This window comes from Oryctolagus cuniculus, chromosome 15, assembly GCF_964237555.1.
Source record: "Oryctolagus cuniculus chromosome 15, mOryCun1.1, whole genome shotgun sequence".
NCBI lineage: Eukaryota > Metazoa > Chordata > Mammalia > Lagomorpha > Leporidae > Oryctolagus > Oryctolagus cuniculus.
The window spans coordinates 82,774,529-82,846,617 of NC_091446.1; the positions used below are offsets into that span (position 1 = coordinate 82,774,529).

Genomic DNA, 72,089 nt, shown 5'->3' on the forward strand with positions numbered 1-72,089 from the left:
AGAGAGGTCAACCACACAGAGGATTTCATGATCCAGGGCACGTTTGTCGCACAGTGGGTTAAGGCGCTGCTAGGGACGCAGCCACCCCATATAAGAGGGCAGGCTTGCGTTCTGCCACCTGCACCTCCAGTCCAGCTTCCTAATGCAGCCTGGCTCAGGATGCAGTGCCCGCATCCCGTATGGGCACCAGTTCGTGTCTCAGCTGCTCCACTTCTGACCCAGCTCCCTGCTGATGACCTAGGAAAGCAGTAGAAGATATCCCAGGTGTTTGGGTCCCTACACCCACATGGGAGACCCAGAGGAAGCTCCTGGCTTCTGCCTTCTGATCAGCCCAGCTCCACCCATTGAGGCCATTTGGGGAGTGAACCAGCAGTAAGAGGACCTCTCTGTCTGCAACTCTGCCTCTCAAATAAATCTTTCAAAATAAATACTTAAATAAATAAATCTGGTTTCAAGAAATAGCTAAAGTAAGAAAACTGTGTGGTGTATGTAGATGGGTACATGGATAGACGATGAGAAGAGAATAGGGAACTAAGAAATAAAGCAAAGATGTTCAACTTATTTTGACAAAAGTGAAGAGCAAGTCGACAGCAGAAAGGTAGACTTTTTACACTTGATCTCAGTGAAAAGGCCAAGAAGCGATAAAGGTAAGATTTTTAACAAATAGTCCTGCAGCAACAGGCTACCCAGAGGAAAACAATTAAACTCAACCTAAGTCTCACAGCTTGTTTAAAACGGAGCTCAAAATGAATCACAAACTTAAATATAAAATGAAAAAATGTCCAGAAAAGTATAAAGCAGTAAAGAATGAGGTAGGGGCCAGCACTGTGGCTCACTTGGTTAATCCTCTGCCTGCAGTGCTGGCATCCTATATATGGGTGCCAGGTTCTGTCCCAGTTGCTCCTCTTCCAGTCCAGCTCTCTGCTGTGGCCCGGGAGTGCAATGAAGGATGGCCTAAGTGCTTGGGCCCTGCACCCGCATGGGAGACCAGGAGGAAGCACCTGGCTCCTGGCTTCGGATCGGCACAGCGCCGGCCGTAGTGGCCATTTGGGGAGTGAACCAGCGGAAGGAGGATCTTTCTCTCTGTCTCTCTCACTCACTGTCTAAAACTCTACCCGTCAAATAAATTTTAAAAAATTTAAAGCCGGCGCCGCGGCTCACTAGGCTAATCCTCCGCCTAGCGGCGCCGGCACACCGGGTTCTAGTCCCGGTTGGGGCACCGGATTCTGTCCCGGTTGCCCCTCTTCCAGGCCAGCTCTCTGCTGTGGCTAGGGAGTGCAGTGGAGGATGGCCCAGGTGCTTGGGCCCTGCACCCCATGGGAGCCCAGAAAAAGCACCTGGCTCCTGGCTCCTGCCATTGGATCAGCGTGGTGCGCCGGCCGCAGCGCGCCGGCCGCGGCGGCCATTGGAGGGTGAAACAACGGCAAAAGGAAGACCTTTCTCTCTGTCTCTCTCTCTCACTGTCCACTCTGCCTGTCAAAAAAAAATTAAAATTAAAAAAAAAATTTAAAAAAAGAATGAGGTAAATACTTTAAGACATGTATTTACAAACACCACAGATGACAAAGGACTAGTATCTAGAAAATGTAAAAGACTCTCACAGCTGAACAGTAAAATAGCAATCCAGTTAGAAAACACACATTCCACCTAAGAAGTATGCAGTCGGCATATATGCCCATGAAAAGATGTTCCATGTCATTACCCATGAGGGAAATGCAAGTACAAACCACCCTGGGACATCAGTATATACCTATCAAATTGGCTCAAATAAAAATCACTTAAAATATGCAGTGCTAGCAAGGATGTGGAGAAACTGGATCAACCCTACCTTGCTAATGAGACTATGAAATGGTACAGCTACATAGGCAAGCAGCTTGCTAGTCTCTCAACACTAAATTAATAATAAATTAAATTCAAATGCCAGAGGTTTTTATCCCTGAAAAATTAATTCCTATATTCATGTAAAATACTTCATGTCTATAGCAGCTTAATTTTTAATAGGCAAGAACTGGAATCAACCCTGATGGACCTTAGTGGGTAATGCCAGACCATCCATCCCACAGAGGTTAATACAAAGGATGGAACTATGGGTACGCACAGTGACCTATAGGAGCTATGGGTATGCACAGTGACCTACAGGGACTATGGATACGCACGGTAACCTACAGGAACTATGGGTATGCACGGTGACCTACAGGGACTATGGATACGCACAGTGACCTACAGGAACTATGGGTACGCACAGTGACCTATAGGAAGTATGGGTACGCACACTGATCAATAGGAACTATGGATATGCACGGTGACATACAGGGACTATGGGTATGTACAGTGACCTATAGGTACTATGGTTATGCACAGTGACCTACAGGAACTATGGGTACGCACAGTGACCTATAGGAAGTATGGGTACGCACACTGATCAATAGGAACTATGGATATGCACGGTGACATACAGGGACTATGGGTATGTACAGTGACCTATAGGTACTATGGTTATGCACAGTGACCTACAGGAACTATGGGTACGCACAGTGACCTATAGGAAGTATGGGTACGCACACTGATCAATAGGAACTATGGATATGCACGGTGACATACAGGGACTATGGGTATGTACAGTGACCTATAGGTACTATGGTTATGCACAGTGACCTACAGGAACTATGGACATGCACACTGATCTATAGGAACTATGGGTACGCACAGTGACCTATAGGAATCTCCAGAGAACCATGCTGACTGATAAAACCCAGTCCCCGGGGCACCTACTCTGTGTGACTGCACACAAATGACATTCAGGATGTGACTCAGTCATGGAGCTGTGGGACAGACTGCAGCCTGTCAGAGGGAATGGGTGTGGCTCTACGAGGGTGACGTGAAGTCTTGTGAGGTCCAAAACATTCTCTCCCTTGGCTGTGCCCATTGTGGTCTCCTGGCTTTGGAACTGTACTGTAACTCTGCAAGAGGCTGGTTCTGCAGGAGACTGGATACAGGGTCCAGGGACCCTCTCTGTACTGTGTCTCACCCCATTACGTGAATTTATAGATACTGCAAAATAAACAGGAAAGTTTGACTTTAGAATTACTGAGTGAGGGAGAAGAGGCATGCTTCCGCACATTAAAAGTGTGAAAACTTTCTAGGGATAGTAAAGGAAAAGTCAGCCCACAAGTTCTGGTAGGACCCCTGCTGTCTTGGAGATTGGTGATCAGGAATTTAGAATGCGGCTATCTGCTCTGTTGTGCAAGCTTTCATCACCTGTATTGTGCTGTCTGGGTATAGAAACAGAGAAAACAGGTGGTGGGGTTTGTTCAGGACAGGGGCATGACAACAAGGTATAAGAACAATGAGCAACCAAGGACAATTTTTCTCAAATCTCTCCCTGTTCTCTCCATGCTACTTGGGCTCAGAATCCTGTTTGCATTTCTTATATGAACCAAGAGTGTGCTCAGGGCCACACGGGTCCTTGGACTCTGCCACACTGCACTGTCTGCCCTCAGCGACCGGAAACTAGCCTGGGCTCAGTCCTCCCACCCTGCACTGTTGCAGGTTCTGTGGTTAAGGATGAAGATGAAGGGGGTCACAGCGACCCGAGTTGCAATGTGGACTGAAGCAGGGAACAGAAAATCTCCTAGTCTCTACTATCTGATTTCATGGTGTAGTAACAACTAAATGATAACACACACACACACACGCACGCACGCACACAAATGAACACAGAGCCAACCATTATTAGGTCAGCACCCAGTATCTACTGACCCAAAGGGTTTGAATCTGGCCCCACCCCTACTGCCACACATCCCTCCTGGGTGGCCGTTCCCTGATTCAAGTTTTACAACCAGCATCTGTGTAAAACAAAGCCCTGGTTTATAGTTTATATATCTCCATGGTGTACGAGGCCCGTACAATGTACTAAACTGACCACACAATGTACTAAAGTGACCACACATATACACACCATAGGCTCTTGTGAGTTGTTAGGAGCAGGTTCCAGCACTGACACTGGAGCTACCCTGGGCCACAGGTTAAGCCCTGCCTTGGCCCTTTCCTAAGAATTCCTTACTAGCCCATGCCCAAGAGGCCACCTGACCATGATCTGTTAGCAAGCTGCCCCCTTTTCTCTCCCAGGGATGACTCTGGGTAAAGGAGGCAGTAGTGTCATCTCCACACACAAGAGAATGCCAACAATTCTGATGGACAGAGAAACACAACCTCAATTATAGCCAGGGGTCATCTCATTACTTGGATGGCCAACACTGCCCTCTGGGCTCTTTATACCACTTCTGTTTATCTCACAGTTGCTAGGAGCACTGTCTGCAACTTTACTTCTCATCAGTAAGTTGCCCCAGGTCTTCCCTTTCTACTAAGACCAAAACTTCCAAGAACAACAACTGATAACGCCGCATAAAACAAAAGCAGCTGGTTGCAAGTTATTTGGGAGCTACTGAAAGATCCAGAGGTTGAGGGCCACAGTCCTGTGGAGAATGGTGTGAGGTGCTTCCCACTGGCAGTAGCCACTTTGGTCTGCAGCAAGGGGCTGAGAAGCCAGCCAGAGAATGGACCAGAAGCCAAGGGAAGAGCATTACCCAGGCAGAGCTTTCCACATATCAGAACCAGGGGAACAAAAGGTGGAGTTTGGGCCAATGAAAACATCCAGATCTTTTCAATGGTGATGTTTACTTATTTCAGGGAGCTGGGAGAACTCCCATCCATTGGTTTACTCGCCAAAGGTCCACAGCAGCCAAGGATGAAGCTGGGAACCAGTATCCCCATCCAAGTCTCCCTTGAGAGCTGACAAAAAAGCAATTATTTGAGCCATTATCACTGCCTCCCTGGGTTTGTCTTGAAAGGAAGCTGAAGCCAGGAGCCAGAGCCAGCAATCAAAACTAGATACTGTGACGTGGGATGTGGGCATCTGAGCCACTAGGCTAACTGCCAGTTTCCAGCATCTGGACCTTGAGGGACCAAAATCCCAGAGAACAGCAGGTCACAGTAAAACACAAGCAGACCAGATGCCAGTTTTCCTACTACAACATTAGGTTAAAAAGACTAAGAGAGGTAGAGGGGAAGAAAGAATGGGAAAGAGGAGTGCAGGTTTTGGTCATTTTAGTAAGAGGCCAACTTACGGTTCTGAGATTCAGCCATCAGGAGGCATTGGTAAACGTCGCTGATTTTCACTTGGGATCCCTGGAGGTCCACAGCCTAGGGGTGGAGACGAAGCCAGACTCTTCTAAGGAAGGAAATGCAGACTCGAGCCAGGGCCACCCCGAAAGATTGAGTTATGACCCTCATGCTATTCGCCTGGTCTATGATAGAGTGAATTATCTCTGGGCAATGAGATTATCATTCTGAGCCTTCATGATTTTTTAATACAATGTCCAACTTTCAACAAGATATTACCAGGCATGAAAATAAAATAACCTCGCTGGTATCTAGTCCTGCACATTAAGGAGCTTGTATGCCATCAGTTCATACTCATAACAAGTAAAAACACAGCACAAACTCAAAAAACAGAAAAACTCTTCCTAGCCTGGTCGGAGAAAGGAGCTCACAGGGTAGAACACACCGAACAAAATTATAGACAAAGCAGCAGGGGCAGAGAATCCCAACCCCCATTACGGGCTCTGGAGAGGAGCGGGACAGGAAAAGTCTCCTCACTCTTCATGAGCTTACTTCCCAGAGTGCTACAGATGTGGGCCATGAACACATTAATGATTTTGAAGATTTATTTATTTACTTATTTGAAAGTCGTGGTTAGAGAGGGAGAGACAGAGAAAGGTCTTCCACCTGCTGGTTCACTCCCCAGATGGCCAGAATGACCAGGTCAGGGCCAAGGGCGAAGCCAGGAGCCTCGAACTCCATCCTGGGGTCCCATGTGGGTGCAGCAGCCCAGGTACCGGGGCCAGCCTCCGCTGCTTTCCCAGGGGCACTAGCAGGGAGCTGGATAGGAAGTGGAGCAGCCAAGGCTCCAACCAGAACCCAGAGTAGATTAATTTTGTTGCAGGATCCATTCGAGACAGAAATACAAAGCGCAGACTGGTCCCACGCGCAAAAAGGTTATGTAGCACCCAGGAAACAAACACACATTCAGGCCCGAGCCTGGGCTGCCCCACACAGAGAAGTGCTCAACAAGAGCGGGCCAAAGAACTGCCTGTGGACAAGAGAAGGAAATGAAAATGGTACCTCCGGTTGAGGTGGTCCGTGCACGCGACGGAGATAAAGAGAGCGGGAAAGCGCCAAGGTGGATGGCTCTGCACAGGGAAAAGCACGCACAAGCGGTCCGTGGCTCCGCACGTGCAGCGCTCCGTGGAGAAGAGAGAAAACAGCAGCCTTCATCCGCGCTGGAGGTGGAGCTCCTTCCGGCTGGTGCGCCTTCTGAGGGGCTCCACAATCCTGTTAGGGTGCAAGCATGCATCCATGACCCGGATGTGACAGGTGCATTCTGGGAAGGCAGGTGTCATCACACTGACAGTTAAAGACACAGCCTTCCACTGCAGGAGAGGAAGAGTTCCAGGCCCCTAACCATGACTAGTGACACCTCAGACTTAACCCACTGCACCACAGCGCCGGCCCCAATAGGTTTTAAAAATGGATTCAATGGGGGCCGGTGCTGTGGCATAGCAGGTAAAGCTGCCTCCTGCAGTGTCAGCATCCCATATGGGCACCGGTTTGAGACCCGGTAACTCCACTTCCAACCACCTCTATACTATGACCTGGGAAAGCAGTAGAAGATGACCCAAGTCCTTGGGCTCCTGCACCCACATGGATGACCTGGAAGAAGCTCCTGGCTCCTGGCTTCAGATTGGGGCAGTTCTGGCCATTGCAGCCCTCGGGGAGTGAACCAGGGGATGGAAGGATGGAAAACCTCTCTCTCTCTCTCTCTCTCTCTGTGCCTCTCCTTCTCTCCCTCTGTGTAACTGTGACTTTCAAGTAAAATAAATAAATATTTTAAAACAAAATGGATTCAGTGATTGAACCAAAAATTATAACATGCATCTGATGAATTTTTAATGTGGGTTCTTGGGATATGTGGAATATGTAAAAAAACTATGACATAAAAGAGAAGAGAAAGAACCTACCTGATGGCAAGATTTCTCCCTGATAAGGCAAAATTGTAGGAGCCTATGAAAAGTGAAGTGTGTGTTGCAATTCTGAGGGCAGTCAATAACAATCTACAGAAACAGATACTGTATACATCACAACTGATAAATTAAAATGGAATGAAGAGCCATGCACATCACCTGACAGCAAGAAAGGAGAAACTGAAATAAAGGAGTTCGATGTCAAAAACCAGATGATGAAATCCAGCTAAATGAAAAACTATCAGTGAGTATGTTGAATGCAGCTGGCCTAAACACAGCAAGTGAAGGAGAAATTTTCAGAAAGGATTTTATTTCAAATGAGGCCTCCTGAAGCTGTCTGTGACAAACATTGAAATACATAACATTTATTTATTTTATTTGAAAGGCAGAGCTACACAGAGAGAGAAGTAGAGGCAGGGAAAGAAGAGAGGAGAGAGGGGAGAGGGGAGAGGGGAGAGGGGACAGGGGAGAGGGGAGAGGTCTGCCATCCACTGGTTCACTCCCCAGTTGGCAGCAATGGCCCTTAGAGCTGAGCCCATCCGAAGCCAGGAGCCAGGAGGTTCTTCCAGGTCTCCCATGCAGGCTCAGGGGCCCAAGGACTTCGGACATCTTTTACTGCTTTCCCAGACCAGGAAGCTGGATAGGAAAAGGAGCAGTCAGGACTCAAAGCAGTGCCCATATAGGATGCTGGCATTGCCGGTGGCAGCTTTACCTGCTATTCCACAGCGCTGGCCCCACAATACACTTCTAAATCCATTTGTCAAAGAGGAAGTCTCAAGACAAATTAGAAAAGGATATAACTTTAACAAATTTAAAATGCAGATGTATCAGAGTTTTACAGATGCAACTTAAACATAATTAGAGTAAAATTCATAGCAATAAAGGCATTTATTAGAAGAGAAGAAAGCTATCTATTCAACAATAATTCTTAGTTTAAAAAAATAAAAAAAAACAGCAAAATAAACTAAGCCAGGCATGAGGGAGCAACTAATAATTCAAAGAGTGAAACAGAATAAAATTGAAAACAAAACAAAAAACCAGTGAACACAAAAACTGCGTCTGAAAACTGATATATCTTTATTGAGATGGTAAAGAAAAAAGAGAGAAGACAAATTATGGAGGTGCCACACACACATCAGAAGGATAATAAGTGGGGCCAGTGCTGTGGTGTAGCAGGTAAAGCTGCCTGCAACACGGCATCCCATATAGGTGATGGTTTGGGTCCCAGCTGCTCCTCTTCACACCCAGCTCTCTGCTATGGCCTGGGAAAGCAGTGGAAGATGGCCCAAGTGCTTGCACCTCTGCACCCACGTGGGAGACCCAGAGGAAGCTCCTGGCTCAAGCCTGGTCCAGCCCTGGCCGTTGTGGCCATCAGGTGAGTAAACCAGCAGATGGAAGATCTCTCTGTAACTCTGACTTGCTAATAAATAAATAAATATTTTTAAGAAGAGCTAGTAAGCTAAAATTCTGCGGAGCTTTATGTACTCAACACTTTATCTGAAATCATGCATTTCCCTAAAAGCTATAAACTATAAGTTCAAACAAGATGAAATAAATCAATGATTCTTATAAACTCTTCAAAAGCAAGGCAGAGAGGAAAACGTCCTCAGTATGATAAAACACATCTACCAATATAACCTACAACCATTATTATATGTAACAATGCAAGAGTCAATGCTTTCTTAAGATTAGGATAAATAAAAATTCCATTCTCAATACTCCTAGTCAACATGATACTGCAAGCTTCAGCAATGCAATAGGTAAGAAACAGAAATTATTTTTAAAAAAGAGACTAGTAATGAATGATAAAATTGTCCATATGTTTATTGGCAACATGACTGCCTGCATAGATATTATTGGGCAGGCCGGCGCCGCGGCTCACTAGGCTAATCCTCCGCCTAGCGGCGCCGGCACACCGGGTTCTAGTCCCGGTCGGGGCGCCGGATTCTGTCCCGGTTGCCCCTCTTCCAGGCCAGCCCTCTGCTGTGGCCAGGGAGTGCAGTGGAGGATGGCCCAGGTGCTTGGGCCCTGCACCCCATGGGAGACCAGGAAAAGCACCTGGCTCCTGGCTCCTGCCATCGGATCAGCGCGGTGCGCCGGCCGCAGCGCGCCGACCGCGGCGGCCATTGGAGGGTGAACCAACGGCAAAAGGAAGACCTTTCTCTCTGTGTCTCTCTCTGACTGTCCACTCTGCCTGTCCAAAAAAAAAAAAAAAAAAAGATATTATTGGGCAATAAAAAACAAAACAAACATTCAGAACTTCTAAAAACAGTAAAGTAAAGCCGGCGCCATGGCTCAGTAGGCTAATCCTCTGCCTTGCGGCGCCGGCACACTGGGTTCTAGTCCCGGTTGGGGCTCCGGATTCTGTTCCGGTTGCCCCTCTTCTAGGCCAGCTCTCTGCTGTGGCCAGGGAGTGCAGTGGAGGATGGCCCAAGTGCTTGGGCCCTGCACCCCATGGGAGACCAGGAGAAGCACCTGGATCCTGCCTTTGGATCAGTGCGGTGCGCCAGCCGCAGCACGCCGGCCATGGCGGCCATTGGAGGGTGAACCAATGGCAAAGGAAACCTTTCTCTCTGTCTTTCTCACTGTCCACTCTGCCTGTCAAAAACAAAACAAAACAAAACAAAACAAAACAAAACAGTAAAGTAAGCAAGGTTGTAAAACACAATACAGAAAAACAAACTGTTTTCTACATAAAATTAGAAGTTAAAACAAGCCAAAAAACATTCACAATAGTGCCAATGAAAATTGTCTAAACAAAGGTCAAGGGTGCTGAAAACTACAAAGTGCTGATGCAAGGAAAACAGGACACTCGTCACTGGCAACCAACCTCAAATGGTTACATGTCATATAGTTTCACTCACATGGCACCCCTCAAAAGGCAACCTTACAGTGTCGGGAAACATTATCAGTAGCTGGAGGTTGTGTCTGAGTGGGAGGTACAAGTATACAGAGACAGAGTGAGGGAGTTTTGGGGTGCTGGAATTCTGTAGGCTGGTTATGGTGGTAGCCACATAAAGCCATACGTGCATTACAGTTCATAGATTTGACAGTAATAAAGACCCATCTGACACTGGCAGAAAGACAGACAATCAATGGAGCAAGATAGAGAGTCCAAAATAACACCCATGAATCTAGTTTACTGACCTTTGACAAAGGAGCAGAGGCAACTCAGTGAACAAAGGAATGGCTCTCCATTAAAGGGTGCAGAAATAACCTGGATACACACACACACACACACACACACACAGACGAATCTTGATGTAGACTTTACACTTTTCACAAACACTAAGTAGAAATGGATCATAAACCTAAACCTAACACAAAGCTATAAAATTCCTGGAAGATAGCACAGGAGAAATTCTAGGGAGCTGTGAGTTTTTGGTGATGCCTTTTTTAGCTATAACACGTGAGCACAATCCATGGAAGAAAAATGGATAAGCTGGATTTCATTAAAACAATTTCTGCTCTGTGAAAGACCTGTTAAGAGGATGGAAAGATGAGCCATAAAGTGAGAGAAAACATCCAAAAGCTAATAGTCAGAGCATACAGAGGACTCTTAAAACTCACAAAGCAAACGATTAAAGTGGAAAAGATCTGAAGATAACATTCACCAAAGACATACAGGGGACAAGTGAGCATTTAAAAAATACTCAGGAAAGTATAGATAATTTCAGATTAAAATAACAAAAGCAACTCATGATAAAACAAATCTGTTAAAAATCTGTTAGCTAAAATCCAAAGCTCTGACAACATCAAATGCTGATGAGGATGTGGAGCAACAGGAACTCCACTCATGGACAGTGGGAATATAAAATGGTTTGGACATTTTGAAGACAGTCTGACAACTTCTTACAGAGAAGAACATAGTCTTATCATACAATCCATCAATCACCAAATGAATTTACCCAAATGAACTGAAAACTAATGTTCCACTCAAATCTGCACATCAATGTTTATAGCAGCTTGGTTCATAACTGTCAAATTTTGGAATCAACTAAGACATTATTCAATAGGTAAACTGATGTATCTATAAAATGGATGTTATTCATACTAAACACATATGAACTATCAAACCAAAAAAACATAGAGGAAGCTTAAATGCAAATTACTAAGTAGAGTTTTTTTTTTAAAGAGTTAAAAAATAGGCTTTATTTTGGTGCTAAGAATTTAAAAATGCATGCATAGCTTTTCTACAATATGCATTTTCAATGAATTTTTGAATATCTCCTCCTATTATTTCAACTATGAATGTAGTAATTAGGCAAAACTATAGAGACAATGAAAAGATAAATAGTTGCTAGGGAATGAGGAGGAGGAGGCAGAGATGGATGGATGGAGCACAGGGGATTTTTAAGGCATGACATGATGGGGCTGGAGCTGTGGTGTAGTGGGTAAAGCTGCCACATGCAGTACCAGCATCCATATGGTTTGAGTCCTGGCTGCTCCACTTCTGATTCAGCTCTCTGCTATGGCCTGGGAAAGCAATGGAAGATGGCCCAAATCCTTGGGCCCCTGCACCTGCCTGGGAGACCTGGAAGAACCTCCTGGATCCTGGCTTCGGATCAGCACAGCTCCAGCTGCTGCAGCCAATTAGGGAGTGAGCCAGCGGATGGAAGATCTCTCTCTCTCTCTCTCTCTCTCTCTCTCTTTCTTTCTCTTTCCCTCCCTCCCTCCTTCTCTCTCTGTGTAATTCCCTCCTTCTCTCTCTGTGTAATTCCAACTTACAAATAAATAAATAAATCTTTTTTTTAAAAAGAGGCATGAAATGCTCTGTATGATATCACTATGATGGCAAGTATATAATATTGGCATTTGCTGAAATCCATAAAACTGTATAACACACAGTGAGTCCTTTGGGAAGTATGAAATTTAATTGATGATGATACACCGATATTGATTCATCAATATAACAAATGCACATTAACGTGAGGTGTTAGCCGTGTGCAGGGTTTAGAAAACAATGATGGAAACATTCTACTTTTTGCTCTGTCTGTGAAGCAAAGCTGCTCTGGAAAGTAGCCCATTAATTTAAAAAGGGATAGAACTGTACACTGTCAGACAAAAATCTATTCTACTGTATTGATGATTTCAAAAACACACTGAAAATAAAAGCAATCTGTGCGGGCAACAGGACAAAGTTTATGTGTACTTATGGGCATGTGCACTCACGCATCATTAAACAGATATGGACTCTTTATGACATACTAGCATAAACACTTGGGGCTGGTGTTGTAGCCTAACAGGCTCAACCACCACATGTTGACACCAGCATCCCATATTGGAGTGCTCATTAAGTCCCAGCTGCTCTGATTCCGATCCAGCTTCCTGCTAAGGCACCTGGGAAGGCAGTGGTGATCACCCCAATGCCACCCACATGGGAGACCTGGAAGGAGTTCCTGGTTCCTGGCTTCAACCTGGCCAAGACCCGGCTGTTGTAGCCATTTTGGTGGTGAACCAGTGCATGGAAGATCTCTCTCTCTCTCTCCCTCTGTCTGTCCCCCCCCCCCCCGGTCACTCTGCCTTCCAAATAACTACAATAACAAATCTTTTAAAAATAATAAAGTAAAACATTCACTCTCCAAGAGGTCACCTTTCTTTCTTCTCCTGTCACTCAGTGTCACTTAATCTCCATCTTCTGTGACTCCACTCCTGTTGGAGTATTTTTCCTTCCCCCACAGCCAGCTGGGTTTCCTGGTTGATCATTTTCTCCACTCTCTTGCCTCTCTTGTCCCTATTTGCACATCATCTGACAAGTGTGCAGCCATTCAGCTGTCTTCCTGCTGCACCATCACACACAAGCATAAGCAGGTCCTTGAGGGATGGTCACTCATTCTCTAGTTTCAAGGAGTTGAAGGCACTACTCAATATCGGTGCTATATCTTCGTGGGAGATCTCCACGGCCATGACTTTCAACCTTCTCCAGTTTTCTTAAATATCTGTCCCTACCACCTGCTTGTTCTCAACAGTTGAGACTTAACCACTAATGAAATAGGAGGTGTTGTGGGAGAGCTACCAGAACTTGCCCTTGCTCTGCCTGCAGACAACGTAGCTCCACCTGGCATCATTGTTCTCTGCTGGGATTCTTCTCTTCAGGCCTGCTCCGGCTCCCTCAGGACCTCATCCTACCCACTGCTTCTCTCCTTGTTATCACTTTATCACTTTTAGAGTACTTCTCTCTGCCAGTTTCTCCCATACAGCATTTACACGTCATCAATCTTTCTCAATTTGGTGGAGGGGCTGGGGAGACTCCTCTTCAAATAAACACTGGAGTTCTCTGCTTTCCTCCCTTACGGGTGGTTATCTGCTAGTATTATCTCTGGATTCTTGCTTTCTATGTCCTTCTCCACCCGTGTCATCTGATGCTTTTTCATGTCTCCATAAGTCACATTCCAAAAAGGAATGAATGAACTATTCGACGAAAACTCTAATGAGCTCTTTCTTTTCCATGTTTGAGTTTTATCTTCTCAGCATTTCAAACCTTCATTCCATTGGCTCCTGTGACTTCGTATTCATGTTCCAGTTTTCATTCCTTTCTTAGTTGTGCCTCCGCAGACTCCACTGTCAGCTCCTATTGTTTCACCCTTCATTGCAGCATTGGTCTTCCTACTTTATACAGTCTCTGAGCAGCTTGTTCACTCCTGAAGACCCAATTAAGAATCGCTAACTCCAGGGTAAGTCTCTCTCCTGAATTTCAGTTTTAGAACCAACTTCCTCCCAGTCTCCTGTACTTACATTTTCAAAAATGTCTTATAATAAAAATATGAATGCTTCTCTGCTATTCTTCTCCAACAGTTTCTGTTTTAATTATCTATGCAGTTATCCAAGCCAGAACCCAGGAGCCACCTCCATTTCACACTCTGCCAGTTAGTAAACTCTTTTTTCCACCCAACTCCCTGGAACACTACACTACTCTCCAATGTCAGTCACAACCTACATCTCATGCGGTTAGGATTCTCACCCCTTGACTCTCTCTTGGCTTCAGTATTCACTGCCCCTTGCAGGATTTTCCACACAGTAATCATGATTATTTGTCTTGCCCAGGGGTCCCACCATACCTCTCCGCTCCTCTAAATACATTCATCGCTCCTTTCGTGTTTGAGCCAAAATTCTATCTCCATGCCAGAGCTGAGGGTCTCCCCCAACTGGACCCCCTGACAACTCTGACTCAGTGCTCAGCACCTCCCATTCCCTCTCTGTTCCCCAGCAAAGCTGAACTAGGAACCGCAGCAGAGCTGCAGAACTGGCTGTTCATTCCACCGCCTCTCAGCCTTGAGAAGGGCGCCCCAACCTCCCCGAGTGCTCTTGAACTCTCTCTGGAAAGCATGCTCACTTCTGTCTACGCTTTCATGCACAGTTCGGATACCACCTGCACTTTTTTTCAGTTGAGGGCTGCTTCAACACTGTGCTTACTCTTCTCTCACAGCCCTTGTCACACTATGCTGTAATGGCTGGTCCCTTGTCTGCTCTCACATTAGTGGAACTTCTTCAGGGCCACTTTAAAATGCTGTCTTATTGATCTCTGTGTTCCTGTTTACCCCAGTAGACAAGCAAGAAACTGACTGAAGAAGGAAGCTATACAATCATGAAGGAAGGAAGGGCAGAGGGGAGAGGAGGAAGCTTTGCATATTGCAAATATCTTTCCTGTAGGTTACCTGTTCAATTTGCTTATGTTAATTAAAAATTTAAAATCCACCTTTTTTTTTTCGTTCACATTTTTTTTCTTGAAGTACTTATGAATTCTCCAATATCAAAGTCATAAGAATTGGCTGTATTTCGTGCTAAACATGTTAAAAGTTACATTTCACATTCACAGATCTTTAATTCCGTGGAACTGATTTCTTTTTATAGTATGAACATGGGGTCCAATATTTATTTTTCATATGAATAAAGCATTTCTCCAGAAACTTTCATGGAATAATCCTCTCTTCCCAACTGTGATGGCAATGCTGTCTCATATCACTTTTTCACTCATTCAACGTGTTTTAACTCTCTATCACATAGTCAACTCTGTTCTAAGAACTGTTTATATGTCAATGATAAAATATTATTCTTGAATCTCACTTTGGGTCTCCATTGTGTTCCTCTATTTATGTTGATATCTCTGTGACTAACAAACTCAAACCTACAATGCCATGTTTACTTGGTCATGGTATCAAAAAACTCAATGCGGGCATTTGGACTAGCAGATAAGATACTTATCACAACACCCACATCCCAAGTCTAAAGCACGTGGGTTCAAGTCCTAGCTCCAGCTCCTGATTCAAGCTTCCTGCTAACAAGGATCCTAGGAAGGCAAAGGTGGTGGTTAACATTGGCTTCTGGCCCATGTGGGAGACCTGGACTGAGTTCCTGGCTGGGGTCATTGCAGTCATTTGGGGAGTAAACCAGCAGATGGGAGCTTCCTCCCACCTCTCAAATAACTAAATATTTTTAAAAAGAAGTTATCCTCCCCTTAATCCTCTTTTTTCAAATTATTCTGACTATCCTTTACCATTTTATCATTCACATATATGAGTCAATTTGTTAATTTTTATAACAAACTTGTGTCTTTGTTTGCATTCTCTGAAAGGACAGCCTGACAGAAGGTTTCTTGGAAGAGAGTTTTTTATTTTTCAAAAAAAATGAGCAAAGCAGCAACCAAGGTAGGGCAGGGGAGGGGTCCCCACTGCAGACAAGAGAAGGGACAAAGGCAGTGTCACTGGCCAGCATACAAGGAAGTTTAGATAGGGGACAAGGCATCAATATTAACCACTGTGGTGTGTAAAATTTTCTTTTTAAGAATATCTAGATATTCAAACCATGTAGATTTTACACATTGTGGTCACTGTCATGGGAGAACAAGACAGAATTAGGGATGGGTAGGTAAAAAGGACTAAAAGGATTTGTAATGGATGGTTGAATGGTGAAATTCTATTAAGGCACATGTCTATACCTGGGATTCAATAAAAGATCAATATAAATAAACACACAGTCCTAATCAATAAATACGCACTCTCATCCCCAAACACACACTTATCCTTTAAAAACATTGACTCACTAACACAGAAGAGGCCTTGTGAACAGCTGAGGTCTATAATTTAGGTGATTTTAGTTGAGCTTTTTCAACTCCCTTCTAATGAGTCAGTGTTCAGCCACTGTTCCCCGGTAGCTTTTAATTGCAAACTTTGAGACACTCTAAATTATGGGTAGGTGAAGCCAAATGCACTAAAATCCAGTAAGTGCTGATGGGCTTGATTTCCCCCAACCCCCAGAGTGGACTTATTTTCAACCTCCGCTCTCACATCATTTGCATCACCAAAAAGAATAATTTCACGTTCTAATTTATTTATGTTCAATGCCACAGGCACATTTTTGTTACGACTTCCTTGATAGCCATGCTGTCTCAGGAGTAGTATTTTTCTATGCCATCCATTTTGCAAAGAGAATAAAATTTATGTTCACGGTTGATCCATTTCGCCTTATTTCCTGATCATCCAAAAGCATTGTTACATTACCCCAGATAAACTCTGGGTCGTGAACCAAGGTTCAATCAAGAGAATACGACTGACGCATGCAGAATACATTCCCCACTGCAAGTTTCAAATTAGAAATCAATAACATCCAAACACATAGAAAATCCCCCAATATTGGCCAAGTTAGTAATAACCTTTTAAATAACCCAGTCCAGAAGACAATCTAAACGTATTTCAAACTGAGGAATGATGAAAACATAAAACATCTAAATGTGTGGGTTGTAGCTAGAGAAGTTCTTTGAAGGAATTAAACGCCTTCAAACAATTTTATCAGAAGTAATACATTAACAAAGAAGGAAGAACTGAAGCCACTTGTCTTTGCTTTCACCTTAAGAAGAAGGCACTGTGACACAGCAGGTAAAGCCACCACCTGCAGTTCCGGTTCTAGTCCCAGCTGCTCTGCTTCCCATCCAGGTCCCTACTAATGCCTCTGGGAAAGCGGTAAAGGATGGTCCAAGTCCTGTGGGCCCCTGCACCCACGTGGGAGCCCTGGAAGAAGCTGTTGGCTCCTGACTTCTAATCAGTCCAGCTCCAGCTGTTGGGGCCTTTTGGAGAGTGAACCAGTGGATGGAAGACAGACCTCTCTCTCTCTGCCTCTGCATCTCTAACTCTGCCTTTCAAATAAATAAATCTTAAAAGGGGGGGCACTGTGGCTCAGTGACGAAGATGCTGCTTGAGACACCCACACCCATAGTCACAGTGCCTGGGTTCAAGTCCATGTTTTGCTTCCGACTACCTGTTCCTGCTAATGTGCATCCTGGGAGGCAGCAGTTGAAGGCTGAAGTGCTTGGTCCCCTGCCACCCACACAGGAAGCCTGGATGCAGGTCTGGGCTCCTGGCTTTGTCTTGACCCAGTCCAGGCTGTTGCAAGCATTTAGGGAGTAAACCAGTGTCTCTCTTTCTCACTCACTCTCACTCTTTCAACTAAATAAAAATTTCATTAAAAAAATTTCAAAGAATGTTTTAAAATCCACATATCTATTGAAAATTTAATTCATGGTAATAAAGTGCTTTTTTTTTGTGGAAGCACACAGAAAATTCCAGGCCCAGATGAATTCATAACAATTCATTGAACTTTAACAGAGGAAAACACAAATCCTACACAATCCTTCCAGAATTAAAAAGAAGGATTCTACACAAACATTTTAAGAATAAAAAAAGGGAACTATTCCTAACATAGTTTATGAAACAGACAAAATGCTGATATGATCTCATAAAGATTTTTTTTAAGAGAAAAACACTCACAAATCAATATCCCTCATGAACATGGAAATAAAACCCTTAATAAAATATTACTGAATATTTCTCAGCAATGTATAAAAAGGATGATAAATCATGACCAAATACAATTTATCTCAGGAATCAAGATTACATTAATATTTGAATACTGGGCATTTGGGAGCCACATCCTGGCACAGTGGATTAAGCCACCGCCTGTGATGCCAGCATCTCATACAGGCATAGGTTTGAGTCCCTGCTCCTCCACTTCTGATGCAGCTCTCTGCTAATGGGCCTGGGCAAGTAGCAAAAATGGTCCAAATTCTTGCGTCCCTACCATCCATGTGGGAGACCAGGATGCATTCTAGGCTCTTAACTTTAGCCCCAGCCTTCACAGCTATTTGGAGAGTGAACCAGGGGATGGAACATCTTTGTCTCTCCCTTTGTCCTTTTCCCTCTCTTTGCCTCTGTAATGCTGCTTCCTAAATAAATAAATTGTTCTTAAAAATCAAGCAAGGTAACACCCCACATCAACAGAATGAAAGATAAAAGCATCATCTTGGTTAAAGCAGAAAGCATTTGATTAACCTTACAACCTCTTTATGCCAATAGTCTCATGGTTCTCAGTTTCCGGGGAAACACAAGAAAAATCCCTTATTCTGTAAAAGGACATTTGTAAAACACAGAAACAAAAACACTATAGTTAACATCATGCTTAATGGCGAAATAGTGAAGGCTTTTCCACTAACAGCAAGAAGAAGGTAAACCTATCTACTCTCCTAATTTGTAATGAACAGTGTATTAGTGAAAAAAAGAGGGCTTGAGGAGAAGGAAGGGAGAGAAAACATGAACCTGTTAAGTGTTACAGTTTGTTGATAAGGATTGTGTATGTAGAAACCCTGATGGAATCTGCCAAAAATTATCAGAAATAAAATACATATTTAGTAGGTTCACAGGAGGCAATGCTAATCTACAGGAACCAAGTATATTTCCAACGTTAACAAGGAAGAACTGGCAAGTGAAATGCAGAAAACAATAATGCTATCCACAATCTACCAGAAAATGCCTAAGATGAACAAATAATATGCAAGACTTATGCATTGAAAACCACAAAAATATTCCATTTAGTGGCTGTTATAGGAATTACAGAAAACATCTTCCAAAGGAAAAGTTCATATTATACTACTTTACCATGAGTATAAGAACCTTGCCACGGGAGTTTCATTTGTCCTCGTACTTCTCACTGTATTACTGCATGAGAAGTTGCAACTCTTATAGAAATTCAGAGAAGAAAAATTACATAGGCTTTTATATTTCCCCTATGTTGCATTACTTCCTGGGCTTTTCATTTTTTCCTGTTAATCTGAATCTCCATGTGTTGCCAATTCCTTGCAGTCAGAAGCAAAATCTTTAGCTTTTTGTAGAAAAGAAATGTGGAGACAGATCCTCTCAATTTGTTTTCCCTAAAATACTGTTATACCCTTCTTATTTTGAAGAATAGCTTCTCTGGATATCATTGTGTGTGCACATGTGTAGAAACGTTTGTGTATGTACATGTAGAAACACATGTGCGTGTTTCCCAGCACTTCTTTAGAGATGATATTTTACCATCTTACAGCCTCTTTGCAGGCAAGAAATATGAAGGGGTATCGACAACCGTTAGCATTTTGGCGGCTTTAAACATTCTCTTGGTGCATTTTTTGACAGATATTTTAATTTATTTATTTACTTATTTTTATTAATGTATTTATTTTTTTGACAGGCAGAGGTAGACAGTGAGAGAGAGAGAAAGCATGTTTTTTTTTGACAGAGATTTTTTAAACACATGGTAGACACTTTGCCACTTTCCCTGTCTTCATGTATTTCCTCTGAATAAAGACCTTCATTGATACAACTGGAATGCAATCCTTCCATCCAAAATTTATAATGGTTACACAGTAAATTCTAACAGCAGTTCCATACTGAAAAGCAATTATTTGAGCAGTGACTTCTGCCTCCCTGGGTCTGTCTTGAAAGGAAGCTGAAGCCAGGAGCCAGAGCCAGCAATCAAAACTAGATACCGTGACGTGGGATGTGGGCATCTGAGCCACTAGGCTAACTGCCAGTTTCTAGCATCTGGACCTTGAGGGACCAAAATCCCGGAGAACAGCAGGTAACAGAAAAACACAAGCAGACCAGATGCCAGTTTTCCTACTACAACATTAGGTTAAAACATTAGGTTAAAAAGACTAAGAGGTAGAGAGGAAGAAAGAATGGGAAAGAGGAGTGCAGGTTTTGGTCATTTTAGTAAGAGGCCAACTTACGGTTCTGAGAATCAGCCATCAGGAGGCGTTGGTAAACGTCGCTGATTTTCACTTGGGATCCCTGGAGGTCCACAGCCTAGGGGTGGAGACGAAGCCAGACTCTTCTAAGAAAGGAAATGCAGACTCGAGCCAGGGCCACCCCGAAAGATTGAGTTATGACCCTCATGCTATTCGCCTGGTCTATGATAGAGTGAATTATCTCTGGGCAATGAGATTATCATTCTGAGCCTTCATGATTTTTTAATACAATGTCCAACTTTCAATAAGATATTACCAGGCATGAAAATAAAATAACCTCGCTGGCATCTAGTCCAGCACATTAAGGAGCTTGTAGGTCATCAGTACATACACATAACAAGTAAAAAACACAGCACAAACTCAAAATAAAAACATAAATTCTTCCTAGCCTGGTCGGAGAAAGGAGCTCACAGGGTAGAACACACCGAACAAAATTATAGACAAAGCAGCAGGGGCAGAGAATCCCAACTGTGGGGAGCAACTCGGACTACACTAAGTTACTCGAATTAAGACTTATTCTATGCATATGCTCTCCCACAATATGGCGCTGAGAAGGGAGTAAACAGCTTCTACACAGCTGCCTCTCGCCAATTTGATTGAGCTGCAGGAGCTGTTCTTGCTCCTGATTGGAGGAGAGCAGCGTACTCGGCGTGTGGGTAGCAGAGTTGGGATTGGTGGAAGAGGACTATAAAGGAGGAGAGAGACAACATGCACCAGGAACATCTATCTGAAGGAACACCTGTGCTGCCCCCGAGAGAGCCCATCAGCGGTGTGCCGCTCCCCCGCGGAAGTGGGGAAAGTGGCAGGGGGGCCCGCCCCTCCACGGAGGTGGAGGGACGGCAGCCAACCCGGGAAGAACCAGCAGCAAACCCGGGGAGGGCCGAGCAGACAAAACAACAGCACAGGGTCCTGTGTCATTCCTCCACGAAGATGGGGAGCGACACCCAACCCCCATTAGGGGCTCTGGACAGGAGCAGGACAGGAAAAGTCTCCTCACTCTTCATGAGCTTACTTCCCAGAGTGCTACAGATGTGGGCCATGAACACAATAATGATTTTGAAGATTTATTTATTTACTTATTTGAAAGTCGTGGTTAGAGAGGGAGAGACAGAGAATGGTCTTCCACCTGCTGGTTTACTCCCCAGATGGCCAGAATGACCAGGTCAGGGCCACGGGTGAAGCCAGGAGCCTCGAACTCCATCCTCGGGTCCCATGTGGGTGCAGCAGCCCAGGTACCGGGGCCAGCCTCTGCTGCTTTCCCAGGGGCACTAGCCTTTGCCCCAACATCAACTATTGCAAGACACATGGTGGCCTACACCACCAACCTGCTCCTCCCTTTGGTGCCCCAGATGGTGCCGTCAGCCAATTCTGGGAGGCCCAGGACCTCCAATCATGCAGAAGAGCCAACACCAGAACAAGTGAGTGTGGGGTGTGGAGGGTGAAGCAGGAGGCGAGGGCATGGAGCAGCAGGCAGATCTAGAGCACAAGTTGAACCCCTCCACTCTCCTCCTTCCAGGCCTCATCCCACAGGATGCTTAAATACAAAAAAAATGGGACTATTCCAAAGGACATAGGAGCTGACTCAAAGAGCTCCTACTGGCCAGAAATGAAACCGTAAGAGCAATAAAGTGAATATGTTAGGATTGGGTTATAATTCGAAGATAAAATATTCATGAACCTGTATTAATATAAATTAAGACTCAATAACTAAGTGACCAGGAGAGTTGATATAAAGCTCCCTTAGAGAAGAATTCCAGATCACCTGGTAGATGCTTCCAACTCCAGGAAGTGAAAATTAATATCCCCTCAATCCTGAGTGTGGGCAGTGCCTAATGACTTGCTTCCATAGAGTAGAATATTTGTTTCCACAAATACAAAAATGTAAATTCACTTTGGAGAAACCTGCCAGGCACGACCTTGGCCAGGAGAACAAGATTAACGTCACCAGTGGTGGGTAACGTGCATGGCATACAAACATGTCTTCATGGAGAGAACAGCTCTCCTTTGCAGTCTTCTTCCCCTAAACCCGCGAATCCAATCTAACCAGGAAACACACACACCAGCAAAAGACAACTTAAGGGACCTTACAAAATATGATTCAAGATTGCCAAGGTCATGAAAAGCAAAGAAAGAGGAGCCACAGGAGAAATAATGGCACACAAAGACCAAATACATTATGTGCTGTCCTGGATGGGATCATTTTAACTGGGCAGAAGTAGAGAAATCCATATAAACTATGGCGTTCAGTTAATAATCCGACACCAATGTTGGATTTTAGCCAAAGGCAAATGTACCACAGCAATGTAAAAATATTAACAACAGAGGAAAGTAGAAACTTGGTACTATCTGTGTAATTTTCAACAAATAGTAATTATTATAGAATAAAATCTTTACTTAAACAAATCATGGCAGAAAGACAGACTCTTTGATTAATACTTCTGTAAAAAGTGTTTATCTTACGGGTTCAATGGCAATCTCCAAAATAAATTCCAAATGGATAAAAGACACACATGTGAAAATCAATACTGTATAATTTCTAAAATAAATTCTATGACCTGGCATTAAAGATGATGTTTTCTAAGAGCGTACAAATAGGACAACCCCTAAAAGGAATAACTTATCAAGTTAACTATATTAGTATTAGAATCTTCTCACAATAAAGATGCTATAAATAAAATTAAATGAAAGCCACGGGGTAGAAGGAAAGTTTAGCACACAGGTAACATATAAATGTAAGATGAATAGAATGCAGTCTTTAAAAAGAACAAAAATCTGTATAGGATATGTGTCAAAGAAGCCCAAATAGAAATAAGCTTATGAAAACATGCTTGGCCTCCTCTGTAATCAGAAAAATCCAAATTAATATAGTCACCAGATAGCATGTGATATCCATCAGATTTTCAAAAATGAAAAGTGTGAAATCAAGCATTCATAACATTGATAGACAATGTGTACTCTCAGACACAGCTACTGACAATGTAAATTTGCAAAACCACATTAGAGAGTAATTTGCAAATGTCTAATAAAATTAAGCAGGCCCATACCAATGAGCCAGCAATTCTAGTTCAAGGTATGTACCCAAAGGAACACATCCATCTGCTCACAAGATATATACCATAATGCCCACTGCAGGGCTGTCAATGCTAGCATGCTGGCAACATTCTGAAACAACCCAAATGTCTGCAGGCAGTCAGCAAGGCACAGGATGGGTGCAAAGTTAACATATATCTCATGATATGGAATCTAAATAAGTAGAGTAGACCTAAATGTACCAGATATTGATTGCCAAGGCAATGACATCGATTTTCCATTATATACTGATTATATAAAACCTAATACTGTATATTTCTGAAAACATATTAATAAAGATATGTTAAAATAATTAAAATAATATTACATGCTATCTTCCGATCCATTTATATGTTAATATATATTTCCATATATGAACTTGCTGAACTCTGAGTGGATGTCAGTAAGTGCCTATATGTGGAATAGAAAAACATGAAACTAGCTCTAAGTTCAATTTGTATTCAAAAGCATTTTATATAATTTTTATTTCAAAAAACATGAAGTGCAAATGAGTATTTTTCCTCCCTACTCCCTTTTTTTTTCAGTGGTTAAGATTCCTGCCTACTACATCAGGGTGCCTGGGTTCCAGTGCTGGCTCCAGCCCCTGGAAGGTACTGGTGATGGCGCAAATGACTGGGTTCCTGCCCCCCTGATGGCAGACCTGGCTTCAGTTTACAGCTCCTGTCTGTGTAATAATATAGGTCTTGGCTACTAACATAAACATGAAGGGGACAACCTGTCACACCATCACTCAAACAATTACCACTCTAAAATGGCAAATGTGTCATTTCTTCGCAATCATTTTTGTATCTGGTACAGAAAGCCTAAGAAGAAAACATTTAGATGTGAAAAGTCAATTGCCTAGCCCAAGCAACTGTGGGGATCCCAACAGTGGGGCCTTTGTCTGTCTGTCTGCCTATCTCCATCACCTCCTTGTCTAACGACGGATCTATCTGTATCTACCTACTCTATCATCTCTCTCTCTCTCTGCCTTTCAGAAAGAAGGAAAAAGAAATAAATAAAATTTAGAAAAGCAAACTGATGAAGTAATATTGATTACATTTGGGAAGTGGGGTATAAGTATGTGTTCTACCAGTATATATAATATATCTTATTTTTCGCCTGTTTAAATATTTTTTACAAATACAAGATAGTTTAATGAGATGTGAGCTATGATAAAAATACAGTTAGTGATCAAGTCCTGAGTTCACTTACACGCAGAACTAATATGTAGCAACTATGGATAATTGTAGTATAGAAAGAAACAAAAATTCATAATTTTGCAGTGTAAATATCATAGATCAGAAAAATGCTTAAGGAAATGGGAGACTATTTGTGTATGAGAAGTCCCTTATTTTCCAGAGTAGAAATTCAGAGTTGAAGAAAGGAACTCAACAGGCACCAACTTATTTACGTTTCCCTGTCTGACCTTATATCACTACAGGAGGATAATTTAGGAACTAATATTCTTTGATTTAAAAAGTCTATCAAAGTTCAGCAATATCGTTAGTTTTGCTTGTAGTCATTTTTCCTCAAAGTCAAGTAAAAACCAAAGTAGTAATTTTTGAAAAGGAGGCTTATTATATATCCCATATTTTCCTGTATTCCTCTGCGTATCCATAAGTATGCAGATCCAGATACCTAAAATAATTTTCTCCAAGTAGAAGTGTTGATGGTTTGGGGAAAGGGAAAATGTTTGACTGACTTATTTTTCAGGGTTTGAAATTTTGGTAAGAATAAGAAATGTAAAATACAACATGACCACTACTACTTTAAAACATAAAAGGCTGTGAGAATGAAGCACAAAGTTCTAGAAACAGTGGGTGACAAGGAATGTTAATGAAGATAGCACCAACTAAACCGGGGAAGTTAAAGGAGAATTTTCGGAGGAGCAGAGCCCACTGGGTTTGGGGTAAGGGAGGATGTGAAGTTTCAAAAAGAACTGAAGGAGTGAGTGTTTGGGAAAGGAAGTTGGGGGAGGTGAATTAATGGGAAAAAACTCGTTTACTGACAGCAGAATGGCTGTACTTACATATATACGGATACTGAACATAAATGATGCCATTTCAAAGAGGGAATCGGCCATGCATGCAAGTCTGTGAGGAGTCCAGGGAAAGCACTGAGAAATGGATTGTTCAGAATTCATGGAGGATGCACCTAGGATGGAACTTGAGTGCATTCCCAAAAGGAAAACGAGCTTTCCAGGAAGGTGTGGGGAGCAAAGCATTCCAGGAAAGAGAGAAAACATTGCTGACTGCAAAAGCAGAGGAGCGAGACAACTGGCTGTGACCCACATGTCACAAAAATGCAAGGGTCAGGAGCCCTACGCAGACTTTTTCTTGGGGGTGGGCATGGAGCAGTTCGGAAGGCATTGAGCAATGACGTGATCAAACGTGGTTTGTGTTTTTAAAAAATACTGAGATGGTATTAGATTAAAAAAAAAGCATAAAGGATGGATTTAAACATGCAAAGACAGGGAGGAAGCCATCCAGGCCCTGAGCACCTGCTCCAAGATCTGGAGGAATATTTATGAGGCAGACCGAATCTCTGGGAGGCAAATGGTTTCCTGTGGGAGATGAAGACAGGCTGGGGGTCAAGAGTGGCCCAGTAATCAGGTGGGTGCACTTCAGGCGCTGGGCAGTGTTGGCAGAAAGGCTGAGTCAAGCTAATGAGCTCACTGTGGCACAATGTTGCATTTAGGTGCCTGGCCTGGCCCAGGGCCCTAGGTGTTAACATCTTCAGCATCTGGCAGTAATTGCAGACTTCAAGGGTAGGTGACATTGCTCAGAAACGGCAAGGAGTGAACTCAGCAGTAAACAGGATGTGCAATCCTGGAAATACACAAGTCAGGACCCCCTCTCCTGCCATTAACTGACATTCTTTTCAGGCAGCCTGTCAGATTCCATTTATCCATCTTGTTGGTTCTAACACTTTGTTCCTTCCTGCTGGCATCATTTATAATCCTGATTCCATCAGTCAACATATTAGGCTTAGGCATCCCAGGCTTTCCAGTTGAAAATGGCTCCTGTAGAACACTCACTATTCTCCCCCATTGGCTAATAAGATAAAAATAATAAGATAAAGAGGATATTAAGTCACACCATCACTCGGAAATTACAGCTTTGTAAAATTGGAAATGTGCCCTGCCTTTGGAAGCATTTTTGAGTCTGGAACAGAAAGCCTGAGAAGAAAACATCCAGATGTGAAAAGTGAACAGGATAAGATGTAAAGGGAAACAGTTAGCAAAATAAAAAGTAACAGGGGGATTGAAATTGGTGCAATGAAATCCACACAACAGAAAAAGAACAGTATAATCTGTGAAGGATGTGCTCCAAAAGTTGGCTCTGAATCCAGAGTGTAAGGCAATAAAGAAATGGAAGGAAACTGAACAGAAAAAGACAGTATTAATGGAGCCTAAGGACCAGACCAGCACCCTCAGAATACAGGAACTGCTGAGACGCCTGCAGACAACCATAGAAGAAGTAGTAACCGCAGATATAACTGAAGAAAAAGATCCTCAAATACAACGAAATAAGTATGAACATGAGAGAGTTCACATTCCAAAGAAATCCAATGAGGAGGAACAAATACTAACACAAATCTGTTTAAAATATCCTATGTAGGGGATGAGTGCTTGACTCAGCGGTTAAGACACCAGTTAGGGCACCCACAGCATACACTGGAGGACAGGGGCTTGAGTCCTGGTTCCAATTCCTGGTTCCAGCTTCCTGCTAATGAGGGCCCTGAGAGGCAGCATGACTCAAGTAATTGGATTCCTGCCACTCACCTGTGGGACTTGCAGTGACTTGCGAACTCCCGCTTCGACCCCTGGCTGCTGTGGGTATTTGGGGAGCAGATGAGCAGATGCGTCCTCACCTACCTCTGCTTCCTCGCAGACCGCCGACCTCTCGGACAGCTGCCGCTCCCTCCTTCCTCATCGCTGCCGCCGATGAACTTAGCCGCCCCGCCCACGACGCCGAACGCGACCCCGACGCTACTCACGCCGACGCCGACGCTGACGCCGACGCTACTCACGCCGACGCCGACGCTGACGCCGACGCTACGCATGCTGACTGCGACGCCGACGCTGACGCCGTCGCCGTACAGGATGCTTTGACGCTGACGCTCACTGACTCTGAATCTGTGTCAGCGTCTGCGTTGTAACGTCGTGTACGGCCTCAGCGTCGGCGTCGGCGTCGGTGTCAGCGTGCGTAGCGTTGGGGTCGCGTTCGGCGTCGTGGGCGGGGCGGCTCAGTTCATCGGCGGCAGCGGTGAGAAAGGAAGTAGCGGCGGCGGTCTGAGAAGTCGGCGGTCTCCGAGGAAGCAGAGGTAGGTGGGGACGGCGTGAGTGTAGCCCTGGGAAGTGCGGCGAAGGAGGCGGCGGCAGCGGCGGTGAGGGGTGGCGGGGATAGAGGCGGCGGTGGCGGCTCCGGGTCGGACGTCCTGGGCGGGGAAGTGCGGCTGTGCCTCGGCCTCACTGAAGCCTGGGACTTCCTAGGCCGGAAGCCTCAGTGTTCGCTGGCGGCGGTAGCATCGGCCGTGAACCAGGAGGCCAGGAAGCGGCTGCTGTCGTGTGGGCGTCCGGTGGGACGTGGTGCTCTGGACGGCACAGGTCGGCGGCGGGCGGCGGCGTGCAAAGACGCGGTGGGGCCGCTCTGGTGCAGAGTCCGGGGTCAGCAGCGTCGGGCGGCCGGGAAGGAAGCAGCAGGTAGGGGCGGCGGTGCTGACGTGATGGGCAGCCGCGGCGAAGGCGGCGGGGCCTCAGTGTCGCTGGGGCGGCAGTGAAGCAGGCGGCTGTGGCTCTGCGTTGGGCAGCAGAAGAGAGAGAGGGCGCGGTGGCGGCTTGAGTTGGCCGTGGCGTGGGCATCAGGTGGGCAGTACGGATTAACAGGTTGGGTCCGGACACATCACGGCAGTCGTAATCTACTAAATGAAGGGGAAGGAAGCTAGGCAGGCAGTTGCGAGGGGGTTTTCTCTAGCTTGGAGAGTGCCCCTCACCCTGACTTCAGGCTCACAGCCTGTGGGCGTCATTTGTCAGATGCTTGGGGGCGCACGTTTGATGTGGGAGTTCAGTTTCTGCTTGGGGTGTCTGTGGCCTGTGTTCCAGCGTCTGGATTGGAACTCTGGATCGTTTCCAATTCCAGCTTTCCTGCTGAGGTGTGTCCTGGGGAGATAGCAGGTGATGGCAAGTGTCTGGGTACTTGTCAGCCCCATGGGAGACTGAGTTCCTGGCTCTTAACTTTAGCCTGACCCAGTCCTAGCTGCTGCAGGCATTTAAGGAGTGGGGGAGTAAATGGGAGAGCTCCATCTCTTTGCCTCTTAACCAACTAAAGTTAAAATTCTTCCAAAGTGGGTGGTTTCTATGTATTCTTAAGATTTATTTCAGAGGCAGATATTCATACCCATGCATGTACATGCACACACGCACACACGCACACACACACACACACACACACACGGCAAGAAACAGCCATAAAGAGGATTCTCATCTGCTGGTTGACTTCCCAATTCCCACAACTACTGGGCCTGAGCCTGGCTGAGTTGAGGACTGGAGAACTCATTCCGTGTTCCCAGCAAGGGTGACGGGTACCCAAATGCCTGAGTCCTATCCACTGCCCTCCAGGTCCACATTACAGGAAGGTAGACGCAGGAGCCAGAAACAGGTCCCGATTTCTTGAGCCATCACAACTGCCTTCCCCATCCACCTTAACAGGAAGCCAGAGTCAGGAGCCGGAGGTGGATACTGAACCCGGGTTCTTCAGGGATGGGATGCAGGTGACCTTAATTGACTTGGTAACCAAGATTTCAAATCCTTTTCCCTCTGAATTCTAAAAACCATGACAGTTTAGTGACAGTTTTAAAAGGAAATTAAGAACTTACAATGTGTTTTAATTTCATTTCCTTCATATATTTATTTCTCTGCAAATAATCTTCATCTTTTCCATGTGTACACACATTTTATGTAAATGCTTTGGTACTATGTGAAGTTTCATGATATTATGTGTAGTTTTCTTTAACATATTGTGTTTACAGTTAATACATTTCAGTAGTTATTTATTGAATGTACCTTATTTTCTTAGTTCTATACTGCGTTTTTGCAGTTTGTTTGGCAAATGTGTAAGCGGTGATGTGGGGAACAAATTATTGTGCATCCGTTTTCTTTGTATTTCTTTTCTTTTTTTTTCTTTTAATTAGTGTTTAGCAGACTCAGTGTGCTTTGTAGACACAGCTGTAAGAACACAGTGGAATTGCCTTACTCCCTCCCCCTTTCTCCTTTCCACTGTTTTTCCTTCTCCTTTTTCTTTCTGTCTTTGGTTTAGACTTTGAGCCAATTTTCAAATTACATTACAGTAAAAAGGCTTAATACTTTACTAGATAAGTTTAGCGAGTAAAAAACAAAATTATACCAGTTTAGTGAGACTATAGACACTGAGTGTAAACAGTAATTGAACGGAGAAATGAGCGTTTCATCCCTCTGTGGTAAATGTTTAAGTAGTTGTAGATCATTGAAACTGTGGTAGGATAACATTCTTAACCACTGGTTTCACGAAGCATAAAACAAAGTTTTACAAACTGTGTTTGCAGCAATACTGATACACACAAACATTTCTTTCTGCTTGATTCCTTGAGATTCCTCCCAGCAGTGCCTAAGTGTTCCCCTTTCCCCACATCCATGCCAGCACTTGTTCCTCTGTTGTTTGGATTTTAGCCATTCTAATAGGGGTAAGGAGCTGTCTCATTGTGGTTTTGATTTGAGTTTCCCTGAAGCCTGGAGATGTTGAACATTTTTTCATATGGTTGTTTGCCATTTGTATTTGTATTTCTTCTTTCTGAGAATTGTCTCTTGAAGTCCTTTTCCATTTCCGAACTGGATTTATTTTGTTGTTGTTGAAATTTTTAAGTTGCATGTATATTTGGGATATTAATCCTTTGCAGATAGAGGGTTTGCAACTATTTTTTTCCGTTCTGCTGGATGTCTCCCCACTCTAATTGTCATGTGCTTTGTTTCTGAGTTTGATATAGTCCTGTTTCCTTAGTTTTGCTTTTGCTGCCTGTGCTTCGGGGTTCCCATCCAAGAAGTTGTTCCTTCACCAGTGTCTTTGAGTGCTTCCCCTACGTTTTCTTCCAGCAACCTCATAACGTCCATAATGTCAGGTCTTAAATTGGGTCCTTGATGTATCTTCAGTTGATTTTTGTATGTGAAGAGAGATATGGATCTACTTTCGTTCTTTTTTGTATATGCATCCAGTTTTGCCAGCGCCATTTTGAGAATATTATCCTTAACGCCCCTGTGTGGTCTGAGCACTTTTGTCAGTAGTCAACTGGCTATCTGTATGTGGATTAAATTCTGGGCTCTCTCTTCTGTTCCATTGAGCTACACGTTGGATTTTATGCCATTACTAAGCTGCTTTAGCTACTATAACTTTGTAGGATGTTTTGAAATCGAGTATTATGATTCATCCAGGTTGGGTTTTCTTGTTCCAGATCACTCCAACTATTTGTGGCCTTTTGTGATTTCCATATGAACTTTCTTTAAAGATTTTCTTTATTTGAGAGGTAGAGTTACAGATAGTGAGAGGGAGAGACAGAGAGAAAGGTCCTCCCTTTCCCGGGTTCACTCCCCAAGTGGCCGCAACGTGTTATTGTTGCTATACCCTATTCAGCCATGTTGGATCTGTTCTGTATTTTCTTGGAAATGAGGTTATTTTTTCAAAGTGTATGAGTATTTGTATACTTTCAGTATTAATGCCTATATGTAACTTACAAATCCCTTTGTCTATACCTTAGTCCTTGACAGTGAAAAATGGGAGAGAAATACAGAGGATATACAAATAGCATTTGAAAAATTAAAAACAAAAACTGATTTACCTTCGGCTATTCTTCAAACTAGCTGTGTGTTTTATTTCATTTAAAAAGGGGAAGCCAGCACTGCCTACACTTAATTTAATCAGATAAAGCTTTTCTTTCATTGTGTGAACTCACAGGCTCGTTATCGTTTATTCAGCAAATCTTTGAGGGCCTAAGTATCCCACTTCCACTAGTAGCTCTTCAGAAATTCACATTTTTGGAGGTGAATCACACAAAACGTTGTTTTTGGTATAGTCTTGTGAGTAAGTAAGAGATTCTCTGTATAAATTCTCTTGGGTGGCAGATAACTATGTGGGAGTGTGGAGCAGAGAGAATCAATTCTTTTTCAGTTTCTTGTGGGCACATTTCCTTTTATTAAAATATAATCAGTCAGAATTTTATTAAATTATAATCAGTCAGAAACATGGGGACGTGAGAAACTGCTTGCTTTAGTTTTGAGTAATGCATCTCTGTAGAATCAACAGGTGCAGTCGCATACAGGAAAGGACTTTGGAGACCAGAACAGCTTTTTCTTCTAAATGAGTTCATTGTTTGTATCAGCACAGTATTCTTGTGCACTAAGTTTACACTAATTTTGTCATATGCTGTTTTTCCTATTCATGCTACATTTTAAATCGAAATGTTTCTTGTATTTTTTTTTTAGTATTCTTTAAGTTCCTTATTTTGGTAAAATTATTAAGTGGACACCTTTAGATTTTCCTAACATCTTGTGGCTCAGTAGACACTCTATGGTATTTTAATTGATTTTCAGTCTTTTTTTTCCTACTGAAGCTGGCTGTTTTGCACAGACACTATGATACGTTCTTGGTGCATTAATAAGTTGGTTTGAAAGTCCATGATGCATCAGTTGGTCTTGCACAGATTTGCATTTTTAAAAACAAGCGTTCACAGTAGAACTGGATTGTTATTTTTAATTTGTTATCTTCTGTGGAATAGAAACTCCACCAAAACAGGAAATGAAATTTGTTTTTGCATTTTTTATCCACCTTGCGTTCTTGTTGTCTAGAATTGTCATGACCCCTTGTAGCATTTTAATAAATAGATAAATTAAAGAAAAGTGAGATTGTTACGCTTAGGGAAAATACAGGTTTTCCTTAACAGTGCCTCTCAGTATTCAATGTGTATATTGAACAAACGGGGGTCTTGTTAAAATGCATAGTCTGCTTAGCACTTTGGGGCTGGGGCCCAAAGATCTGCCTTTGAACAAGATCCCAGGTGATGGCCATGCTGCTGGCTTTGTTTGAGTAATCTGGCCCTAGAGCGGCACTTTACAGTGAAAATACGAATTAGTGTAAACTGTGTGTTCATTTCTGGTAGCCTCATTTGACAATGATGTGAAATCAACTTCAGTGTTTTTGTAGCCTAATATACCCAAAGTACTATCATTTCCACATTTAATTGCTATGTTGAAAACTATTAAGGGGTTTCTTTACTTTTTTGGACCCAAGTGTGTAAAATCCAATGTATATTTTGCGTTTATAGCCCATTTCAGCTTAGACTAGTCATAGGTAGCGTGTCCAGCATGTCACCCATGACTGGTAATAGCCACCTGCTGGGCCAGTACAGTGCTGGAGTATACTATCTAGATCAGCCACTCCCTTGTAGTTCTATAAAAAAAAGTTTCATGTGCCTCATTTCTGCTCTACTCTATTTATGCAAGCAAGGTCGGGATTGATGGGACCTTGAGCTATAGGGTGCAGCTCGTTTTAATTTTATTCTTTGTAAGTGCACATTCACTATAGAAGACTTGGACAATACAGGGAATGGAGGAAAAATCAAATTACATCAAATCTGGCCATTGAGTCAGTTGCTACTTTTCCATAGGAGGAAGTTTTTATGCCATGAAGTACTAGGGTTGCATGAAACCTTTCCAGATCACTTTATAAAACTTGTTTTATACACTTGTATTTAGTATTTACATAGTGGATGCAGCAGAGAGTTGATGTCGACAGTGTCAGTTTGAGAGGACTGACCAGGAGTACTTTTAGTGTTCAGGCACTAGGGATATTTACTTTTACCCTTAACTAATATGTGAAGTAATCTTTTAGTTAGGCTGAAGTCCGAATAGATGTACTTGGATGACACTGGGCACACTCCTGAGTTTTTGTATATATTTTCTTGTGAGTGTTACAAATTTGACTGACATCCTGTATATGCAGTACTTTTAAAGCAGTTAGTTAAATGCCTGATCATTAATGCCATAAATTATTAGATGTACTCTTATTCAACTGGATGTACAGTGTCAAGGAACAGTCATTTGTCATTATTTGGGACACTGGCACCCAATATTGGAATGCCTGTTTTGCAAGATCTGGTTCCACTCCCATATGCTGGGTGAGGTTGGATCACTGCCATACATGTGGTATACCTGGCTTGAATTCCTATCTTAGTTTTCCTCACCATCATCTCCCTAGACCCACAAGAAGTGTGATTTGCATATACATTAAGTAGTCGAGTTAACATCCTGGGGCCCAGCCATCTAATGCCCAGCAGTAGAACTAACGCTTGACAGCAGAGACGGTTCTACCTGCTGTTAGCAAGACATTCAGTGTGTGTATATTTGACATAGGTACGTAGTGATGGAACAAGGACAGGAGCCTCAGCCATTTTAGGTTTCTGTGACCCTTACCTTCTCTCAAGGGGCCAATTTAGTCTCACAACCTGGTGTTCTCCACCCCACCCCCTGCATTCTTCCCCATGTTTGGAAGCCAGGGGGCCAAAACTTGAAAAACTTGTATGGAGAAGGTTACCTCTATTTACTGCTCCCTCCACCCCTAGTGCGCCTAAGATATAAAAAGGTCCAGCCTATTGGGGTCTGGGCACTCTGCTGTGTATTGTGTGTGTGTGTGTGTGTGTGTACACGTGCGCACGTGTGTGTGCGTGCGTGCGTGCATGATGGCAGTTGGTCACCCATCTCTGCGGATTTCTTTTCTTTGGATAAGCTTTGGCTGTGAGTTCATATTCTGTCTTTTCTCTGATCTGCACCATTTTGCTTATATTTGGTGCCCCGTGTGAGAAATAGAGGGAGGGGCCAGCATCTTGCCCCAATCTGCCAATCTCGTATTCTCTGGGTGAGAGCTGTGACCCACCCCCCAACCCTTCATCTGGACAAATCCTTCCCCTTTTTAGTGTCTCCACCCGCCCCTAACCTTCTCTTTCCTACAATCTCCTTTTTCCCTTCTGACCTGGAAGGCCCTGAGAGATGCCTCTCCAGAACATTTTCTCACTCCCGCTTGCACTTCTCATTTGGAGCGAATTCACAGCCAGAGCCTTTGCCTGATCTCATCGCTACATGCCCACATCGGACCTAGTTCTCAGCCCATCAGATTGGTAAGAGAGGTCAGTCTCACCTCAGGCATGCTGGGGCGATGCTCGTGACCAGTTCATCCCCCCTCGGAGGGCCTGGGTGTTTAGTTGGTTTCTATCGCTGTCTCCTCTTGGAGGACTCAGAACTTAGGTTCTTGGTTGAGGTGCTTCTTTCCCAGGGAAGCCCTGCTAGAAGAACCTCTTCCCTCACACTGTAGTTTGCTTAATCCATGGGTTCCAAATTTCAACTCCCCTCTGGCCTGCCTCTGCAAAGACTTGCACAAGCTGAGCCTGAAGGGGGAAGACAAAGCCAAAGCGATTATTCCACCTCAGCATGAATTCGGTGTTTTTTTTTGTCTCAAAATTCTCCAAGATTTTAATAACTTCACACAGAGAAAAGGCAAATGGCCAGAAGCCCCTATTCCAAGCCCTTTTCCTCCATTGGGGTCAGCTTTCCTCACTCTTGATTTCTCACGGAGGAAGAAGGCCTGGAGCCACCCCTTAAATCGTCAGCCTGCCCACCCCTCCTTTCTCCCACACCTGACAAGCTGGCCTTTCAGGAACACAACCCTTTACGCACTCCATTCCCCCTCTTTCTCTGGTGCCTCCTTTTCCCTCTCCACTGGCAACAAGGAAAGTTAGCACCCTTCCAGCCTCTTCTCCCCGGAATTCTCTTTATCCTGCTCTTCCTGAGGGAGATCAAACTCTCTGTAAGCTCTCCGCCCCTCCCTCATATCATCCTCTCTCAGATCCAGGCCCAGGAGTGTGACCTTCCTCCCTGCCCACCCCAGGGTCCTCCCATGTGTCCATCTGGTGATTCCTGTCTGGCCAGACCACCTGATTCCCCTTCATTAAGCCTCCCCTGAGGTCAGCTTTTCTCATTCCAAGCCCAAAAACCAGAGAAACACTTGGAATCTCCCCTAGAATCTCGACTTTCCCTTCCACTGTTCTCTCAGGGATGCTGCAGCCTCTGGACCATGACCCTCTCCTTACCCTTCCCCCTGTCTGGCTCTTCCCCACTCCTGTCACCGGCAGCCAAAACTGCCTCTTTCCTCTCTTTCTGACCTCTCGTCTCCAGTCTCCTCTGCCAGTCCCTCCCCCTGGATGTAGAAAGATAGTGTAAAGGCTAGCGGAATGCGTATTGGCTCTGGAAAGCTCTGCACCTGAGACATGCCAAGCTCCAAAGACAATGCACTGTAAACTTCAACTAGGAGCCTTTCTCACTTGTGCCCACCTTCTCAGGGTCCATGTGGTGCTCAGCACCTCCCCCAACAAGAGCTTAAGAAAGGACTCTGCCTGCTGCTCAGATGCAGTGAAGCCTGACTTCAGCACCACCACCCACACTCCCACACCCCGCCCTCTGTCCCACAAGCTAAGCCCCTGCTCTCTTTATGGTCCCCCCATTTCTGTCCTAATTAAAATAGTCCTCTCTACCCGTCGCTTCCCTCCTCCTATGAACCCGAAAATCCTAAAACTTAATGTAATGGAGCTGCATCTCACACTGCTCCTCTCACATCTAAATTCTCTCCTGCCCAAAGACAGAACCTCTGTTCCAGCCATCGCTAATATATATTTTGGAGAGCTATCAAAGAAAAACTGAGGAGCAGGGGTAAGTCCTGAGCAACTTTGTTCCAAAGAATGCTCCATGCCTAGTTGTCTTCCGTCTTTTCCCTTCCCTTGTCTCTCTGCTAGTAACAAACTATTTTGTCATTCTCTCCTGTACTGTGTCATATGTGTGCACATATTGTATGTCTACATGGGAAAATTTATTAACAGCTCCCTGTTTCAATTGGGTTACACTTGTGTTAGATATTTGAGAAGTATTTCCAACTATATATACTCTTAACATTGGTTGAAGGCATTGGACCTTTCGGTAAATGTTTTCATTAGCTATTTGACAGCTAAAAATGTTTGCCAAGTTTTCACTGGATTTTAAGTTATTGACTGTAAGCGATCTGGAAAGCCTGACTTGTTCCCTCACTTCTCTAGTCTCTTCAAGATGGGGAACTGATTCCATTCTGCAGGACTCCCCATCAGGGTGTACAGTTTGATCTTCAGACCTTATATTAGACAGTTTGGATAGGGTGGTCTCAAGGTTTTCATCTTACATAGAAGAACATAGCTCTCCTCATTGGCATCATCTTACCTCACAGGAAGAATATTGTCATAACATGCCTGTGACCGTAGATTTCTAGCTCAGGCCACCAAAGATTAGCGACGGGATTGAGCACCCCCTTGGCTGCCATTCCTAAAGGCTGCTTCTGGGTTCTACTTTAACAGAGACCAGGAGAAAGAGGAGCGATTGAGGCAGCAGGAGCAACGTAAAGATAGGTGGCAGGCCAATTAATGGCCGCTTTACGCCGTGATCTGCCATCAAGGAGACCCAGCCAGGCCAGTCCACCCTTGAATGGCACCTGTTTAGGAAATGAGGGGTCAGGGCATTGGGCAAGTAGCTGTCATGAAGAGCCCTGTCGGTTGTGACAAGAGCCAGGCCACTGGAAACGGGAACTGCCCTCGGGGTTGAAGGACTCCTGGGTCAGAACCGCAGACCCTGTTGGCCCCAGGCTAAAAAGCATTTCCCTCTGCCCAGCTCCCAAAGTAACCACCGCCATCAGGAGGACAGCCTCGGGTCAGCACCAATCAAGGCAGATACCACCTATTCGATACTAACCTCCTATTCAGGCCAGCCCTGCTCCCCGGCCAGCAAGGTAATGGAAGTCAACGGGGTGTCTTCCCCAAGGAGGTTCATACCTCCTTTGCTATGTCTCATCCAGGGCTACATGTGAAGAGACCAACGGGTCTGGACCTCACAGATTCCTTGCCCATGCCTTAAAGCACACCTGCTTATTACTGAACCCCTTCTGTCAGTTTCCGTTTACATCTCAGTGGGAAAACTCCCTCCTTTCTTAGATCCTGTAACAATGACTGTGTCCTGTGGTTTACACCCTGTGTTTCTAATCTGCCTGTTAGACACCCTACACAAATGGAGCGGTCAGGCATAAACCTGTCTTCGCATTAACTGGACAGGACTCTTGCTTTTCTGTATCCCCTCATTGTCCTTGTTTCAGCATCGTTCCCACCATGGGTAACGTTTCTGATCTGTCTTTATATCCTCGTAATCATTAGCTGCTATTCCTACCATGTAGAACATGTACATGTTTCAAAAGCCCTTACAGGAGGCTGTGACTGCTGTATCTCGAGCCGTCCTGCAGGAGCAATACAAGGCTGCTTGCTCTCTCCTTCTCCAATCAGTCCGATCCAGCGTATAGATACCCTGCCCCACGTCTACACCCGGTATCAGCAGGAAGTAGCCAGAAAGAAACCAGCGCCCCACTTCCTTATCTATACTCAAAATCAGGATTGATGGAACAAGGACAGATGTCTCAGCCATTTTTAAAAAAGTTTGGTTACTCATGCCTTCTTTCAAGAGACCAGTTTCATCTCACATCCTGTTGCTCTCCCCACCCCGCCCCCACCGCCTGCATTCTCCCCCGGTTTGGAAGCCAGGAGGCCAAACTTGAAGAACCTGTATAGAGATGCTCATCTCCACCTTTGCCACCCACGCCCACCGTTAGCCCACCTAAGATTGAAAAAGGCCCTTTCTTCTGGGGTCTGGGCCGTCTGCCATGTGTTCAGTCTGTGTGCTCGCTGGCAGTTGGTCCAACTCTGGGAGTTTCTTTTCTTTGACTAAGTTTGATCTGGCTGTGAGTTTGTATTGTGACTGCTGTCGATCTGCACCCTTTCCCCTGCATTTGGTGCCCAGTGTGAGGAGGCACTGTTCTGTTTAGTCTTTACTTCAAAGTTTGTATGACAATATGTCAGAAACAACCTGACGCTTGGCAGCTTCTGCAAGGTTCTGGCCTGTTCTGCAGTCTGCTTGGTGTGTGTGTGGGGGGGGGGGCGGGAGACGGTGCTGATAGTCAAAAAGCAGACTAATACTAGTAAACATATGTTTCTCTGGGGTGTTTTGGATAGGATGCAAAGTGATGAAAAAAATTTTTGCACTTAATGGTTGACTTTTGAAAAATGGTTTTTTGCTTTTATTTATTTAAAAGACATAAAGGCACAGTACAGATAGTGACAGAGTGTCGGGGGCCTGGGGGTTCTTCCATCCACTGATTTGCTCCCTAAATGATTGCCAATGCCAGGGCTCACCAGAGCAAAAACTTTGAGCCTGGAATTCCATTGAGGTCTTCCGTGTTGGTGGGAGAGCTCGACTATTGAGACATCTGCTGCCTTGCTGGGCGCATTAGCTGGAGGCTAGATCAGCAGTGGAACAGCTGGGACTCGAACCAGTGCCCGTATGGGATGCTGGCCTCACGGGCGGCGGTTCATCTGCTGTGCCTCAGTGCTAGCCCAAGTGAGGAGCAGGTTTGCAGACAGTTTCCGGGTTCATGGAAGTATCTACCTGTTGATTGTGAAGAGATGCATTCTGGTTTGGGATGGCTAGGGAAGTAGGAATGTAGAGTGAGGTAAGTTGAAAGGAGTAGGGCTCTCTGTGACCTTCTGCCTTCTCTTTAGGTTTTGTGCTGGTTTCTGTTCCTGCTGTCTCTTGGTCCTTGGATAATCAAAAGCATTTGTGTTTAAGGCTGAATACACAAGTACCTGAATCTGTTATCATGAGACACTGAAGTGACAAAGGCTACCGAGTGTTCATTCACGCAATTTCCCTTTTTAAAGCTCTAGGGTTATTGATTTAGGTTTCACATGGTTTTTAAATAGAGTGTATATGACTGAAGTTAATATTTTAGCCCTCCAAATGTCCCATTTAATTGGATCTGGACTAGTTTTATATATGCCAGCATGTAAAATTTTAAGCTTTGCTATTTTGTTCACGGTGCATAGATTCTCATGCAGAGTTGTCATTTTTTTAACCAAGCCTGAATGTCATTTAGGTTTTAATTTGTCTCCTATTTAGCCCAGGTCTACTTTTCGTTAACTCTAATTTTATGGCTTTTTGCAATTACCATTTTCTTTTTATCTCTGATAAATTAAATTTAATTTTGAAAACTGAAAGGTTTTGAAAGACAGTCACATCTTTAGATGGCACAGAGATCTCTGCCCATTGGTCAAAGTCTCTATATAATAAATATGTATATAAAGCTTTTGTACTGACTTTTACTTGATCTGCATTTTTCTTACAAGTATAATAAACTTTCTAATGTACTTGGTTTCATTTCTCGCTTACAAAGCTTTATGAGTCGTGTCTTTGTGTTTGCATAAGTGTTTGTAACTGTTTTTGTCATTCATTGACTGAGGCTATATGTGGGGACATGCCTGAAGAATGGCTTCTTTGTTGTTGTTAAAGATTTATTTATTTGAAAGGGAGGGTTACAGAGAGGCAGAGAGAGTGAGAACGCTGGTTCATTCCCCAAAGGGCTGCAGTGGCCAGAGCTGTGCCGGCCCAAAGCCAGGATCCAGGGTTTCTTCTGGTCTCCCGTGTGGATGCAGGGGCCCAAGGATTTTGGCCATCTTCTGCTGCTTTCCCAGGTCATAGCATAGAGCTTGACTGGCAGTGGGGCAGCCCGGACTCAAACCAGCACCCATGTGGATTGCCAGCACTGCAGCCGGTGGCTTTACCAGTTTTGCCACAGCGTGGGCCCGGGAATGGTTTCTTGAATTGTGTGTTTGTGTGTGTGTGTGTGTGTGTGTGTGTGTGCATGAATAATAGAGCAAGGTTTTTATCCACTGATTCACTCGCTGGATGACCACAATGACCAGGCCAAAGCTAGGAGCCAAGAACCCAATCCAGATCTCCCACATGGATGGCAGGAGTCCAAGCACTGGGGTTGTCTTCTGCCCTCCCAGGTGCATTAGCAGGGAGCTGAATCAGAAGCCAAAGAGCCAGGATTCAAAACCTTAAGTCCCATATGGGAAGCTGGTGTCCCAAATGCAGCTTAACCCTCTGAACCACACCACCAGATCCACTCAGATGTATCCAGTATCAGACAGAATCTACTTTGTATTACTGATCGTTAATCTCCTTTTCACACAACATTTGCACTAGTAATGTCTCAGCGAATGCTGATAAATTGGTGTTTGGAAAGCAATATGGAAATAGACCTCAAGAATGCAAGGTTCAAAAGGAAGATTGAGCCAAGGGATCAGAAGATTGTTTCTCAGGTCCATAATTTATATCCTCCAAGAAAGTAGAATTAGCAGGCAGCAGGTATGCCCATGTGTTACGGAGTGACCCTTCCATGTTGTCTGTTGGCAAGGGTTTTTCATGAGGGGATTTCCATGAGCTTTCTGAAGTTCACATGCATGGATTTGCAAACTGTTGAACTCTATACTTAATATATACTAAATTGATCTTCTGTATATAAAGAGTATTGAAAATGAATCTTGATGTGAATGGAATGGGAGAGGGAGCGGGAGATGGCAGGGTTGCGGTTGGGAGGGAAGTTATGGGGGCGGGGACCAATGTAATCCAAAAGCTGTACTTTGGAAATTTATATTTGTTAAATAAAAGTTTAAAAAAATAAATAAATAAATTGCACCTGTAAGTGGCCCCAAGTGATGACCTGATTGGGAACAACCAGGAGAGTCAAGATGTAAGTTTGAATCAAAATGTCATCACCAACAGCAGTACATCAACTCCCAAGAGAATCAAGTTAAGAAAAAGACTTAATTTAAGCTCAAGTCATATTCCAAAACTGGTTATCAAAAAGGTGAATTGCTCAGGAACGAAGCCACAAGCATGTGATATATTTCAAAATGTGAAAAAAATTTCACCAAAGTAAATATGTAAATGTCATTTTCCACAAACTTCAGGAAGTGCTCTTGTATTTCTAATTGTTTTAATCTTTGTTGGAACATAAGCTCTCTGAGAAGGCAGAACATTTTGTTTTGCTCAACAGGGTGTTAGAAGTGCCTAGCACGTAGTGTGTGCTCATAAACATCTGTCAGCTTTATTGAATCACAGAATTAGCACCAAGCCTAGCATTAAACACAGTTAGTTAGATGGTTCTATATTGAAAAACAGTGCAGTCCTAGGTGCAGAAAGAAATTTGTTCCAATTTTCTAATCCCATGTAACAAGTCATCCCAAACGTTGTGGTTTAAATGGTACTTATTAATTTCCCAGTATTTGAGGGATGGCTGGGTGGTTCTTACTTGGAGTTCTTGTGTGTATAGTCTGGTGGTGGCTGGGCTGATGGTTCCTTCATCATGAGGCTGTTGAAAGCTGGCAGAAAGTAACCATTTCTTCCTCCAGGTGGTGTCTCCACTTGGCTCACTTCTGCTTCCTCACAACATGGGCAGTAGGAGTGATTTCTTACACCATAGCTGGATCCCCATAGAGCCAGTGTTAGGAGAGGCCCAGGTGGCAGCTGTCTTGCTGCCTTAAAAGCCTTAAGATCATTTATGCATGTTCCAGGAAGGAAAGAACTCACCTACTCACAGGATAATAAACTCGTGATGTTATAGACAAAGTGACTTTCTGAACAGAATGCCATGGAAAATATGGAGCAGATAGTGTTCAACGGTAATAAGAGTAAGAACGGTGTGTCTGGTTAGATCGCCTTGGGCAGGCCCTGCTTTCACCAGTTATCCTCGACACATCTTGGCCATTTAAGGTTCAATTTCTCACCCATAATAATGAATAAGCCCATTCAAATTGCATCGTTAGATTCTTCTGCCATTAGGCATGTTTTGGTGGGACATTGAGACTGTAAAAGGAACATGAAAACTGATATAATCAAACTAATTAATTGTATTTAGAATATTGTACTTCTAGTCATTTTGGCCATTAGTTGGCTCTTTAAAAGCGGAATGAACAGCAATTGGTTGGTCGTAAGCCTTAGGAATGTAAGGAGATGATCCTTCTTGTCTTTGGCCTTGGGTGCATGCATTATGGTGTAAAACTGCTGCAAAATCAACCCATTACTGACTAGCTTGAAGTTTACTATTCGATAGAAATCAGTCCTTCCTGATGTTTAGATCTCTGTTCTTTAACGCTAGAAGTGTACTCCTCAGTGAGCCTGAAGAGAATTCTGCGTCTTTGCAATGACTTCTGCTACCACTCCAGATTCATCCTGTTAGCCATCTGATGCAACGTTGAATGGGTTTTCTGAATCAATGCCGGTTTCTTGGAAGCCAAACCACGTAAAGGCTTTCAAAGTTAGAACCTGTACCTGTTGTTCTTATGAAGCCAGGGTCCATTGGTTGGCTTCTGGATAAGTGAAAGTGAAGAATTTGGAGATTGCTTTTGGGACCATTTCCTAATCTTATGCTGAAGCATCAGTTCTGTTTGTCCTAAGGTTATTTCAGGTAGTAATAGATCTGCCTTCTCTTCATTTCCCTTGATCTTGGCCAGCAAGGCATTCTGATTGTTGAGCGTTATTTTTTTTCTTTTTTCTTGTTATCTCTGCATTCTTCTGTAATGATGGAGTGTCAGAAGAGGCTCACCGAAATAAGAATCAAAGGACTGTTTTCATTTTCTAGTACTACCTTGTAGATTGTCTGTTCACATAACCATCAGTATTCCACCTTCTTCTTGGCATTTTATGAGGGGACCATGAAAGGTTTTAAAAACTCATAAGAGCATTCAAGTACAAGTCATTCTTAACAGTGGCAAGGAGATAGATGTTGTTGTTGTCCAGTTTTGAAGAAGGTAGACTTCCAAAATGTTTAAGGGGTGCTGGGAATATTATAGGAGATGTAGACCGACTTTTCTGCGCCTGATTGTGAATATTTTTCAGACCAAGGATGTGATTTCTATTCCTCTTGCTTCATTCTTTTAAATGTTGTAGTTGTTTTCCATTTTTCTCAGTGAATGTTCTTACTCCCATCTCCCCATACGTTCCACCCAGTATCCGTGTTGACCCACATTTTTTTGCCTTTAAAGAGAGTTACCATCAAGGAGGATGAGCAGACCAGAGTCATTGTTGTGGCCAGATTCATGAGGAGTGGTAGGAATCTAAATGATAATTGTGTACACACAGGTCACCATGGGTGCCTTGTGAATAGTATTTCCAATGTGGAATGAAGAGCATTACAGTCTTTTGATAGAACACAACCAGAGTACTCAGATACAGTTGTCTCTAGAGATTCACATGTGGGAACTCACCACAGGAAGTGGTCGAAAAATGTGACTGCAGGGTCTTAGTGTAGGCTTTGAAAGTAACGTTCACAGTCATTTCAGTGTTGCTGATGGGAAAAGTACTCGTGAGAATACGCAGCATTTAGAATCAGTATTTTATAAAACCTAGTAACTCAAATTTCGAGACAATTCGTGATGCTGGAGTCATTCCAAGTATTATATTGTCATTGTCCATTCATGGAGACGTGCATGGAATCAGGAGCCTGAAAAGAGTGATGGTCTCTTTAAGATCCTTCAGTGGGGCAACCAAACCTTGCTTTCATTATGGAAACAGTTAACTGCAAAGGACAGCTTCTGACTTCCCAAATTTCATGTCATGGGGCTTCTTATTCATGTCAGTCATGAACTCTGGGAAGTGACAACAATCCCAGTCGTGCGTAAAAGGCCCATGGAAGTAACACAGATGTGGGAAAGCTGCGAATTTGTTTGGAAGTTGAGATAAAGAATCGACTCTGTGTGTATCAGATGTTTCATGCTTTCTTTTTAAAAACCGAATAGTTAATGTGTTTGTAGGAATAGATAGCATGCGAGGATTCAAACTTGACAACATACGTTAGATGTTTTTGTAAAAGCTGCTTTGGTTTTCAGTCGTTTACTGTGTTTCACTGCCTTTCCACTCTTGTAAATTAACTATTCAACTGCTGGACAGTCTTTATAACTTTATGTTTTACATAATTATCGTCTGTTCTGCTTCAAAGTAAAATTGTACTCCACACAAACTAGAAGCAGTCAAAGAAATTAAAGCCAATAGCAGTCAACTTCACATAAGTGAATGCTAGAGGCTCAAGGATTTGTAAGTACTGATTTGGCAACATCTAAGTTGCTGCTGGCACAAAACTTCTCTTTATTTGTATTATTAGAAGGATATAACATAAGTCTTTGTTAATGAAATTCTCGGAAAGGAGGTGATTAAATAGAACAAAATACTTCAACATACATACCACTTACTTGCTGATCGGTATTGGGAAATACTGAAACTGGCCTATCGTAACACTTTTCGTCCCAGGGAACAAGGTCTTGTAGGTCCGTCTCATTAAAGATTTGTTTAGTTGAAAGGCAGAGTTGACAGGGAGATCTTCCATCTGCTATTTCACTCCCCAAATGTCCACAATGGAAAGCGTTAGGCCAGGCCAAAGGCAGAAGCCTGGAACTGCATCCGGGTCTCCCAAAGTGGTGCATGGACCCAAGCACTTGGGCCTTCATCAGCTGCTTTCACAGGCAGATTAGCAGGGAGATGGAATGAAGTGGAGCACTGGGACTCGCACCTGTGCTCACATGAGATGCTGGCATTGTGGGCTGCGGCTTAACCCACCATGCTGTAGTGCCAGCTCCTATCAGGCGCATTTCTAAAACATTGGAGATCTTTTGGGAAAGTCACTTCGGTCAGACCTGCTCGGTAAAGCAATCCGAACAGAGTTCCTTTCCTCTGCTGCTTCACTGCTCGACTGCCTGCAACTGCTGGGGCTGAGCCAGGCCAAAGCTAGGAGCCGGGAACTCAGTCCAAGCCTCCCACGTTGGAGGAAGGGAACCAGATGATTGAGTCAACATCTACTGCCTCCGTGTGTGTGCATTAGCAGGAAACTGAATCGAAAGTGGTGCTTGGTCATGTATGGAATTTGGATTTCAAACCAGGGTTTGGTTCCCAACTGCATCACGTACTCTAATCTGTCATTAAAAATGTTGTAATCTGCGTATGCCTTCATTCTTCTTCTGTTTTATCCATTGCAGCCTTACACTTCCAGTCATCTACGAGACCCTCATCCACCCAGTTTCCACCATTGCACCACCATCCCTCCTACTCTATGTTAGCTTCAACCTACTTGAGGGCCTACATACTTGCCTCCCACTCCGTCCTCTCTGTATATCCTCCCATTCCTTGTGGCCCACCACATTGGACTCACTTTCCTCCCCGCCTCCATACCAGCCTCATCACCCCAGTTGGTCCTGCACACCAGCCTCACCCGCTTGTCAAGGCCAGCCTCACTCTACCTCTGGTCCACAAAAACAACCACACCTTATCCTCATCTTACATCTCCGTTGCATTTCCCTTGTTTCCCCACCACAACTTCACCCTTCTTCTAGACTTCCACATCCGTTTCATCCTTCCAGTTTTCTACCATATCCTCAACCTGTCTGTGTTACTCTACACCAGCCTCGACCTCTTTGTGGGGCCTACATCCTGGCCTCCCACCCTTTGTAATTCACACTGGGTTCAGCTTCCTTCTGGCTACCATACCAGAATCACTTTCCTTCTGACCCTCCAGCCAGATCTCACTCTCCTGGCCCTGAAAACCAGCCTCACCCTCCCCTGGTCCACAGTGCCAGCCTCACCTTCCCCCTGGTCCTCCATGCCACTCCAATGTTACTCTCCTTCTGTTGGTCCACTATAGCCTCACTCTTCTAGCCCTTCACATGGGTTTCGTCCACCAGATCTGCCATAACTTCACCTTTCTGTGGTACTCTACACCAGCTTCATCTTCCTTGTGGGCCTCCATCCTGGCTGTGCGCTGCTTATACGCCGCTGTGACTTCCAGCTTCCTTCTCATCTTCAGTGCCAGCCTCTCCCTCCTTCTCATTGTCAATGCCACCCCCACCCTCCTCGTTCTCTAGGCCAGCCTCACATTCTTTCTATTCCTTGACACTGTCCTCACCTTCCTTTTGTGGCTCATCCCTGGGATAACCCTTCTGGTGATCCCCCACCTAAGGATCGCTTTCTCTCTGGTCTTCCGTCCAGTTTCTACCCTCTCTATAGTCATCCACCTAAGCCTAGCCTTCATCTGGTTCTCAACCCAAGCCTTTCCTTTGGACCTCAGTAATAGCCTCACGTCCCTCTTAGTCCTCCACACCAGTCTTCTTGTCCTGTTTCTCCACTGCAGCCTTACCCTCCTTTGAGTCCTCCACCTGTGCCTCACCTGCCAACTCTTCACCATGGCCTCACCTTCCCTGCTGGGCAGTACATCAGACTCAACCACCTTGGAGGCTTCGATCTTGGCCTCCTTCTCCTTGGACTCCCTATTGCCCTCACTTTACGCCTGTTCCACCTCATTAGACATACTTTCCTTCAGACTCTGCAGCCCAGCCTTGGCCTCGGCCTCGGCCTCATCCTCACCAGCAGATGGACGAACCAGCAATAGAGAGATCAGATCAGGAGCTGTGGGCCAGGATTAAACTCAGGTATTCAGGATGCTCGTGTCTCAACCACTGGACTATATGCCTGCTCCATTTTGTAACATTTTAAATGTTGTTTGTTTAGTAGTTGCCATGGAGTTTGCAACATGCATTTACAGTTAATCTCAGTCCATTTTCAAATATTCTGCTTCCTAGATGCTGTGAGTGTCCCATAATAACAAAATGTTCCCCATATCCTCCCATTTCTTCGACCCTCAGGCATATTTTCCTTGCAGTGACAGAAAAATATATACACATGCAATATGTAAATATGAATATATATTAATATTATGTATGACATGTTTGTGTATGTGTTGCATATATATAGCTTAAATCATATAGAACCTAATGTGTTGCTATCATTATTTTCAGCAATCCTATTAGTAAATTGAGAATAAGAAAAATAGTGTTGTATGAAAGGAGAGAAGGTTAGCACTCCCCTTGACAAGGATGGAAGAGGCCCTCGGGCCTTACAACACACATACAGTTAAGGCATTGCCACCTACTTCGTGGCATCCAACCACTGTTTTTATGAGAAACGGTGACTTGATCAGCCCTTGCCCTGGCTGTTAATGAACAACTTAGTAAGAACATATTATTTTTTTTTGTTTGTTCTACTTAATACTTTTGGTTGAATACTGTAATCAATACACAGTTATTCTCAAGTGTTGAAACTTCACTGAAAAGTGATCACTGTTAAATGTAAGAGTGGGAATAAGAGAGGGAAGAGATGTGCAATTCGGGACATGCACAAGCTGACTTACCTCAAACGGTAGAGTTAGAAACATACCAGGGGATTCCAATTCAATCCCATCAAGGTGGCATGTACCAATGCCATCTCACTAGTCCCGGTGATCAATTTCTGTTCACAATTATTGATCATAATGATAGGACTAAGAGCCAAAGGGAGCACATAAACAAGACTAGTGTCTGCAAATACTAGCTGATAGAATAAAAAAGGGAGAGAAGGATCCAACATGGGAAGTGAGAAACACGGCAGACCCATAGAATGGCAGATGTCCTAAACAGCACTCTGGTCTCAGAATCAGCCCTTAAGGCACGCGGATCTGGCTGAAAAGCCCATGAGAGTATTACACGCGTGGAAAGCCAAAACACTCTGGCAAAAAAAAAAAAATCTAAATGAAAGATCTCTGCGAGTAAGATCCCAGTGAAAAGAACAAGCCATCAAAGAAGGAGGTACCTTTCTCTGAAGGGAGGAGAGAACTTCCACTTTGACCATGGCCTTGTCTAAATATGATCAGAGTTGGTGAACTCAAAAGGCTTCCATAGCCTTGGCAACTCATGACTGGTGCATAGGGAGGTTACTGATGCCATAAACAAGAGTGTCAATTTGTTAAGTCAACAACAGGAGTCACTGTGCACTTACTCCTCATGTAGGATCTCTGTCCTTAATGTGCTGTACATTGTGATTTGATGCTATAACTAGTACTCAAACAATATTTTTCACTTTGTGTTTCTATGTGGGTGCAGACTGTTGAAATCTTTACTTAATATATGCTAAACTGATCATCTGTATATAAAGAGAATTGAAAATGAATCTTGATGTGAATGGAAGGGGGGAGGGAGAGGGAAAGGGGAGGGTTGCGGGTGGGAGGGAAGTTATGGGGAGGGGGAAGCCATTGTAATCCATAAGCTGTTCTTTGGAAATTTATATTCATTAATAAAACTTAAAAAAAGAATAAGAAAAATAAAATTTATATTTTACTGCTATTTTTCTTTTCTTCTCTCATATTTTTCCTTTTTATGTAGATCCAAGTTTCTGACCTGTATGATTTTCTTCCTCTCCAGAAAACTGCTAGCAGTTCTTGCGAGATAGTCTTCTGGCAACAAAATGTAACATTTTTGCCTGCCAAACATTTATTTCTTCTTCACTTTAGAAAGACAAGCTTCAGGATACCAGATTTCAGGTTGGTAGTTTTTTCTCTCCATGCTTAAAATATTTTTCTCCACTCAGTTTTTCCTTGTGTGGTTTCTGAGGAGTAGTCAGATATATTTGCTCCCCCATGGATTGTTTTGTTTGCACAAGTTGCATTCAGGACTTGTTTATGGGATACTGCTGCATATAATGAATATCAGGAAGCCTTTGAGAAGGTTTTTTTTTTTAAGGAAGTATGGGAGGAGATATGGATCATTTTTTTAAAAACTCGGGACAGACACACCTGTTTGCATACTTCTAAGTAATGAAACTAAGCATGGGTGTTGGTGAGCTACATCATGAATGAGATTTAAAATAGCACTCTTAATTAAAAACACAATTTTCAAGAGCATCGGTTAACAGAGATTATTGAATTTGCCTCTACGCTTTTTCAGTGTACTGCAGAGTAAGCATTTTGGGCAAGGACCACGTGTCAGATTTATCTTTGAATCTCTCTTGCCTGCCAAAGGTAGTGACGTGATAGGCCTGAATATGAATCAGTTAAGGAATGCGGTCATGCATTAAATTCAAATCAAACTTCATGGTGTTTGATGTCAGAATTGTGTAACTAAATAACGTTAGGTTCTAAAATGTCAACATGGTATTTCACTTAGAGAAAACGTAGATTAATGGCTCTGATTTTGAAACTGCTTCCTTCTTTCTCACAAAGTGCAGTAAACCTTGGGTGACAGTCACGAAGCCTCTTCCTACTGCAGCTAAGTAACGTAGACCCACTATGGCTCATTTTCCTCATTTGTAGCACTGAGTTTAGGTTGTCTGAAAAAGAACCAAGAGTTTTGCCATACCATTCTCGTTCATTCTGAGTTGTCTGGTCTGCATTGATATCTGTCACTGATTTCCAGTCACTACTGGCAAACATTTAGTTCCCTTACTGTATACAGAACAGTTCCAGACTCCGCTGCTGGGAAAGAAAATATATCTCATGTGGAGTTTTACCCTGGAGATACAATTTGAAATAGAATGAAAACCATTGGCATAGAGTCCCTTTTAAAGATTTATCTGTTGTGCAAAAACAAAGCCGGAGGCATCACAATACCAGATTTCAGGACATACTACAGGGCAGTTGTAATCAAAACAGCATGCTACTGGTACAGAAACAGATGGATAGACCAATGGAACAGAATTGAAACACCAGAAATCAACCCAAACATCTACAGCCAACTTATATTTGATCAAGGATCTAAAACCAATTCCTGGAGCAAGGACAGTCTATTCAATAAATGGTGCTGGGAAAACTGGATTTCCACATGCAGAAGCATGAAGCAAGACCCCTACCTTACACCTTACACAAAAATCCACTCAACGTGGATTAAAGACCTAAATCTACGTCCTGACACCATTAAGTTATTAGAGAACATTGGAGAAACCCTTCAAGATATTGGCGCAGGCAAAGAATTTCTGGAAAAGACCCGGGAGGCACAGGCAGTCAAAGCCAAAATCAACTATTGGGATTGCATCAAATTGAGAAGTTTCTGTACTGCAAAAGAAACAGTCAGGAGAGTGAAGAGACAACCGACAGAATGGGAAAAAATATTTGCAAACTATGCAACAGATAAAGGGTTAATAACCAGAATCTACAAAGAGATCAAGAAACTCCACAAAAACAAAACCAACAACCCAATTAAGAGATGGGCCAAGGACCTCAATAGACATTTTTCAAAAGAGGAAATCCAAATGGCCAACAGGCACATGAAAAAATGTTCAAGGTCTCTAGCAATCAGGGAAATGCAAATCAAAACCACAATGAGGTTTCACCTCACCCCGGTTAGAATGGCTCACATACAGAAATCTACCAACAACAGATGCTGGCGAGGATGTGGGGAAAAAGGGACACTAACCCATTGTTGGTGGGAATGCAAACTGGCAAGCCACTATGGAAGTCAGTCTGGAGATTCCTCAGAAACCTGAATATAACCCTACCGTTCGACCCAGCCATCCCACTCCTTGGAATTTACCCAAAGGAGTTTAAATTGACAAACAAAAAAGCGGTCTGCACCCTAATGTTTATTGCAGCACAATTCACAATAGCCAAGACCTGGAACCAACCTAAATGCCCATCAACAGTAGACTGGATAAAGAAATTATGGGATATGTATTCTTTAGAATACTATACCGCAGTAAGAAACAACGAAATCCAGTCATTTGCAACAAAATGGAGGAATCTGGAACACATCATGCTGAGTGAAATCAGCCAGTCCCAAAGGGACAAATACCATATGTTCTCCCTGATTGGTGACAACTGACTGAACACCAAAAAGGAAACCTGTTGAAGTGAAATGGACACTATGAGAAATGGTGACTTGATCAGCATAGCCCTGACTGTTAATGAACAACTTAATACATTATCCCTCTTAGTATTTTTTTTGTCTGTTCTACTTAATATGACTGGTTTAATTCTGTAATTAATACACAGTTATTCTTAAGTGTTGAAAATTAACTGAAATGTGATCCCTGTTAAACATAAGAGTGGGAATAAGAGAGGGAAGAGATGTATAATTTGGGACATGCTCAAGCTGACTTGCCCCAATGGGTAGAGTTAGAAACATACCAGGGGACTCCAATTCAATCCCATCAAGGTGGCATGTACCAATGCCATCTCACTATTCCAAGTGATCAATTTCAGTTCACGGTTGATCATAATGAAAGGACTAAGAGTCAAAGGGAGCACATAAACAAGTCTAGTACCTGCTAACACTAACTGATAGAATAAATAAAGGGGAGAGTGATCCAACATGGGAAGTGAGATACTCAGCAGACTCATAGAATGGCAGATGTCCTAAATAGCACTCTGGCCTCAGAATCAGCCCTAAAGGCACTCGGATCTGGCTGAAAAGCCCATGAGAGTATTTCAGGCATGGAAAGCCAAAACACTCTGGCAAAAAGATCTCTGTGAGTGAGATCCCAGTGGAAAGAACAGGTCTTCAAAGAAGGAGGTACCTTTCTCTGAAGGGAGGAGAGAACCTCCACTTTGACTATGACCGTGTCTAAACAAGATAAGAGTCGGAGAACTCAAGGGGCTTCCATAGCCTTGGAATCTCATGACTGGTGCATAGGGAGATTACTGATGCCATAAACAGGAGTGTCAATTTGTAAAGTCAACAACAGGAGTCACGGTGCACGTACTCCTCATGTAGGATCTCTGTCCTTAATGTGCTGTACATTGAGGCTTAATGCTATAACGAGTACTCAAACAGTATATTTCACTTTGTATTTCTATGGGGGTGCAAACGGTTGAAATCTTTACTTAATATATACTAAACTGATCTTCTGTAAAAAAAAAAAAGAAATTATCAATTCCCAACTTGACTCTCACTGGGATTAAACATGACAATAGGTCTGATCTGATTTCATCATCATTTAAAAAAATCATCTATTACTTTTCACTTTATGTTTCTGTGTGGGAGCAAACTGTTGAAATCCTTACTTAATGTATACTAAGCTGATCTTCTGTATATTAAGATAATCGAAAATGAATCTTGATGTGAATGGAAGGGGAGAGGGAGTGGGAAAGGGGAGGGTTGTGGGTGGGAGGGACGGTATGGGGGGGAAGCCATTGTAATCCATAAGCTGTTCTTTGGAAATTTATATTCATTAAATAAAAGATAAAAAAAAAAGAAAAGATTTACCTGTTGTGGAAGCATTTGAAAGAAAGCATATTAAGGGCAAAGATAAATATTTACTTAAATGATTAAAACATCTTGAGATTTTTCTTTTTTTGCTGTGGCCCTGATGTTATAAAATTATATTTAAGCTATTGTGATAACTTTGAAATCATAGATACGGAGGTTAGTGTGCATTGAGAGGTACGTAATGTATGTACTGTTAGCTTGCTTGAATTAAGGGTAGCCATTGTATATTTTAAATTACTTTAATGTTGAAATTTGTATGTGGTTTAGAAAATGGAAGGTGTGGTCTGTTGAGAGTTGGCCTTAATCCTCAAGTAGGTTGGCTTACACTCAATTTCAGGGAGATGACACACATATGCATAGTAGGATAACTCAAACAGTAGGCTTTGTGAGGCAAAAAGTCTATGAGTATCATGGAGAATAAGAATTCCAGGCTTTGTTTTTAATATTTATTAATTTATTTATTTGGAAGGCAGAGTTACAAGAGAGGCAGAGAAAGAGAAGTCTTGCATCTGCTGGTTCACTCTCCACATGGCCACAACAGCTGGAACTGCATCTATCTGGAGCCAGGAGCTTCCCTCAGGTCTCCCAGGTGGGTGTAGGGGCCCAAGGACTTGGACCATCCTCTTCTGCTTTCCCAGGCCATTGCAGAGAGCTGGATCAGAAGTGAAGCAACCAGGACTCAAACCAGCGCCCATATGGGATGCCGGCACTGCAGGTGGTGGCCCTACCAACCATGCCACATCGCTGGCCCCAGAATTTCCATTTTAACATTTTTTCCTACTTGCATTTCCATCAAAGCAGGGGTTGATGATGACATGTTAGGAATCTATTATTAAATGAAGGCATGAGAAATCTATTCAAGCCCTCCTGCATTACTCCTTCTTTCCAGCTCATGCAGACTGAATGTACAAATGGTCTTGGTGCTTCTATCACACAGTAAGTGGTTTTTCCAATGTAAGCCATATTCATTCCTATTTCACTCAATTTTAGCATTAAGACTTAATGATAATGCTAACTAAAATTTTTTAAAAAATTTAGTTAAAATTACATTTGTGTATGAAAGTGGAGACAATATTACCTAATTTATTCTACTTCTAAATATACGTAAAATATTCTTGAGGAAACAGGATGGCAGTCAGGTTAGAGAGGGCTAGTTCTTGAAAAGGAAGTTGTAATATTTAATCATTTAGGAGCGGCCATCTGGAGGTATTGATGCTCTTCACTCTTCACAATTATTTAATTATGTTCTAGGTGGCATTTCATTGCTTGATGCCTTTTCTGGATATATCATACTCTATACCTCCAGTTGCTGAATCACAGTAATAGGCTGATTCCATATTTCAGCTGTTGTGAGTAGCGCTGCCATCAACATGGAATGGAGATATCCTTTTGACACACTGATGTCGCATCCTTTGGACATCGACCCAGTAGTGGAATTGCGGGATTTTACTTAGTTCTGTTTTGCTAGAGAGACTCCCATACTATTTTCCATAATGGTTGTGCTAATTTGTCAATCTATTTTCAGATTTCTGAGCTATGAGTTGTGTATATTAAATCAGACTTCCCATGCTTGAGACAAATTTCACTTGGCCATGACATGTAGTCTTTTTGCTGAGTTGTTGGATTGGTTTGGTAATATTTTATTGAGGCTTTTTACATAAATATTCATCAGTGAGATTGGCTGTAGTTTTACTTCTTTGTGATGTCCTTGGCCTACGTATCAAGCTGATGCTGCCATAAAATGTGTTAGAAATTATTCCATCCAGTTCAGTCTTGGAAGAAGTACAAAATGTATTGGTATAATTATTTTTTTCAGTTTAAACAAGAAGTGTATTTAAACAAGACGCTCAAAGAGAAAACTAAGATTCATTTTGTAAGAGTAATTTGCCCCTCATAAAGGCAGATTATTCTACATTTAACAGCTACGTACAAAATGTTATTAAAATATTCTTGGTTTTTGATGATAAATGAAAAACATGAAAATTCTCCAATCAAGCAAGGAATTGGGTGGGGGTGGGGCTTGTTTGCTTTTGTTAAGACAAGGAGAGCAAAATAACTTACTGGAATGGGAGCCGAATGAGCATGCCACTCCCAGAGAAGGGGATATTTTCGCACAGAAACAGTATTTCCCCCCATTTCATCTCCATTGGGTGTCCATTAAAGCATACCACCACTGGCCATTTAGAAAAAGAAAGAGAGAGGGAGGGAGGAGGGAAAGAGAGAAAGTATGTTTGCGCACCTACACCAGTGACTTGGTGTGCAATAAAGGAATGGGAAGGGGAAAATGAAAGAACAGAGAAAACTATACTGCAGTACTCAGGTTGTGATGGAACCAAATTGCAGCTTTCTCCTTGAGAATGTAGTCTGGGTCTGTAAGGACAGAGTTCTAGAGTAAAACAGCAGGTTCCCTTGTTGGTAGACACCTCCTGTCTGCTGTTGGAACATGTCTATCCATGTCCAGCTGTGCATGTATGTCTGATTCATGGGTTGGCTGCCCATCAAATGGGACACTAACCTGCCTCACTGACAAACCCTGTGGTCCACAAGAGGCTCTCATTAGTCTACTAAGTGGTGTAGGCCTCTTAATCTTAACCCTCACCACAGAACCATCCTACTCCACCACCTTCAAATTAATAGGATCCTTGTTCTCAGCCTAGACTGCCCCCATTGGCCTTTTGTTGGCCAGGGCAAGCGACGGAGTCTCTTCAGCTGCAGAAGCACAGCTGTGGAACGAGGTCGGCACCAAAGGAGCACACACACAACACCAGGAGTGGTGGAGGATGGTGAGAGCATGCACATGGCAATATGAATTTTTTTTCTTTTGACTCTTTGGTAGAAGTTAACTGGGAGGTGACTGGTCCTGGACTTTTCTGTATTGGAAACTTTATATTGTTTCTTCGATCTCTTTTTAAATATGTAATTAATTAATTTAGGAAGTAAGGAGGGGGAGAGAAAGAGAGAGCTCCCCTATCCATTAATTCAAACCCCCCCCCCCCGCCCCAGATACCTGCAACAGTCAATGCTGGGGATGGGGACGGGGGATGAAAGCCAGAAGCTGGAAACTCAACCCAGGCCTCTCATGTGGGAGGCCGATACAGTTACCTTGGGTATCACCACTTCTTCCCAGGGTCCAAAAATCAGTCAGGAGCCAGAACCAGGTATTGAACCCAGGTATTCTGATATGAGACACATGTGTCTTAACCAGCATCATCTCCACTGGGCCATATGCTCACCTCCTTCTTCCCTCCATTTATTCAGTCTCTTTATTTGTTATTCATGTGTTCACTCTTTTCTATTTCTTGCTAACCCAGTCGTGGCCAGTTGCATTTTCCTAGCAAATCCATTGCCTTTAGATTTGCTAATACATTGGCAGTTAATTGTTCATAACAATCACTATGCTCCTTTTTAATTCTGAGGTAATTGTCACAATTTCTTCAAATTCCATCTTTGTTCTGCATCTTCCTTTTCTCCCTAGACTAGCTAATATTTGCCCATTTTGTTTTTTTTTCTTTTTTCCAGAAAACCACCTCAGGTTTTTTTTAAACTTTTATTTAATATAAATTTCTAAAATACAACATTTGGATTACAGCAGCCACCTCACAGTTTGATTTATCTTATTATTTCTTATTATCTAGGATTTCTGCTCTGATTATCATTATATTCTTCCCGCTGCTAATTTTGTCTTTAGTTTGTTCAAAAACTCAACCTAGCTCTCCAACATGGGTGGGACCATTCCTTGAGCTATCCATCACCTGCTGCCTCCCATGGTCTACATTAGGAAACTTGAGCCAGGAGTGGACCCAGGTTCTCTAATTAACCACTATGCCAAACACTTGCCCCTCTTTCTCCTTTAAAAAAAAAAAGATTTATTTTACTTATTTGAAAGCTAGAGTTACAGAGATAAAGTGAAAGAGGGAGAGAGGGAGAGGGGAGAGAGAGAGAGCGCTTCCATCTTCTGGTTCACTCCCCTGAATGACCACAGTGACCAGGGCTAGGCCAGGCTGAAACCAGAAACTAGGAGCCCCATCCGGGTCTCCCATATGGGTGCAAGGGCCCAGACCTTCCAGCACTTTCCCAGGCACATTGGCAGGAAGCTAGATTGACAGTGGAGCAGCCAGGACTCAAACCAGCACCCACATGGGATGCTGGTGTTGCTGGCGGCAGTTTAACCCCTTATGCCACAATAGCAGCCCTCTCTTGCTGCTTTTTAAATACTCATTGACTTTTGACAGTTTGATTATAATATGTATTGGAGAAGATTGCTGTCTTCTTTTTTCCTGTACCTGGGGAACTTTGAATTTCCTGGATCTGGATGTTGACATCTGTTCCAACTTGGGAAGTTTTCAGAAATTATTTCCTGTCGCTCCCCCTCTTCGTGGAGGAACGACACAGGACCCTGCGCTGTTCTTTCGTCTGCTCGGCCCTCCCCGGGTTTGCTGCTGGTTCTTCCCGGGTTGGCTACTGTCCCTTCCACCTCCGTGGAAGGGCAGTTCCCCCTGGCCACATTCCCCACTTCCGCAGGGGAGCGGCACACCGCCGGCCGGCTTTCTCGGGGGCTGCACAGGTGTTCCTTCAGCTAGATGTTCCCCTTAGATGTTCCTGGTGCATGCCGTCTCTCTCCTCCTTTATAGTCCTCCTCCGCCAATCCCAACTCGGCTGCCCACACGCCGAGTACGCTGCTCTCCTCCAATCAGTAGCAAGTCCTACAGTTTATTGGTTGAACTGGAGGCAGCTGTGCGGAAGCTGTTTACTTCTCTCCCAGCGCCATATTGTGGGAGAGCAGATGCATAGAATAAGTCTTAATTCCAGTAACTCAGTCTAGTCCGGTTTGCTCCCCACAGATCCCCCTTTCTTTTTATTTTTGGCGTTGATACGCGCCTGTCTTCGGTGTCCCGCGGCACACACTCTGCTCTACTTGCTAGAGTTGCCACAGGTTCTTACAAGTCCTATCAATCAGGCAAACCAAATCCGGGTCCTCTCTTCGCCATGTTGTGAGGAGGTTTTTAGGCGCTGATGCGTGCCTGTGTTCGGTGACCTGCGGCTCACACTCTGGTCGAGCCGCTTGCTGGTGCTTACCGCCTTAATCAGGCAGACCGAATCCAAGCCTCCTAATTGTTGTATTGTGGGGAGGCCTTACTGATGTTAATTCGTGCCTGTCTTCGGTGACCTGCGGTGCATAAGCTGCTAGCCGCCCGCAGGTGCTCATCGCCTCACTTAATCAGGCAGACCGAATCCAAGCTCTCTCATTGCCATGTTGAGGGGAGGCCTTTCTATTTCTCTATTTCTCTATCTCCGGGCATTCCTATTTCTCCCATTTTACTTCTATCTTCCAGCATTCCTATTTCTCTCACTTTACTTCTAAACTTCTATTTCTCTTATCCCTGCAGCTTCCCGGCGCCTCGCCCTGCCGGCAGCTTCACGGCTCCGCGCGGCTTCCCGGCGCCTCGCCCCGCCAGCGGGCTCCGCCCCGAGGCTGCTTCTCGGCGCCTCGCCGGCTCTGAGCCGCTTCAGCCCGCGCCTCTCTCATCTGCGTGGCTCGGCTTTGCGCGCACACTCCGCGGTCTCCGCGCTAGCCCCGCGTTCCCTATGTACTTGAGCCCCGCACGCTCTGTCTGTGCGCGGCAGCCTCCGCGAGTCACACAGCGTAGCTTACGTGTCCGCCACTAGCATTCAATCTAAGTTCCCCGGGCTAGCCTGGCGAATTCAACCCAGCTTACGTCTCCGCCCCACGATTTGGCTTCCTGTCCTTTGCTCCCCGGGCTAATCAGACGGATCCCAACCAGGCTTACGTTTCAGCTTCTGGTTTCAACTTTTCGCCCCCTATTCCCGGGCTAACTTGAGAATCCCAAAGTGGCTTTCGTCTCCGCCTTGGCCTGCCCCCCGCGGCTTCAATTTCCCTAACACTTTTCTCTACCCGGTATATTTCCCTAAGTTTTCTTCCAACAATATTCCTCCCTCATTTCTCCTGGCCTCTCCCCACAGTCCCCATCGGAGCCTGTTTGTTCTAGCTTTCACTTTCGCTTTCGACCTTAGAGATTTCTCCCAGCTTCCCCCCGTAGTCCGTATCTGAGTCTATGCCTAGGCTTTCCATAGCTTCTTCCGGCACCTTTTTTCGGCCGGCTTTTCCCTAGGCTGTTTGCTAGTCTCTCTCTCCGATATTTTCCCAGTTCTTCCTGTTTCTTCCCTCCTAAGTTTCATATCCGTCCTAGGTTTCCTATCCGAGTCACGGCACCATTATGTCGCTCCCCCTCTTCGTGGAGGAACGACACAGGACCCTGCGCTGTTCTTTCGTCTGCTTGGCCCTCCCTGGGTTTGCTGCTGGTTCTTCCCGGGTTGGCTACTGTCCCTTCCACCTCCGTGGAAGGGCGGTTCCCCCTGGCCACATTCCCCACTTCCGCAGGGGAGCGGCACACCGCTGGCCGGCTTTCTCGGGGGCTGCACAGGTGTTCCTTCAGCTAGATGTTCCCCTTAGATGTTCCTGGTGCATGCCGTCTCTCTCCTCCTTTATAGTCCTCCTCCGCCAATCCCAACTCGGCTGCCCACACGCCGAGTACGCTGCTCTCCTCCAATCAGTAGCAAGTCCTACAGTTTATTGGTTGAAGTGGAGGCTGCTGTGCGGAAGCTGTTTACTTCTCTCCCAGCGCCATATTGTGGGAGAGCAGATGCATAGAATAAGTCTTAATTCCAGTAACTCAGTCTAGTCCGGTTTGCTCCCCACAATTTCCTTAAATACACTTTTCCTTTCTGTGTTTTTAATCTTTCTAGGAAGCTGATAATGCAAAAAAATTTTTGAATGATACCCCATAGCATCACTATTCATTTTCATTCCTTTTGTTCCTATCTGATGGAATCATTTTAAAAGGCCTGCCTTCAAATTCCCAAGTTCTTTCTTCTGCTTATTCTAGTCTGCTAATGAATTCTCTGTTGTATTTTTTAGTTTATTGATTGAATTGTTCAGCTCTAATTTTTAATAATCTCTTTGTTACATTTCTCATTCACATAAATTGTTTTCTTGATTTTTATTTAATTGTTCATTTTTATTCTCTCATATCATTGAATTCCTGGATATTATTTCCAGTTCTTTTCCAGAAATTCATAAATTTGCGTTTCTCTAGATTCAGTTACTGGAAGATAATTTGCCTCCTTTTGTGGTGTCGTGTTTCCTTGCTTCTCATGTTTTTGTATCTTTGGGGTGATGTCAACAGATCTGTTGATGCAGTCACCGTGAAGCTTACAGAAGGCTCTTTTAGGGGAAGACTGTCACCTGCATAATAGCTAAGATGAAAACAAATCAAGGATATAGGACAAATACTAAAATTCAAAGAAAATTTTCTGAAACTTAGATGAAAACCAGTTTGTAATTGCTTCTTGGAAGAGTGAACTTCAGTTGATTATTTCCTCTGCTGTGCAGAAGCGTGTTAGTCTGATGAAATCCTGCTTGTTTGTCTGTGCTTCTGTTTCCTGTTCTTTTGGGGGCCTGGTCTGCAGCATCCTTGCTCCAGTGTCCGGTGTCCTGAAGTGTTTCACATATTTTTCCTCTAATGGTTTCAAAGCTTCAGGCCTCACACTTAGGTCTGATCCATTTTGAGTAGATTGTTGTACAGGGTGAGAGATAGGGATCCAGTTTCATTTTCTGCATTTGGATATCCAATTTTACCTACATCATTTATTGAAAAAGACTGTCCTTTTCTATTGCAAGTTCTCGGCAGCATTATCAAAAACCAGTTGGCTGCAGCTGTGTGGGTTTCCTTTTAGGGCGTTCTGTTCTGTTCTGTTGGTCTGTAGATCTGTTTTTATGTCAGTACTATGCTGTAGCATTGTAATATGAATTTCTATTTTTAACCATTTTTATTGATTTTAGAAAGGGAACAGATTTCATCTATTTCATATATATAGTGTTAAGAATATATTATACTTGCCATCCTCCCTCCTCCAGCCTCTCTTATCTTTCTTTTAATTTTACAATAATATACATTCAATTTATTTCATAATCACAGGCTTAGTCCTTAGTGACTTAATATCCTCTTTATCTTATTATCTTTATCTTATTAGCCAATGGGGAGAATAGTGAGTGTTCTACAGGAGCCATTTTCAACTGGAAAGCCTGGGATGCCTAAGCCTAATATGTTGACTGATGGAATCAGGATTATAAATGATGCCAGCAGGAAGGAACAAAGTGTCAGAACCAACAAGATGGATAAATGGAATCTGACAGGCTGCCTGAAAAGAATGTCAGTTAATGGCAGGAGAGGGGGTCCTGACTTGTGTATTTCCAGGATTACACATCCTGTTTACTGCTGAGTTCACTGCTTGCTGTTTCTGAGCAATGTCACCTACCCTGAGGACTTCAATTACCGCCAGATGCTGAAGATGTTAACACCTAGGGCCCTGGGCCAGGCCAGGCACCTAAATGCAGTGTGTCCCACAGTGAGCTCATTAGCTTGACTCTGAGCCTTTCTGCCAACCCTGCCCAGTGCCTGAAGTACACCCACCTGATTACTGGGCCACACTTGACCCCCAGCCTGTCTTCATCTCCCACAGGAAACCATTTGCCTCCCAGAGATTCGGCCTGCCTCATAAATATTCCTCCAGATCTTGGAGCAGGTGCTCAGGGCCTGGAGGGCTTCTTCCCTGTCTTTGCATGTTTAAATCCATCCTTTATGCTTTTTTTTTTTAAATCTAATACCATCTCAGTATTTTTTAAAAACACAAACCACGTTTGATCACATCATTGCTCAATGCCTTCCCAACTGCTCCACGCCCACCCCCAAGAAAAAGTCTGCGTAGGGCTCCTGACCCTTGCATTTTTGTGACATGTGGGTCACAGCCAGTTGTCTCGCTCCTCTGCTTTTGCAGTCAGAAATGTTTTCTCTCTTTCCTGGAATGCTTTGCTCCCCACACCTTCCTGAAAAGCTCGTTTTCCTTTTGGGAATGCACTCAAGTTCCATCCTAGGTGCATCCTCCATGAATTCTGAACAATCCATTTCTCAGTGCTTTCCCTGGACTCCTCACAGACTTGCATGCATGGCCGATTCCCTCTTTGAAATGGCATCATTAATATTCAGTATCCCTACGTATGTAAGTACAGCCATTTTGCTCTCAGTAAACGAGTTTTTTCCCATTAATTCACCTCCCCCAACTTCCTCTCCCAAACACTCACTCCTTCAGTTCTTTTTGAAACTTCACATCCTCTCTTACCCCAAACCCAGTGGGCTCTGCTCCTCCGAAAATTCTCCTTTAACTTCCCCGGGTTAGTTGGTGCTATCTTCATTAACATCCCTTGTCACCCACTGTTTCTAGAACTTTGTGCTTCATTCTCACAGCCTTTTATGTTTTAAAGTAGTAGTGGTCACGTTGTATTTTACATTTCTTATTCTTACCAAAATTTCAAACCCTGAAAAATAAGTCAGTCATCAAACATTTTTCCCTTTCCCCAAATCATCAACACTTCTACTTGGAGAAAATTATTTTAGGTATCTGGATCTGCATACTTATGGATACGCAGAGGCAGAGGAATACAGGAAAATATGGGATCATATAATAAACCTCCTTTTCAAAAATTACTACTTTTGTTTTTACTTGACTTTGAGGAAAAATGACTACAAGCAAAACTAACGATATTGCTGAACTTTGATAGACTTTTTAAATTAAAGAATATTAGTTCCTAAATTATCCTCCTGTAGTGATATAAGGTCAGACAGGGAAACGTAAATAAGTTGGTGCCTGTTGAGTTCCTTTCTTCAACTCTGAATTTCTACTCTGGAAAATAAGGGACTTCTCATACACAAATAGTCTCCCATTTCTCTACTTCTGCCCAATTAAAATGATCCCATCCAGGGCAGCACATTATGTATTTGGTCTTTGTGCGCCATTATTTCTCCTATGGCTTCTCTTTCTTTGCTTTTCATGACCTTGGCAATCTTGAATCATATTTTGTAAGGTCCCTTAAGTTGTCTTTTGCTGGTGTGTGTGTTTCCTGGTTAGATTGGGTTCGCGGGTTTAGGGGAAGAAGACTGCAAAGGAGAGCTGTTCTCCCCCATGAAGTCATGTTTGTATGCCATGCACGTTACCCACCACTGGTGATGTTAATCTTGTTCTCCTGGCCAAGGTCGTGCCTGGCAGGTTTCTCCAAAGTGAATTTACATTTTTGTATTTGTGGAAACAAATATTCTACTCTATGGAAGCAAGTCATTAGGCACTGCCCACACTCAGGATTGAGGGGATATTAATTTTCACTTCCTGGAGTTGGAAGCATCTACCAAGTGATCTGGAATTCTTCTCTAAGGGAGCTTTATATCAACTCTCCCGGTCACTTAGTTATTGAGTCTTAATTTATTTTAATACAGGTTCATGCATATTTTATCTTCAAATTATAACCCAGTCTTAACATATTCACTTTATTGCTCTTACGGTTTCATTTATGGCCAGTAGGAGCTCTTTGAGTCAGCTCCCATGTCCTTTGGAATATACCCATTTTTTTTTATTTAAGCATCCTGTGGGATGAGGCCTGGAAGGAGGAGAGTGGAGGGGGTTCAACTTGTGCTCTAGATCTGCCTGCTGCTCCATCCCCTTGCCTCCTGCTTCACCCTCCACACCCCACACTCACTTGTTCTGGTGTTGGCTCTTCTGCATGATTGGAGGTCCTGGGCCTCCCAGAATTGGCTGACGGCACCATCTGGGGCACCAAAGGGAGGAGCAGGTTGGTGGTGTAGGCCACCATGTGTCTTGCCATGGTTCATGTTGAGGCACAGGCTTGGAAGCCTGGTCTGCCCTTTCTAGGGCCACAGGACCCCTCCTGTGACCACCCAAGCTGACCCACTACCTTCTCTTGGCCCACCAAGGTCAAGGCCATCATGCAATGGCACACAGACACTGGACTGTGTCCCTGTTACCACAGTGCCCCTTATGGGTGGTTTGTCAGCAGGTCTCCATGCTCATTCATGGTCACTTTCTCCCCTGGTTATGGGACTCAGTCCTCTTGTACCTTCTCCTGAGCCAGCAGGGTGGCGTTTCCTCTGGACACGTTCTTGCCTTGTCCATTTCCATACCGTGCTGATCATGTTTACCCAACAGACCAGGGTCGCACCAATTTCTGCTGTCTGGAATTCCTGCTCCCATGATCTCTTTCAGACTCAATTCAGTTATCCCTTCCTCTGGAAGGGTCGCTTTCGCTCCCCCTCTTCATGGAGGAACGACACAGGACCCTGCGCTGTTCTTTCGTCTGCTCGGCCCTCCCCGGGTTTGCTGCTGGTTCTTCCCGGGTTGGCTACTATCCCTTCCACCTCCGTGGAAGGGCAGTTCCCCCTGCCACATTCCCCACTTCCGCGGGGGAGCGGCACACCGCCGGCCGGTTCTCTCGGGGGCTGCACAGGTGTTCCTTCAGATAGATGTTCCCTCAGATGTTCCTGGTGCATGCCGTCTCTCTCCTCCTTTATAGTCCTCCTCCGCCAATCCCAACTCGGCTGCCCACACGCCGAGTACGCTGCTCTCCTCCAATCAGGAGCAAGTCCTACAGTTTATTGGCTGAACTGGAGGCAGCTGTGTAGAAGCCTCTTTCTTCTCTCCCAGCACCATATTGTGGGAGAGCAGATGCATAGAATACGTCTTAATTCCAGTAACAGTATAGTCCGAGTTGCTCCCCACAGATCCCCCTTTCTTTTTATTTTTTGGCGTTGATACGCGCCTGTCTTCGGTGTCCCGCGGCACACACTCTGCTCTACTTGCTAGAGTTGCCGCAGGTTCTTACAAGTCCTATCAATCAGGCAAACCAAATCCGGGTCCTCTCTTTGCCATGTTGTGAGGAGGTTTTTAGGCGCTGATGCGTGCCTGTGTTCGGTGACCTGCGGCTCATACTCTGGTCGAGCCGCCTGCTGGTGCTTACCGCCTTACTAATCAGGCAGACCGAATCCAAGCTCTCTCATTGCCATGTTGTGGGGAGGGTTATTGGTGTTGATTCGTGCCTATCTTCGGTGACCTGCAGCTCATACTCTGGTCGAGCTGCCCGCTGGTGCTTACCGCCTTACTAATCAGGCAGACCGAATCCAAGCTCTCTCATTGCTGTGTTGTGGGGAGGCCTTATTGATGTTAATTCGTGCCTGTCTTCGGTGACCTGCGGCGCATAAGCTGCTAGCCGCCCGCAGGTGCTCATCGCCTCACTAATCAGGCAGACCGAATCCAAGCTCTCTCATTGCTGTGTTGTGGGGAGGCCTTTCCCTATTTCTCTATCTCCGGGCATTCCTATTTCTCCTATATTACTTCTATCTACCAGCATTCCTATTTCTCTCATTTTACTTCTAAACTTCTGTTTCTCTTATCCCTGCGGCTTCCCGGCACCCGCCCCAAGGCTGCTTCTCGGCGGCTTTCCGGCTCTGAGCCGCTTCAGCCCGCGCCTCTCTCATCTGCGCGGCTTCGCACTAGCCCAGCGTTCCCTATCTACTTGAGCCCCGCACGCTCTGTCTGCGCGCGGCAGCCTCCGCGAGTCACACAGCGTAGCTTACGTCTCCGCCACTAGCATTCAATCTAAGTTCCCCGGGCTAACCTCGCGAATTCAACCCAGCTCACGTCTCCGCCCCACGATTTGGCTTCCCGTCCTTTGCTCCCTGGGCTAATCAGACGGATCCCAATCTGGCTTACGTTTCAGCTTCTGGTTTCAACTTTTCGCCCCCTATTCCCGGGCTAACTTGAGAATCCCAAAGTGGCTTTCGTCTCCGCCTTGGCCTGCCCCCCGCGGCTTCAATTTCCCTAACATTTTTCTCTACCCGGTATATTTCCCCAAGCTTTCCTCCAACAACACTCCTCCCTCATTTCTCCTGGCCTCTCCCCACAGTCCGCATCCGAGTCTGTTTGTTCTAGCTTTCACTTTCGCTTTCGACCTTAGAGATTTCTCCCAGCTTCCCCCTGTAGTCCGTATCCGAGTCTATGCCTAGGCTTTCAATAGCTTCTTCCGGCACCCTTTTCGTCCGGCTTTTCCCTAGGCTGTTTGCTAGTCTCTCTCTCCGGTATTTTCCCACTTCTTCCCGTTTCTTCTCTCCTAGGTTTTCTATCCGTCCTAAGTTTCCTATCCGAGTCACGGCACCATTATGTCGCTCCCCCTCTTCCTGGAGGAACGACACAAGACCCTGCGCTGTTCTTTCGTCTGCTCGGCCCTTCCTGGGTTTGCTGCTGGTTCTTTCCGGGTTGGCTACTGTCCCTTCCACCTCCGTGGAAGGGCGGTTCCCCCTGCCACATTCCCCACTTCCGCAGGGGAGCGGCACACCGCCGGCCGGCTCTCTCGGGGGCTGCACAGGTGTTCCCCTTAGATGTTCCCCTTAGATGTTCCTGGTGCATGCCGTCTCTCTCCTCCTTTATAGTCCTCCTCTGCCAATCCCAACTCGGCTGCCCACACGCCGAGTACGCTGCTCTCCAATCAGGAGCAAGTCCTACAGTTTATTGGCTGAACTGGAGGCAGCTGTGTAGAAGCCTCTTTCTTCTCTCCCAGCGCCATATTGTGGGAGAGCAGATGCATAGAATAAGTCTTAATTCCAGTAACAGTATAGTCCGAGTTGCTCCCCACAGTCGCTGCACACCTCTCCAGGCTGGGTTGAAGAACAGCTGGAAGCATTCCCCTTCCGGTCTGGGAGGAGTCATGGCTGCTAAATCCAGCAACTTCAGAGTCTCCTGAGAAGATAAAGCACCTCTGTGGCTGTGAACAGATTCCCAATGGAGACACTTCTGCAACTGGAAAGCCAGGGCACTTGGACAGAGCTGGGTTAGGGGTCACTTGTAGGGCATAGCAGAGGAAGAGGCAAGCCTGTGAGCAGAGAGGTGGGGAGAGCCTGGGGAACACAGGAAGATGCCACAGTGCTCCAGGGGGCAGCAGAGGAGCAGGTGCAGTCCGGAGTAGGTCCCAGAATGCCCCAGGGGAAGGGGACATTGAAACTCTGCCTCCACCATCACAGCCTCTGTGGTTTCCACAGGGGAATTCCAAGGCCTTGCTGTGATGGGCTTGTGGGCTGGAAAGAAGACTGGATTAAGTAACCCATTAAGCCATTGGCATTCTTTGAGAGCCTGTTTCCTCTTATGTCAGGTGCAGAGTAACTCTAATGACGCATGCTAGGCAGCAGCGTGGGACTCAGCTGAGTGTCGCTCCCTCTCCTTTATCCGTGGAGGGAGAAAGTTTGTTGCTAAGGGTGTCATCTGAATGTGAAGGAATATAAAGCACGGTTGAAGAGGAGAGGCTCTATTGTTATTGAGACGTCAGTGGTGAGAGGAAGGGAAGAGGTGACCAGGAGCATGCAGCACGGTGGTGGCACCATTGGGCAGGGGAAGGTGTTGGGGGATTGCATGTTGGAGTCATCATTTTAGGATGAGGCAAATCGGATCAAGCTTTTAGACTGAGTAGATGGGACAAGCGTTTGGTACAGCAGTTAAAGTAGCTACTTGAGATGTCTGCATCCCATATCTGTATCCATATCTGCTTCTGATCCAGTTTCTGGCTAATGCCCATTTTTGGAGGCCACAGGTGATGGCTCAAGTAGTTGGATCCCTGTCACCCACCTGGAGACCCAGATGGAGTTCCAGGTTCCTGGCTTTGGCCCAGCCTAGCCCTGCCTGTTGTACCTGTTTGGGGAGTGAACCAGCAGATGGAAGATCGCTCTTTCTGTCTCTCTCTCTGTCTCCCTGTCTTTCCAAGGAACATAAATAAAAATAATATTGTAGGCCAGCGCCGCGGCTCAATAGGCTAATTCTCCACCTAGCGGTGCTGGCACACTGGGTTCTAGTCCCGGTCGGGGTGCCGGATTCTTTCCCGGTTGCCCCTCTTCCAGGCCAGCTCTCTGCTGTGGCCAGGGAGTACAGTGGGGGATGGCTCAAGTACTTGGGCCCTGAACCCCATGGGAGACCAGGAGAAGCACCTGGCTCCTGCCTTCAAATCAGCGCAGTGTTCCGGCCACAGCCCGCCACCCATGGCGGCCATTGGAGGGTGAACTAACGGCAAAAGGAAGACCTTTTTCTCTCTGTCTGTCTCTCTCACTATCTACTCTGCCTGTCAAAAAATAAATAAATAAATAAATAAATAATAAATATTGAGAGGAGCCAGGGGAGCTGCTGAACAAGGCTGAGTCTCTAAGGGAGACTGAAGAAAATGAAAATAAAGTTGAGATCCAGATGGAGACAGGCAGCAGGGAGGATGGAGCCACTTGTAGTGAGAACACTTATGAGGCCTCCGTTTGGGGAAGGACTCAAGCCATCGGCGGGTATTGAGTCTTCTTGAAGTCAGCTCTTCTGAGTTGCTAATGTCTGCTTCTGGGTATGAGAAAGGGCCCGAGGACACCACAATTCACTTTGAGTGTGTGTGGATGGGATAAATGAGGGTATTGGGCCAAGCCTTTTTCCTTAGGGACATCACCAAGAAGAAGCACTTCTCTGCCCACATCACAGACAAGGTTATCTCCTGGTGTGCCCTGACCAGTAGAAGGGTGATCCTTCCTCTTGGCACCCAGCAGGGCTCTGAGACCTCCACTGAAAGGCTCATGATGACTTGACATTTTCCCAGGAAGCCAAACCCAGGCCCTGCTTCAACTTGGGCCAACATAGAGTTTGGGTGTCAGAGTGGGGTGCACAGTGCTAAGAGTAAGGAAATGGGGTTCTTGGCCTGCTGATGGCCTGGGAAAGCAGTGGAAGGTGGCCCAAGTCCCCTGCACCCACGTGGGAGACCCAGAAGGACCTCCTGGCTCCTGGCTTCAGCCTGGCCCAGCTCCGGCTTTGCGGCCATGTGGGGAGTGAACCAGTGGATGGAAGACCTCTCTCTCTGTCTCTCTAACTCTGCCTCTTGAGTACATATGTAATTTTAAAAATATATATGGCGAGAGGTGAGCTAGAACTGGATATTTCCTTTACCCCAGGTGAGTTAGGCTTTGAGGGGGAAAAACAACCCACAATAGCTTGGGCTTGCAAAGTACAAAATGCTCTGTGGGGTTTGAAACGGTTACTTTCCCCCTCCCACTGCCAGAACCATTTGGGGAGTTTTCTCCAAGACTCACTTGGAGAACGCGGCAGTGAGAGGGTGTCACTAGTCAGGGTTAGGGGCCTGGAACTCTTCCTCTCCTGCAGTGGAGGGCTATGTCTTTAACTGTCAGTGTGATGACACCTGCCTTCGCAGAATGCACCTGTCACATCCGGGTCATGGATGTGTGCTTGCACCCTAACAGGTTTGTGGAGCCCCTTGGAGGGCGCACCAGCCGGAAGGAGCTGCACCTCCAGCGCGGATGAAGGCTGCTGTTTTCTCTCTTTCTCTGCGGAGCGCTGCACGCGCAGAGCCAGGGACTGCTTGTGCGTGCTTTTCCCCGTGCAGAGCCGTCCACCTTGGCGCTTTCCCGCTCTCTTTATCTCCGTCGCGTGCACGGACCACCTCAACCGTAGGTACCATTTTCGTTTCTTTCTCTTGTCCACAGGCAGTTCTTTGGCCCGCTCTTGTTGAGCATTTCTCTGTGTGGGGCAGCCCAGGCTCGGGCCTGAATATGTGTTTGTTTCCTGGGTGCTACATAACCTTTTTGCACGTGGGACCAGTCTGCATTTTGTATTTCTGTCTCAAACGGATCCTGCAACAAAATTAATATATTCTGGGTTCTGCTTTGAGCCTTGGCTGCTCCACTTCCTATCCAGCTCCCTGCTAGTGCCCCTGGGAAAGCAGCGGAGGCTGGCCCCGGTACCTGGACCGCTGCACCCACATGGGACCCCAGGATGGAGTTCAAGGCTCCTGGCTTTGCCCTTGGCCCTGGCCAGGACATTCTGGCCATCTGAGGAGTGAATCAGCAGGAGGAAGACCTTTCTCTGTCTCTCCCTCCCTAACCATGACTTTCAAATAAGTAAATAAATAAATCTTCAAAATCATTAATGTGTTCATGGCCCACATCTGTAGAACTCTGGGAAGTAAGCTCATGAAGAGTGAGGAGACTTTTCCTGTCCCGCTCCTCTCCAGAGCCCCTAATGGGGGTTGGGATTCTCTGCCCCTGCTGCTTTGTCTATAATTTTGTTCGGTGTGTTCTACCCTGTGAGCTCCTTTCTCCGACCAGGCTAGGAAGAGTTTTTCTGTTTTTTGAGTTTGTCCAATGTTTTTACTTGTTATGAGTATGAACTGATGACTTACAAACTCCTTAATGTGGTGGACTAGATACCAGCGAGGTTATTTTATTTTCATGCCTGGTAATATCTTGTTGAAAGTTGGACATTGTAGTAAAAAACCATGAAGGCTCAGAATGATAATCTCATTGCCCAGAGATAATTCACTCTATCATAGACCAGGCGAATAGCATGAGGGTCATAACTCAATCTTTCGGGGTGGCCCTGGCTGGAGTCTGCATTTCCTTTCTTAGAAGAGTCTGGCTTCGTCTCCACCCCTAGGCTGTGGACCTCCAGGGATCCCAAGTGAAAATCAGCGACGTTTACCAACGCCTCCTGATGGCTGAATCTCAGAACCGTAAGTTGGCCTCTTACTAAAATGACCAAAACCTGCACTCCTCTTTCCCATTCTTTCTTCCCCTCTACCTCTTAGTCTTTTTAACCTAATGTTGTAGTAGGAAAACTGGCATCTGGTCTGCTTGTGTTTTACTGTGACTTGCTGTTCTCTGGGATTTTGGTCCCTCAAGGTCCAGATGCTAGAAACTGGCAGTTAGCCTAGTGGCTCAGATGCCCACATCCCACGTCACGGTATCTAGTTTTGATTGCTGGCTCTGGCTCCTGGATTCAACTTCCTATCAAGACAGACCCAGGGAGGCAGTGATAATGGCTCAAATAATTGCTTTTTTGTCAGCTCTCAAGGGAGACTTGGATGGGGATACTGGTTCCCAGCTTCATCCTTGGCTGCTGTGGACCTTTGGCGAGTAAACCAATGGATGGGAGTTCTCCCAGCTCCCTGAAATAAGTAAACATCACCATTGAAAAGATCTGGATGTTTTCATTGGCCCAAACTCCACCTTTTGTTCCCCTGGTTCTGATATGTGGAAAGCTCTGCCTGGGTAATGCTCTTCCCTTGGCTTCTGGTCCATTCTCTGGCTGGCTTCTCAGCCCCTTGCTTCAGACCAAAATGGCTACTGCCAGCGGGAAGCACCTCACACCATTCTACACACGACTGTGGCCCTCAACCTCTGGATCTTTCAGTAGCTCCCAAATAACTTGCAACCAGCTGCTTATGTTTTATGCGGCGTTATCAGTTGTTGTTCTTGGAAGTTTTGGTCTTAGTAGAAAGGGAAGACCTGGGGCAACTTACTTATGAGAAGTAAAGTTGCAGACAGGTGCTCCTAGCAACTGTGAGATAAACAGAAGTGGTATAAAGAGCCCAGAGGGCAGTGTTGGCCATCCAAGTAATGAGATGACCCCTGGCTATAATTGAGGTTGTGTTTCTCTGTCCATCAGAATTGTTGGCATTCTCTTGTGTGTGGAGATGACACTACTGCCTCCTTTACCCAGAGTCATCCCTGGGAGAGAAAAGGGGGCAGCTTGCTAACAGATCATGGTCAGGTGGCCTCTTGGGCATGGGCTAGTAAGGAATTCTTAGGAGAGGGCCAAGGCAGGGCTTAACCTGTGGCCCAGGGTAGCTCCAGTGTCAGAGCTGGAACCTGCTCCTAACAACTTCTAAGAGCCTATGGTGTGTATATGTGTGGTCACTTTAGTACATTGTACGGGCCACGTACACCATGGAGATCCACAGGCACTATAAACCAGGGCTTTGTTCTATGCAGATGCTGGTTGTAAAACTTGAATCAGGGAACGGCCACCCAGGAGGGATGTGTGGCAGTAGGGGTGGGGCCAGATTCAAGCCCTTTGGGTCAGTAGATACTGGGTGCTGACCTAATAATGGTTGGCTCTGTGTTCATTTGTGTGCGTGCGTGCGTGCGTGCGTGTGTGTTATCATTTAGTTCTCACTACACCATGAAATCAGATAGTAGAGACTAGGAGATTTTCTGTTCCCTGCTTAAGTCCACATTGCAACTCGGGTCGCTGTGACCCCCTTCATCTTCATCCTTAACCACAGAACCTGCAACAGTGCAGGGTGGGAGGACTGAGCCCAGGCTAGTTTCCGGTCGCTGAGGGCAGACAGTGCAGTGTGGCAGAGTCCAAGGACCCTTGTGGCCCTGAGCACACTCTTGGTTCATATAAGAAATGCAAACAGGATTTTGAGCCCAAGCAGCATGGAGAGAACAGGGAGAGATTTGAGAAAAATTGTCCTTGGTTGCTCATTGTTCTTATACCTTGTTGTTATGGCCCTGTCCTGAACAAACCCCACGACCTGTTTTCTCTGTTTCTATACCCAGACAGCACAATACAGGTGATGAAAGCTTGCACAATAGAGCAGATAGCTGCATTCTAAATTCCTGATCACCAATCTCCAAGACAGCAGGGGTCCTACCAGAACTTGTGGGCTGACTTTTCCTTTACTGTCCCTAGAAAGTTTTCACACTTTTAATGTGCGGAAGCATGCCTCTTCTCCCTCACTCAGTAATTCTAAAGTCGAACATTCCTGTTTATTTTGCAGTATCTATAAATTCACGTAATGGGGTGAGACACAGTACAGAGAGGGTCCCTGGACCCTGTATCCAGTCTCCTGCAGAACCAGCCTCTTGCAGAGTTACAGTACAGTTCCAAAGCCAGGAGACCACAATGGGCACAGCCAAGGGAGAGAATGTTTTGGACCTCACAAGACTTCACGTCACCCTCGTAGAGCCACACCCATTCCCTCTGACAGGCTCCAGTCTGTCCCACAGCTCCATGACTGAATCACATCCTGAATGTCATTTGTGTGCAGTCACACAGAGTAGGTGCCCCGGGGACTGGGTTTTATCAGTCAGCATGGTTCTCTGGAGATTCCTATAGGTCAC

At 44.7% G+C, this 72,089-nt stretch overlaps 1 long non-coding RNA gene and 1 other non-coding gene across 3 annotated transcripts; one reads left to right on the top strand and one right to left on the bottom strand.

Annotated features, from left to right (window-relative positions):
- Positions 1 to 1,510: 1,510 nt before the first annotated feature.
- LOC138845420 (uncharacterized) lies at positions 1,511 to 27,374 on the bottom strand. Of its 2 annotated transcripts, XR_011382577.1 has the most exons (4): positions 27,086 to 27,374; positions 20,119 to 20,194; positions 6,184 to 6,393; positions 1,511 to 5,202 (listed from the first exon to the last, which is right to left on the bottom strand). It is a non-coding gene; the product is annotated as an uncharacterized lncRNA (long non-coding RNA). The 2 variants fall into 2 exon arrangements; XR_011382576.1 differs by lacking the exon at positions 27,086 to 27,374 and having other exon boundaries at positions 20,119 to 23,521.
- A 19,682-nt stretch (positions 27,375 to 47,056) lies between these two features.
- Positions 47,057 to 47,182, top strand: LOC138845517 (U6atac minor spliceosomal RNA). The gene has a single exon (XR_011382803.1). It is a non-coding gene; the product is annotated as a U6atac minor spliceosomal RNA (small nuclear RNA).
- Positions 47,183 to 72,089: the final 24,907 nt, after the last annotated feature.